Consider the following 71,453-nt stretch of genomic DNA (forward strand, 5'->3'; position numbering starts at 1 on the left):
CATTCTTATGATAGCCTTTCCACATGCCCTTTATTCAGCTTAAACCCTGTTGTATAAAGCAACTAGTGATAATTTTGATGCTTTAGCTTTGCAAATGATTAAAGATGGTTTTCTTCTTCATGAAATGGAGTTTTTAGGCCACTGTCTCATGGTAGTATGTGCAGCCATGTGCCACCAAAAACCTGCTGGCCTCAGGTTGTAAGTCCACTTGGGCGGGCATCAGGTTGTGAAATGGCGTGCTGCTCCAGGCTTTATGCAGGACTGCAGGAAAATGCATATAAGAAAAATGTCGTCTGATATGGCTACTTAAATCAGCTGTATGTTTTCAATATCCCAGACCATTTGTGTCCTCACTTCCAGTAGAGCTTTTCCTGTCTATATTCATTTTATTTCTTTGCAATATACTCTCAGAATTTCCCTCTTCCTACATTTTGTATGAGTGAAAGGTTGTTCTTATGTTTTTAATGCTCTTGTCTTCCTTTGCATTTTGCTCTGTGACTCTTCCCACCTGCTAAAGCTCATGAGGAAGGTATGTGCCATGACCTGCAAATTCTTCTGTTTCTGCCCAAAGTGGCAGTGCATGCAGGAATTCTGGAGGTGGTTGAAGAGGAGAGGATGCAAAACCATCCTCTGCACACTCACGGCTGCTTCGCTCTTGTAGGATAAGTGGTGTGATGAGTAATGTGTACTAACTGATGTTTTGAAAGCAAGGCCAAAGCACAGGCTGGGCATGGCTTATATATTTTCCAGTGCTCTGATTTCTCTAACCAGGCTATCAGTATGGATACCAGTTGGTTCGGGGATAGCGTTCCCAAAAGCATTCCCTCTGTGCCATGCACTGGGGCTGGAGGTGGGACAGCCATGCCCTGTGGCAATGCCACATCCCTCAGTCGCATGCAGCTCTTCCTCCTGTGCCCCCACCACTGCGCAGAGACAAGACTCGCTGTTGCAGCAATGTGCGCTGATGTGGAGAGACTTGCTCCTGAAGTCACGAGCAACAAGTGACACCGCATCATACCTAATTTTCTGTTGGGCTAAGAATTGGAACAAGTGGCATCATTTTGGTTGCAACATATTTGCAGAAAATGTCAATTCACAGAAATTATGTAGTTGCATGTTTTTTTCTGTAACTATTGGCGTTTTTCTGGGTTAATGTACATTATGCAAAAACGAGGGTAGCAGGGTCACCTTTTTGCTTGACTTTACAACATCAGTTAAAGTCCAGATCTGGTAAGACAGTCTGCGTGATTAGCAAAATAGTAGGTCATACTTATTAAGGCATTTGCATGCCAGCTCAAACCCATTTACCTTTCAGCTACCCTCCTTCCCCTCTCTCTGCATGTCCCGCTCGGCTTTCATCAGGCAATTTATCCTTCAGGTTGGAGAGCAGTAACGTTCTCATACTTACCTTCCTACATTGGTGTGTGATCCTACATACCAGTGGTGAAATTCTGGGCACTGAGGAAATCAATGCCAGCTCCTCTGAGCACATTGATTTCTGCAGAGGCTGGGATTTCTATGCACATGAATAAGTACAGGTTGTCTATACCCTTTTTGCACATTCAAACCTATGGGTAGTGGACGAGATTTAATACAAGTAAATATTTCTGTCAGCCAAAGGCTACCAATGGCATTTGATTTACAATACGCATTTGCATATTTTATCTCCCAACACTCCCTGTCCTTCCTCTCCATAATTATCTAATTTACATCCATATGTGCTCTCTGTATATTTTAATCTTATTAATAGTTTTTATCCCCTTAACCTCTCCACCCTGGCTAAAAAATATATACATATATATTTTAATCATCCTGTGTTTCTCGCTCTAATTCTCTTATCTTTCCTTGCATCTCCTTCCTTGCTACTTCCCTCTTAAAGAAGTCCATGAACCAGGTATGTGACTTCTGAATTCCTCTGCATCAATCTGAAGGGTTATTGTGTGCTGGAAATTCAACTGTGCTTGGCAATTTCACAATCAGGTCATGCTATGAAATGGGACAAGATTAAAACTTTTCAAACAAACAAAGAAAAAAAGGAGGAAATTCTTGTTTGGCAGCCATTGATTTTTTATTATTATTATTTAGTTGAAACAAAAGATTTTGTTCCAACATTTTTTGTTTCATCTTTCCTCTGTGGAAAATTTCCAGATTTCCAAATGAAAATTCTATTTTAGATGCTTCTGAAGCATTGTCTTTATGGATAATATGAGGTACATACAGTGTAATGCAAGAACAAATCTGGGACAAGACATTGTCACGAGGCAAAAAATGAAAACTTTTTCTTCTAGAGTTGTTAATATCTATGCAACCTTTTATGGTTGTGAAACTGTTTCATTTTTTTAACAAAAAACTCCACAATGAGTTTTGAAATTAGTTTTGAAATATTGAAATTGAATTTCTGATGGAAAATTATACCAGTAACTCTAATATTATACTCAGGAATTCAAAGATGGTGGAAGAAAACAGATAAAAATGAAACATTAATGATAAACTGTAACTAGCAGCTTCCTTACACCTTCTACTGGTAATAATTTCCTCTGCCTTCTGATACATAGTAATAAGGATAAGAGCTAACTGTTGCATGAAAAATGTGATAACATTTTTGTAAACAAATATCTTAATGTATAAGTTGTAATAATAGCCACTGACTGGACCTGGAGCCATCCTTAAACTGTGTACGGGAATGTTGTAATGTTTACTATCTGGAAAAGCAGAAACTGAAATTGCATAATCCCCTAAACTGTCTGTGACAATTATTCTGTGCTGTTTGGAGTAGCTTTATTGAAGCAGCCACATCTCAGCCGCTGCCCATCCCAGCTATTTCACTCTGCTGTCCACAGAGGGAGACCAGCCTCTTAGTTTAGATGAGATCACTGCTTGTGCCAGGGCTGAAGTGAGTGAGGTGAAAGCTCTCTGATTGATTTTTGGATGACTTAACACTTCAACATTTGTCTGTGTGCTGCTTCTCATTTCCTTCCTGTTCTCGCTGCTCCCCATTTCACATCCTTCTCTTTTTAATCACATTCATTCTTGTCTGTTATCTGCTCTGAAGGTTTTTCTAACCTTGGTTCGCACAAGTTAAAGGTCATTGCTACCATCCTAGCTGCTTTGCCTGCCCCTGTACCTCTTTTCCTTCATGTTTATTGAACTGCTACCCGCTACTTGAGTGTTTGTCTCAAGGTTTGACATACACATGAGCTTGAAATTTGTGCAAAACAGGTATTAATGTAATCTGCTTAACAATAAAGCCATACTCCCTGCCTCCCCATGCTTGCTTTCCCCTCTGTAATCATAACAAAAAGGGAAGTTTATAAAGAAGATGTAAATATAACAAACTTAAAAGAAAACTTTTAAGTAAAATATTTACTTTCTTAGCTTTTCATATCAGTGTATTATTATTTAGTGTCGCTGTTATTAATGCTGTCTTTGTCTAACACATGTTTAAGTCACAGCTTTGGCCTGCAAAAGTTCAGAGTTGTTGCTGTTGTGTGATTCTTGCTCTAATTCCTTTATCTTTCTTTGCTGGCACTTTGTCCCTAACCAAGTGCATGTGTATGACATCTAAATTCCTATGTATTAATCTGAAGCATCCCTATACATAGGAATTTGATGATGTTGAAGAAAATCAGAGTCATGAAGAATCAATCCATTCTTAGGATTCCCTAAAACTTATTTTCCTTATAGAAAAGTATAATTATTGCTTGTGACTGAAGAACCACCTTCTAAGGAGCTTAGAAGAAGCATTTTAGTGCCCCTGAAAACTTGTAGGGCTGTGATTACACCGCAGCCAGGGCAGAGAGTGGGTACCTGAGCCTGAGCTGAGAAACACAAGCTGCTGCTGCCCACAGGTATTGCCTGCAGCAGGATCCTGGCACACAGGCTCGAGGGGTTTCTCCTTTGCAGCCGATACTAGGCTTGTGTAGACCTGAATATTTCCAGTTCTGCAGAGCCAAGCCTCACATTTGACAGTGGAGGTTCTTAGGTGGTGGAGCTTGAAATGCAAACATGGAGATACATCGGAACAGTACTTCCCTGCAGTAACACCTGTATCCCCATGCCTCCTCTGACAGCTAAAAGGCCACATGGATAACTGAAACATAGGTTACACTGCACATTTGTAAAACTCTCTTCTTGGGTATGTTTTCTTTCAAATATAAGGATAACCAGTGTTGCTACAGGCACCCCCTGTTTATGCAGTTGCATGACTTACAGCATTTCAATTCATCACCATTCAAATTCCTTTTATCTTTCATCTCTATGGCATCCCTTACCCGTCTACTTCACACCTCACTCTCCTTTTCCACTCTTATTAACACCCTGTCCCTATAACCCACTCTGCAAATGATACTCCTTCAACCCAGTCTTACCAAGGTTTGAGGTGATCCCGTCCTGAATAACTTATTTCTAATTCTTTTATCTTCCTTTCCTATGTTTTTCCCCTGACACTTCCTACTAAATGAAGCCCCCCCTCCAGGTATGTGCTTTAACTTCTAAACTTCCTGGCGTCCGTCTGCTGGGACAGTGTGTGTGGAAAGCGAATACAAGGTGACAGGAGATAACAACCTATAATATCAGTTAAAAATAGCTCGTAACTTGCATGTCTTTTGGATTGTTGGTTTTGTAGCTTAATATTGTTTTTTCTCAGTAACATGAAATCAGCCTTAAGGAGGAAGAAACTTACCTGTTGCATGAAAATTTCACTAAAAACTAGGGGAACACATATACTATCATGAAAGAATAGCTTAGCAAAAAGTGTCCTTGTGGAATGGGTTAAATTCTGCACTGTGATATAAGTATGAATGTTTCTTCCTATAGCGGAAGCTTCATTTCAAACCTTGGGGCAGAATTTGGCCCGTTTACTGTACACAGGGAATATAAATACTGTGAGATTTTGCATTATTGTTATGTCTGCTTTGCAAAATATTCAGTGGTGCGTGTACGGCTGAAAAGCAAAATCTGCCTTACAAACCCGCTTTGCTGATCGATTCTTGCTTTGCTGAAAGAGCAGAAGAATGAAATGTGGACCTGCACAGACTTTTAATGAACTTTTCTTCCTACAAAGTAATGCGTTTGTAATTCTACATTGCAAATGGATGTGAAGAACAGCAGTAGATTTATACAGACATTCACGTTGTCATCAAGGAAGAAAATGGCCTGAGACATAGAACTAGAAAAGAGAAACGAGCTTCTTTGGAAGTTAGCTGAATGCTGATGATGAGTTACAGCAGATATTTCAGTAGGTTTCCAAACCACACTGTGTTTATTTAAAAAAACTGAAATACTGCTGTAGAAAAGGATGGATTTAATAGTGCTTTGAGAGTGCTGACTATGTTCATGTGCATATTTCAAATGAAGGTAAACCTTGGTACACTATGTTGTCAGGTTGTGCTTCATGTCATATAATGCTCATAAGTTTTTGGGTTTTTTCTGAAGCACTGCAGTATTATCATAAATATGCCTGTTTCACCTGAATTCCTTCCCTGTCTTGTGACTTCTGTTTATATGCTATTTCATATGTAATTAATCTATTTTATCTCAGGTTTACTTCTTAACTTGTTCACCTCTTCCCTTTTCCACTCTGCCCCTCCTCCCCTTTGGCTCAAAAGCTCTTTTGATGTGTGAAATAACAAGTTTCTCGTTCTCATTCTCTTATTTTTCATCGCATCTTGTTGCATGACACTTCACACCTGAAGTTCATGAGCCAGGTATGTGACATGACTTCTGATTTACTCCACCAAGTTGCAACATGAGAGTATGCGTGTGTGTGAGGGAGAGAACAGGAGTCCTGAGTTGGTAGAAGAGAACAAAACAAGAGAAACAAATATTAACCACAATGATCACTTGCAGCCCTTTTCTCCTTTAATCTCCACGCTTACTACTACTTTAACCTTACAACATCTTTAACTCCTGACAGCCTCTCCAGATACCTTTTCTCCTTGCCTTAATTCACTAATTCCTTTATTTCCCCCCACCTTCATGCATTCCCTGGTCTCTTCTCAGGCTTCCAAGAACTTTAAATATCTTTTTTTTTCTTTCTATTTCCCGTCTTTCCACCACTGCTCGCTCCATGCCACCAGCAGAGGAAGCCCATGAAGAAGGTATGTGATGCACCTGCAGACTCTCACTCTTTTTCTCTTTCAGTGCTGGGGAAAAAATGTTAAAAACACTGACCTTGTTCAATAGCCAAGAGAGCACGGAAGGGATATGGTCGCTCTGGATGGCTTTGGATGAACATGGAGAAAAGGGATGTATGTTTGTCAAATCAAATGTCTAAAAAGGTGGTTTTTCTTCTTGTTTGATCTCCAGAGACTCCAAGGTTCCCAGCATAGCAGGGAGGGAGTGGGGAGAGTTGCTCTTAGGAGAACAGCGCTGGTTGTGGATTGACACAACTTCTTCTCTTTTGCTTTTATCTTTCAACCTACAGCTGAAGAAGGCGGTGAATACTATGACGGTAGCTTGATGTTGTCTTAGGACAACAAAGTCCTCTTTCTGACATCTCACTCTTTTTATTTTCTTTATTTGTTTTTGTTCTTTACTCGATTTTAAACTCAGGAACTGGGCCAAAACCTCTCTGCTGCAAAGAATCGCTCACTGTGCATATCCAATCACCCTTGGGGGTCACTATCATATTGAGAAGCCTGTACATCCTAATCAGGACCGTAGATAGTGAAAACCAAGCTCTAGAAGCTTCCTCTGGACTTGTCTTTTAGCTAGAACTTGTTGTGTCACACTCTCATCAGCAAACCTTCTCTATCCCCAAAAAGTCAGGAAAGTATCTCTTAAGCATTGGCATGCTTGAAAATGGAGCTGAGCCCTGCATAGATATGAGTTTCTCACTCAACCTTAGAAGGTCATGGTCTCCAGGCTTGAATCTACAGATATTTAAACTTCTGCTCCTGTCATGCGCTTAAAATTGTGCTAAACATCAAGCATGTGAATAAATTTACTCAGACTGGTGAGGCAGGCCATGGGCTTAAGATAGTGTGTCCGTAATACTTGGTTGAGTGGGGGGCGGAAGCACATGGGTGGGGACAAGACTCATGTGAAAACGCCAGATCCAAATGCATGCAGGATGAGTTCTGGGCAAGATAACTTAGGCCCCCAGGGCCAAATTCAGAACCAGTTTAAATGTATAGAAAGACTCTCACAGACTTTTACAGGCCTTTGAAGCAGCCCAGTTGTGTTCTGGCTGCCTCAACCCCTAGAGCACCCGGCCAGCTGTTTCAAAAGACAAAGCCCACTGCCACTTGAAACCACCCTGCATTTTCTGTGTTTCCTTGTTTTGTTTGGTTTTGACATTTTTTTTCTTGTTTGTTTGTTTTAATCTTCTTGCTCACTTTTCAGGCTTTTTTCTTATTTAGGAAAATACCCTGAGGACCTTTCTGAACCCCTTTCTCTTCCTCTTTTTGTCTCTCCTTTTATTCTTAATAGTATATTGATTTTTTTTTTCAAGGACACACTGTGAGTTAGAAATGTTGCTTCTGAGAGGTGGGATGAAGGGAGGGTGTTTAGGGATCTCTCCAGGAAGTAAAGGCACTTCAGATGGATTCACAAAAAAGGGGAGCACTCTTAATATCTCACAGATCAGGCAGGAGAAAGCAAGGTTGTATTTATAGTGGTGTGTACTCTCCCTGTGTTAACCGTTTTGGAAACCAGAAACTCAGAGACTGTATCTCTAATCACCAAGGCAGTGAACTTGGATTTCCAGTGGCTCTTGCCTTCTTTTGGCAGGGTTGTATGTGGGGATTTTGTCACAGCTCCATGGTTCATGGAAAGAGTGACCAGAATGTCAGTCAAAATCCACCACAGGAACAGGAATTTGCTATGACAATTCTTGCTTGTCAACAAATTTTGGCCCAGTTCCTTGACTTGGTGTCTTGAAAGAAGGGGCATATCAAAATAAATCACATCCCTGGGCTGCTTTTGGTGCATACAGTATGAACCATGCTGGGTCATGCACTGCAAAGGACAGATTTATTACTGTTCATCTTTTAATAAAAGCTCCTATTTATTTGTTATCTCCTTTCTGGTTTTCTGGAGGTACCTATATATATTCTAACTGAAACTTCTTATTTCAAGAACTAACCTTAATTTTTCTTCTGTTTTTACAATTGTTTGTTGGTTTAATTAAGTTTAAAGTGCTGATTTGGTGGCAGCTGAAACCAAATTGACACAATCATTGACAGACAGTTGTCAATCCTGGTGACCAAGGTCAACAAACAAAACCAGTCATTTCCTGTCTATTTTTTTTTCCTCTCTCCAAAATATTACTAACTGGCAGCTTTAAGCTAAACAGGAATGTTTCCGAAAATCATGTAGGTATGTCACGAGGGAAGGGAACACTGTATGAATAACATCCCTGATAGACTGGTTAATTGTGATTATTTTTCCTCTCTCCAGATAAAAAAAAGCAATTTAACTAATGTGTTAAGAAGCTCACTGGCTATTTGACAAGAAAAACAATTAAAAAAATAACTGCCAAAATATAGAAGTACACTGTTTGCTAATGGTATTTTTCTTCAGGAGCTATTTGTGTCTTCCTTTATACAAGTGCTCTAAAACACTTTTCTATTTACGTGTTGTTTATTTTATTAGCATTGCTCTAGCATCCGTAGGCCACAATTGAGATATGTTTTGGTAGGTAGTGTTCTTGCAGTAAATGAGAGAAATGTACCCCCAAAATTTCATTACTGAAGTTGGTATGGGAAGGTGTGAGAGAAAGGAAAGGTAGGTTTCTGATCTCTTTTATGTATCTCCCGTGCCTTTTATCTCAATAACCCATTTCCAGCCACTTTCTCTGTTTTTTATTATCCAACATCGTTGCAACTGATGTCTCCACTAAATATTTTCCAGTATCAGTTTTTGCTATTCTTTTTCCTCTTATAATGTTTCACTTTATTTTATCCTAGTCTGTTCAATTTGTTATTCCCAATTTCCTTCATCAGTCCCAAAACACCCAGATGCAAATACACATTTGAAAAAATATTACATGATATGATTATGATATGATATAGTATAATATGATATTATATGATCTAATATATAATAGCTTTCTCTATCATGATACAGACACCAGGGTTTGTGTACCCATTCCTGAGGGAGGCTGTTTCTACTTTTACTTCACAAAGCTGTTTTTTTTTTACCAGATTCAATAGACTGTGAGCTTTTTACCTCAGTTCCTCCCACTGAACCAGTACAGGGAGAGTCTTGTACTGCAGAATCCAGCAGCATCCTTGAAAGTTCAAACGTAGCGTGTGGTTATGAAAGTCAACCTGGGCCCCTGTGAGACTGGGCCAGAATAAACACATAGGTTTAATTTACTTCTATTTGTGAGAATAACAGTGTTGAACTTACTGGCATTACACTGGAGTTAATAACTAAAATTTAAAAAGCAGAGCAAGGAGGGGAATTGATCACAAGCACAAATGTTAAGCAAGTGACTCATAAGATTGCACATTTCTGAGAGCATGGAAAGGTCAGTTGTTGCAAGGGAGCACTTCTGACTGCTGGGGGCCCAAGTTGACAGACTCTGTGATGGTTCAGCCTGCCCATCATGGCACCACACCTCTCCTGGAGATGCAAAGATCATTCCCGTTAATGCCCATGGGAATTCTGCATGTACCTCAGCAAGAGAGGATGCTCGCTAAGAGAGGATGGCCTTTCCAAGCTGGGTTTGAGGAGCACCACACAGTGCAGAAGAATAAGCTGCTTCCTCATGGCACCAGGGTATCTCAGGGACATGTGCCCTAAGCTGTCTTGGAAGTCAATGAACCTAGAGAATAATGGGTGTCATGAAGCTTTTTTCCTCCTGAACTCCATGTGAGGCATTTGAGCAGAAATGGTGAAGCCTAGTTATCATTGACATAACTTAGGATTCAGTTTCACTTTAGCAAAAGAAACGTTGATTAAAAAAGGCAATGTTTTCTTTTACCCTCAAGCCCAGCTGTCCTCCTTAGAGCTTTGGTCAGGATGGTCTGAGAAAAATAATTTAGCATTTATATGAAACCATTGCCTTCCAGATGCTACGTTTGAGACTTTTATACAGTCTCTTGATTCCTTTCTGCCAAATTCTGTTTCAAGGGTAAAAACAGTTTCACTCCTATCAAAATGGGTGTGTGAGTATTTCTTTTGGAAGTGCTTGAGATTTAACCAGTTTCTCTGGGATGTTTCCCCTAAGATTAAGTTTCCCTTCCCTCCTTTTACTTTAGCAGCTGGCATGATCTCTGTTATTCTAACTCTTCTCCCTCTTTTTCCTTTCCTGTTTTGCTCCATGTTTCCAAATACAGAGGAGAAGCCCAGAATAAAGTAAGTATGAGGGGCAGGGAGTTTCAAAACCCTGGGATCATTTTTCTCAGAAGCCCTTAGATTGCCTATTAGGCAAACGGCCACCAGAAGCCTTTATCCAACCCTCTCTCTTCAACCTTCCCTTCCCACTCCACTAGCTGCCCGGAATGGAGAGTGCAGCTCTGCACCGACAGCCATGTGGGCCAATGTCTTTCCGTGTGGCAGGGAATGACCACAGGCTTTGGGAATGAAAAGGGTTTTTAGGGGCAGCTCCCTGCCCTGCATGACCTTCCATGAGGGACAACAGTCCTTAGTGCTATTCTGGAGTAGTTTTCCATTGATTTGGTCTTTCACTCCTCTGTATCATCAATATTTCTCCTTGTCAGCATCATTCCAGAGGGCAGCTCGGGTCAGGATGTGCTACCTAAAAAGCTGCCTGCTCTTTAAGATTTTTTTTGTTTATTTGTTTGTTTGTTTTTTATTTTCTGCAGACTAACTGCTCCTAAAATACCGGAGGGTGAGAAAGTAGATTTTGATGTAAGTATTCCCGAGATTGGCATATTTTGTCTGTCCTACCTGAGCCATACACATGTGCGCAAAGCCACATAACTCCTCCTTTGTCGGACAGTGCTGAGGATAAAGTCAAGGACAAAAATATGGATGATTTGTCACCTCTTTTCGGTGAAAGGGTATGCTCTGCTCCCTGAAACTCTCTGAATACATTTGTTGCTGATGTGACTAAACTAAATTGTTAATTCATGGGGGTTTTTTTGTGGGTTTTTTTTTGGTTTTTTTTTTTTTTTTTTGGTTGGTTGGGTGGGTTTTTTTGGTCCTTGAATCTTTGAAGCCAATATATGAAGAAAGGAGAAAGTAAGTGGTTTAGGAGCTCTCAGATCCCCATTGTTTGAAAGTTACAGGTTGAAATAAAGCTGTTGCTGAGAAATACCACCTAAAATGACAACAGAATTTTAATAATAAAAAGAGATCCAAATACCTTCCTAGAAAGTTGATTGAAAAATTAAGAAACTCTGGAGCTGTAAATCTCCACAGAAACATCTTCTTTGTCCAAAAATGCAGGAGCATTTCCTAGGTAAGGTTCACATTCCAAAGTGAAGAGGAAGCAACAAAGCATATGCAAAGAGGAGGCAGCTTAGCAAAGCCATGGATAAAATATGGTGTAGGAGAATGGGAGGTGTGGATTCTCTTCCTTTCTGGGGTCCTGACTGTCACCTGGATGAGTCTGTTGCTGACCTGCATCAACAGCCATTTAAGCTAAACCCATAGATTTCCCTGGATATCTGCAGACAGTTTCTGCTTTTGTTTCTCTGTGTAGGCAGGGTGCTGGGAATGTTCAGGGCATGTTCCCAGAGCAATATGGGGTTGCTTAATGCATTTTCCTGCTCTCCTAGGACATCCAAAAGAAAAGGCAGAACAAAGATCTGATTGAACTGCAGGCCTTGATTGACAGCCACTTTGAAGCCAGGAGAAAGGAAGAGGAAGAGCTGGTTGCTCTCAAGGAGAGAATTGTGAGTTGTTGTATTGCCATTTCCCTGTATTAGATTGAGAGATCCTCTGTAGATGAGAAGTTGAATCCATTAGTCCACTGTCAGAGCTTGGCAGAAAGCTGTACTGCCATGTACAGAAGCGACTGCTTGGGTCACCACCAAATGGCTTCTTACCACACCTGTCCCCTCTTTGATTCTCTTGTTTTACATCTGGGAATTGCACCTTAAACCCTTCTGCATGTTCTGGCAAGGGAGTAGGTGGCTCACTCTCCAGGAACCAAACCTCTTGGTGGTGGGGCATGATATTAGAGGTAGGTAAAGCCACAATAATGACTCAATGCCTCTACCACTGCTTCTTCTTGCAGGAGAAGCGCAGAGCTGAAAGAGCAGAGCAACAGAGAATCCGGGCTGAGAAGGAGAAGGAGCGTCAAGCAAGGCTTGCGGTAAGTGTCCTTGCATCTCTGTCGTTGTGTCAACATCATATTGGAGGCGATCTCTAGAGACAGAAAAAAACTACAGGTTCTGCCTCTCTCAGTCTGGAGAAGAAATGCCCATCCTCTTAAAGCAAGGACAGGAGCCAGACTCTTCTCGTTGGCAAACAATGATAGGACAAGGGGTAATGGGATCAAGCTGGAACACAAGAGGTTCCACTTAAATTTGAGAAAAAACTTCTTCTCAGTAAGGGTGACAGACACTGGAACAGGCTGCCCAGGGGGGTTGTGGAGTCTCCTTCTCTGGAGACATTCAAGACCCACCTGGACATGTTCCTGTGCGACCTCACCTAGGCGTTCCTGCTCCAGCAGGAGGATTGGACTAGATGATCTTTTGAGGTCCCTTCCAATCCCAAACATACTGTGATACTGTGATACTGTGAAACAGGAGTTGCCAATTCTCATCAACACGCTTACCTGATCACATTCCCTGCAATGACAGTGGCTGCTGGGGAAGCTGTGAGTCTCTCCTGGAGTAATTCGCTTCTGTGTGTAACACTTTACAGGAGGAAAAGGCACGGAGAGAGGAAGAAGATGCCAAGAGAAAAGCTGAGGATGATCTCAAGAAGAAGAAGGCTTTGTCCTCCATGGGTGCCACATACAGCAGCTATCTGGCTAAGGTAAAAAGCATGAATCAGTGGAAGAAATATGGAAGCATTAAACCATGGGGTTAACTGGGAACGGTCTTTATTACAAAACAGCTTGCCTTTCCTTCTTCTGGATCCCTAGCAGCTTGTCTTGTATACTCTGTCACTGAAATAATTTCATCAGTCAATTGTTGTTCTGAAAATAGGCTGATCAGAAGAGAGGGAAGAAGCAAACAGCTAGAGAGACAAAGAAGAAGGTCTTGGCAGAGAGACGCAAGCCCTTGAACATCGACCACCTTAATGAAGACAAGCTGAGGTAACATGCTTACCCTAACTTACTGAATGTAATCCACTGAAATTTGGTCTGACTGTCCTGGAGTAGAGGCAAATGAGGTAGAGGAGGGGACCATCCTTGAAATTCATCACGAGACAATGTTAAGTTGTGTCTTTCCTTGTTCTGGAGAATGGAGGGGAAAACGGGACATGGGGAATTGTTGAAATGGTTTGGTAGCCATCTAGCCATGCTCCTGGCATAGCTCCGTTAGCCTCTCCTGCTAATTAGGATTAGTAGTTTACAGGACTAGGTACAAGCTTTAAACCTAGCTCTGAGATGAGTTGAACAAACCTACAGATTGGTGTCTGTAGCATTCTCAGGGATGAGCTGAGCTGCTACGGTATGAGTATGGGCCTCCACAGAAGCTGGAGGCTTGGAAGCCAAGTGCTCTGGTGCAGAGCAGTCAACAGATGATAGTCTGGATTCTACATGTTGGAGTTTACACATAATCAAAAGATGAAGTGGGCTCACAGCCCTGAAACAGATGAGATTGTGCAATGGCAGGTGCTCTTCTGCTCATCTAGGTGGCCTTCAGAGTCCTCCTTCCTTCTCATCTGATTTCCCTGGACTCTCTTCTTTCAGTAAGAGTGAGCAGGAGAAGTAAATCTGTAGAGAATATGTTAGTGTGTGATACATACAAGAGTGCAAGGTTCTTGGGTGAGAAGGTAAGAACAATGTGACCTTGAAAATTTTGAGTAGCTTTCAGAGGATTGAAAGGGTTTGCAGGAAGATGTGTGAACCGCATTAAATAAAACGTAAAAAGCCTCATTACTAGTGATGTGAAAATGGTAGAAAATATATGAAGTGATGTGTTCCTCTCATCTTCCTTTCCCCATAAATACATAGGGACAAGGCTAAGGAACTGTGGGACTGGTTATACCAGCTGGAGAATGAGAAGTATGACTTTACAGAGCAGATTAAGAGGAAAAAATACGAGGTGAGTTGAGAAGCCATTTTGCTAATGGGACTGGGTCCAAGATGTAAAAATCTTTGTAACTCCCTTGGCAAAAGCCATGTGGTGACATCATTTGGGTCTCCAATGCCCTTATGCAATATTTAAACAGCAAGACACCTGGAACTGCATTCCCCTAACATACATACTTGGTCTGGATCTCACATTTTAGGCTGAAATAGACCATTCTCGAGGTTTTCAGTGCCCCATGGAAAGGCAATCCCAACAGAAAATGAACTCTCCACCCTCTGCCCAAACATAGCTTGTTCATTCTTGTTTATCTATAGGTAGTTGTGGCCTGAAAAATCAGTAACTCTCAATTCACTGATCTCCATTCCGAAGTAATATTTTCAAATCCATCTTTGATTTCACACTTGAACTTTGTAAGTTTTATTCATAACCCAGACAGATTCCCTGTGGACTGAGCTCTCTGGAATCACTGCAAACTGTCTCCAGACAGCAACACCTGACTGAAGTGTCATATGGTAACAGAAAGTGGATGCGTTTCCATTACAGTCACAGGACAGGGCTGCACTCACCTATGTCAGGTCTCAGTGGCTGAGAAATCCTACTGTATCTCTCACCACCTCACTCTCCTTTTAATTTCCAATCACACAGACACATACTGACAGGGAATGAGCAACACCAATGTAACTATCTCAATCTCTCTTAGATTTTAACAATGCGTTGCAGGCTGCAGGAGCTTTCCAAGTTGTAAGTACAATGAACTTGCCTGTGTAACAGCAGCAGCAAAAGCTACCAAATGCATGAGCCTGCCGCATGGTCAGGTGCCAGACAGAAACTGGCACTTGGCTCCAAGTGCAGAGAGAAAAGAGAAAACTGGATCTTGTGTCTCTCCCTTCCCTTCCTTTTTCTCTCCCTTTCCATTATTTGAAAAGAGATAAAGCAGTAATGCAGGAAAACAGTCAGGATCCAACAGGGATGTGGCTAAAGAACAGGGCATGCAACCCACTCAGACCGTCACTAAAATAATTCCCTATCCAAACCTCTGGTATTACATGTGTGGTGAGTCGCCCTGATGCACCTGGGATACATGCAGAAGCTTAGGGATGCATGTGTAATAGCTTGGATTTCATTCAAGAAAGGAAAGGTTCTCTACCTTGTGGCTACATGCTTATCCAGATCCAAAATATTGGATATGGCTAGCTTAAAGATAACAGGTCAGCTGGGTGTGGAACAACAGGAATTAAAGCAGTGCTAGCAGAGATGTACGTGCTATGGTAATTAAACCTTTGCATAAATAGAGGGGTGGCTGCTGATGAAAAGCAAGGAAAGTCCAAGGAATTAGTAAAATAGAAGGAAAATGCACACTTGAGATTGTAGAAGAAAAGTGGAAGAAAAAGGAAAAAAGTGAGGAGAAAGGTAAGTGAAAACACAGAAGGGAATGAAGGAGACTCAAGCAAGGATGCAAGGGAGAGACAAAGGAAGGAACTGGGACACACAGGAGTGGAGCTATTTAGCTCTAGTATCTGTTGCTCTTCGGTGCTTCATAGGAGAGTGAGTGCTATAGTCACTATCACAAGGTTATCAGTCAAGGTAAGTCTTAAGTCTTTGGGTCAAACTGAAGACAGCTGGTTCTCCTCCATACGTGGGAAAAATACTCGGTTGCAAAAAATAATTTAAACCACTGCTGCAGATATTAAAACTTCCATGAGTAAGTACAAAAGCAGCCAATCTGCTGATCTTTCCTTCCTTGTGTTGTCCTGTTCCTGCTAATGTTTCAGTCTCTTATTTTGTTTCTGTTTGCCATGGAAAAACACGAGCCAGGAAATACTGGTTGTTGGGCCAATCTGAATGTATGATTTTTTTTTTCTTGTTTCACACACGGTGAATGTCAAGTGCCACTTTATATACTCAAATGTTGGGTCAGCAGTTCTTGGACCTGCAGAGCCAGTAGAGAACTCTGAATTACACCAAAAGCAGAAACAAGTGCATTTTTCCACCCAGAAAAACTAGGTAGAACTTTGACTCAGTTGCAAATGAGAAGGTGAAGGGATAAAAGAGCGTTCTCTATTACACCCTAGTTCCTGTGGGCTTTTCCAGTACCTGAGCTGGAGGAGCCCAAGGATTTCTGTACTGAGTCTGGGGCTACGGGCCAGGACTGAGGTGCTAAGTCAGGCCATGAGGTGCGCATCCTGTGTAAGGTAGGTGTTTGCTTTCCCATGCATCAGGTTGAAATATGCAGTTTACCTGTGGCTAAACAAAGAGATGCTCTGTCTTGTAGGACAGACTCTCTAGTGGCTTGCAGTTGTCAACAGAGCTTGGGAAGGTGTTCAGAGCCCCAACTCCAACCTTTTCCTCTGTGGCTGCTCAAGCTCTCCTCGAATATTTTCTTCAGCCCCTTTGAAAGTTGTGGCTGGGAAGGTGGTGACTGCTGCAAGCTCCTCACCTCCTGCTCTCCCAACCAACAAAGGTACTCCAGCAGAATGTGTGATCCATCTTCCATTCTTGAGGTCCCCATCCAAACCCCACCAAAGCTCTTTGAGTTTATACATGTCTGAATGTGAAGAGTGGAGGAAGAGTGAGAAGGTGAGATTGACACGTACAGGTGGATGGGGCCATGCAAGAACTTTCCAGCTGGCCATGGTGATGTTCATTCCAGTTCACTTGTCTGCGGTTTGACATGTGAGTTCACAGGATTAATTCATATACATAGGAACTCTTCTAGTAAGGATTATAAACATATAGCTTTTCTTTCCCTTGACATATGAAGTTGGCTTGGATTGATTTCCAGGGAACATTTCTCTCCTTCAAGCAAGGGTGAGCTTTTATTTCAAAGGAAGTATTAATTCCTACCGTAAGCACCTGCTTCCAGCACTTCGTCAGGTAAAACTCCCCTCTCTGTGAGGGAACAAGGTTTCTTTATCTCTAAAAACCCTGGTCATGTACGTTGTTTGCAGATTGTCACCCTCAGGAACCGGATTGATCAGGCTCAGAAGCAGTAAGTACCTATATCCCCTTCCTAGCTCCTGGCTTGGAGATATCTCCTCAGTGTTCAAAGTAGTTGCTTCAGCCTCAGCACCGACATTTTCTTGTTGCAATGAAATGAGGCTAGAGATGGAAGAGCAACTCCCATACTGCCTCACATTGAGAAAATGAAGGGGAAACTGAAGTGAATGTAACAGCTAACAAGACCAAATCTTGTTTCTTCACACCATGTCTGCAAAATCTCCGTCTGTCTATTGCTGGGGTTTTCAAACACCTGACTAAGGTGCTTTGAATACTTGAGAGAGCAGAACCATTGTTTACAAAGGGTAAACAAGTGGTTGCTAAGATTGTAAGGAATGGTGTGTAACAAGACTAACATCGTGGGATTACTGCTGTGAGCTCTTTTCACTCATTGTCTCTCTCCTACTTTCCTTCACCATAAGACTTCTATTTCATTAGATTTTTTTGTGTCTTATGTCTTTAACTATTCTAGGTGTTTACAATGAACTTACCAGAGACCAGGGCTAGACAAAGCCTGAGGGCTAAGGCATGTAGAAAACTAACAGACACAGAGAAGGAACTTCAGAGAAGCAAGAGCAAAGAGCTCTGCAGTGGTGGGATTTGATCTTCACTGTGCTTCTGTATCTCCTTAGCAAAGTCATTCCAGGAATGAAGTGGTGGTCTTTGGTGACATCTTTGGATGACAGGAGTGACCAGACACTGCCTTCCCACTTCCTCAAGCCACGCTGCCTTATCAAATGAATTTAACACTGAGGGCTCAGTTGTCTTGTAGATGCCAAACATAAGGCTTGACCTTCCCATGGTATTTTCTGTACAGAGCTGTAGGCTGATAAACCTCAGCAGAATGTGCAGCTGCAGAAGGATGCCATGGTTTATCTGGGTGTTGCTGCTATTCTGAGGGGCACTGCCACGCCACCCACAACAGGTAGTACCGTTACTGCATGCTTGTTCCCACAAAGGACATGATACTCTCTCAGGACATCATTTTGAAAGGTTTCACTGAGAAGCCCACAGCTCATGAGATTTCTGTGTACTTAAATTTCTATCCAGCCTAGACTGTATCATTCCAAAGCAATGTCTGCTAATGTGTTATACAAGGATCAAGTGATCCTTTTGCTTCAGACTTTATTAAGTCTCCTTAAGCACACTCTAAAGGTTAGGCATAACATCAAACATCACAGGCGCTTGTGGAGATTAAAGGGCTCTGCCTTCATTTGAGGAGCTATGCAGGTCCTGTGCTGGATTTTGAATCTGTGGAAAGGCTGGGAAAAGGAACACCAAGGTGAATTTAAGATAAGCAGAAAATGCTCTGCCCTCTGTCATGTAAAAGCTCAATTTTTTTAGTAGACCAAGTCTAACTTGGTCAGAAGGTAAAGTATCCACTATGTGTATGTCTGTGTCACTGTGCTATATCCTTCTGTAAATGGCTAGTACACTTGAATCAGTCCATGGGGCAACATCACAAAAATCTTCCCAGATGTTTTGTTCACATGTTTTTCTGCTCCTTGGAGGAACCAATGGTTCTGAAGAAGGCCTCTCTGTTGATAACAAGGCCTCACCACCTTGTGCTTGGCCTCCAAACCCATTCTCTGCCATGTCAGAGAGCTGCCCCCAGTTTGCATGTGCTTTGGTTCAAGAAACAGCCTTATCATTGTGTCTGTGAGATTGAAAGGTTTGTTAGTGTCCTGAGCCCCAAAGGCCGAGGTGCTGCCTATGGGACCCAGTGCAGAATCTAACCCAACTAACTTCATGCCTGGCCCTCTCGGACTCCAGGCATGCTTGCTTCTCAGACAGAAAGTAAGTGGCTTGCATGTAGGATTGCCCTTCTGTATGCAATAAGACACTGTTTGGAGAGAGTTTGCCTCAGTTACTTTGCATGGGGAGCATAGCTGAACTGCTCCCACACACACCATGAGCAGGACAGGAATACTGATTTGAGGGGAGGCCTAAAAAGTTGTTTGGACCATTTTGGAAGATCTTGCTCATGTGACGTAAGGAAGAAGCCACTCTGCCTCTGCTAGAGCAAAGCCATTCTTAGTTGCATTTAAATTATTACTCAGCTTTTGGCCTCCACTATTAGATGATGAGAGCATCTGGGCAATTTGACCAGAGCTCCCCTATGAGGAAATTTTCTCCAGAAATATCTCTGAATACTAAAATCCAGACCATAGCAGAATTTAATTCAGGAAGCATCAAGTCTGTGGCTGGATAGGCCTATCATTTAGTCTTGAGACCACCTGGACTTCTGTCCTAATAATGCAGGAATCTGGAAGGGTTTGCCTCTTTCAGGCAAGCAGATCCTGGCCTTTCACTAGGAGCCTAAGGAGGAATCTCTTTGCACAATATCAGCAATATTTTTATCAGGATGTGCACAGAGCATAGAGGCAGGTGTGCCCAACATGTGAGAAGTGAAAGCGACTCAATCCTAATCTGAGAGTCAGCAATGCACGGTGGTCACAGAGCCCCACCACTTCCATCATGTTTACATGCTTTTCTTTCCTTTTGCATTGTAGCAGCAAGAAGGCAGGAGCCAAGGGCAAGGTTGGCGGGCGCTGGAAGTAAAGAACCAGTCAGGATGGCCCTTGATGGCATGCCAAATCACTGCTGGCCTCCTCTTTCTTCCTTTACCAATCACTTGTGTTCCCACGCCTCAACGATAACAAAAATCGCAACATCAGCCTGGGTTGGCTATAGCTGCTGCTTTTCTTCTTTTTCTTCCTGGAGGAGTCTGGCTGCTTCCTCAGTCAAAAGGAAGCAGATTCCCTGTAAAACTGAGATGACTCCTTGCTGGCATCTTCAATTCCTGCTGAGCATGTCCTTTATCCTCCTGTTACCAGCCCTATGCTGTCCTGTAGATTGCTGTGTACAAATCTCTGGATTTTGTAAATAAAGCGCAACCAGTACCTACTCCAATGACAACTCTCTGAAATGGTGTTTCATACTTTGTTTAATCACATCCCATTTTGCAAGGATTTGGGAATTGTCAAAATCCTTATTTAATATCATTTGGTCCAGCTCTACAATTGGCAGTGAGGCACAGTATCATCAACAAAGAACCTGGATCACAGGCCCATTTTACAGCCAGCATACAGGCAGATAAGAAAAGCCAACTTTATTCTGGAGTAGCTCATAATCTGGATGCCAAATGTAGTTATCATTGACTTAAAAATTTGAGTGCTGAAGGGAATCAAAGAATTAGGAATAAAGGAACAAATCCATAGAAGTACACATCACAGTACAATACAGAGACTGATTCATTCAAATATTACATTAAAATGTTTATTGAAGCAGTTAACCTATATGTCACATTAAAACCAGATACCAAACTGTGAATTACTTGGTTAATGCAGTGTAGATGTCAAAACACAAATGGCTGTTACTAAATTTGGGATGTGAGCTATTCTATAGGGCCTGTTGTCTTTGTCAGCCCTTGAAATGCCCTGTTGGAGGGAAGCCCACCAGGGATGGTGATTCTCCCTGTGTTTCCATATTTCTGGCTGTTTCTGGTGCCTACGTTCACACTCTGGCTCTCAGCACATGCTGCGGCATCATAGATTCATAGGAGTGGTTTAGGCAGGAGGGGACCTTCAAAGATCATCTAGTCTAACGCCTCTGTCCGCAGGCGGGGACATAGTTCACTAGATCAGGTTGCTGGAAGCCACATCCAACCAGATCTTGAACACTTCCAGTGTGACGGGGCACTCATAGCTCCTCTGGGCAACCTAATCCAGTGTCCCACCACCCTCATCATAAAAAGTTTCTTCCTTATGGCCAATCTAAACCTACCCTAATTCAGTTTAAAGCTGTTGCCACTTGTCCTGTCATGACAGGCCTTGGTAAAAAATCTCTGTATAAGTTCCCTTCATATAATGAATGGCTGCAGTAAAGTCTCCCCAGAGCCTTCTCTTCTCTAGGCTGGACAACCCCAACCCTGTCACCTGTCCTCACTGGCCAGGTGTCCCAGCCCTCCCACCATTTTCGTGTCTCCCACCATTTCCACCATTAATCTGGACCCTCTCCAGCAGGCCCATGTCTGCCTTGTGCCGGGGACCCCCGAGCTGGGGTCTCACCAGAGCAGAGGGTGGGAATCACCACCCTCCTGTCACCATGAGGAAAAGACCAAGTGAAATGCAGCCAGGGCTGCAAATTCCCACCGAGGCATCATTTTGCAGTTGCCTCCACCCTCGTCCCTTGGCCTTGCACCTCCTCTGGTAAACTCTCCCCTGCCCCAAGGCTGTGTCCCCCCTCCTGGAGTGGGCCCAGTGGGCGGCGGAGCCCCCGGGCGGGCTGCGGTTGTGGGGACAGCCAGGGTGGGGGTTGGGTCAGGCGCCCCCCGGCGGTCCCGCAGAGCTCCTCCGCGCCAGCAGGGGGCGCGAGCCGCCGCCCCTCCGGCAGCCGCTCTGGCGCGGCGCCGTGCCGCTTCCGGGCCGGGCCGGGGCCATGGCGACGCGCGCCAGGAAAGCCGTGTGAGCGGGCCGGGCGGGTTCGGGCCGGGGTGGCGGGCGGGCGGGCGGTCAGTCAGTCAGTCAGTCAGTCTGTCTGTCATTCGGCGTCGTCTTCCCCGCAGGTACCCGCTGTTCCAGCTGGGCGGCCCGCAGCTGCGGATCTTCCGGCCCAACTTCTTCATGCTGGCGGTGCGGCCGGGCGTGCCGCAGCCCGAGGACACCGTCCAGTTCCGCGTCTCCATGGAGTGAGTGCGGGGGCGGCGGACGGGGCACGGCAATGCACGGCACGGCACGGCACGGCACTGTACAGCCCTGGCAGCCGCAGCCGCAGCCGTGGCGGGTCCAGGTCTGCCGCACGAATGGCTCAGCGCTGCCCGGGGGTGGAGGAGCGACCGCCGATTCTGAAGCACCCCCCTCTGTCCCTTGCCCCCTCCCCAGTGCCACACGTCCCGGCACAGTGCTTCTTGTCACCTCCTTCTGGGCCACAGCCTGTCCGGTTAGCTCAGGGATAGGAGACCAAGTGCCACATAGCGCCCTTTGGGCTGGGGGAAGAGCCTTCTAGCATCAGGGAGACCTCTTTAGAGGGCTGAGAGGGCAGTAATTTTAGTACGAGCTTTGCTTGGCTTTCCTTCCTCTTAGTGAGGTTCAGCCTTCCCAAGGACAGGCTTAGTGAGGAGGAAGTGCTTATGAAAATGATCCCGAGAAAATTAGGTATGTCTAGGTATTTGTCAGGATTCTTTCATCCTGACCGATCCAGTTGCACACTCTGAAGCCGACAAGGCTGTGGCAGGTCCTGAAAAGATTAGTAAATGCCTTTGAGAAGATTAGAAAGGATTCTCGGCTCGGACAGTGAGAAAGCCCACCCACTCTCACTGAATAGAGAAAATATCTGAGGTTTTTACTGTTTAGGCTACAGAGAATAAAATACTTGTCATTGTTACAGTTTATGGGTAATGAATTGCTGTAGCAGTCTATGATCTTTGTTGAGTTTATACTTTTGTGCGGTAAAGCTGCCTTGGTTGAAAGGAGAAGACATTAATTCCAGAGTATCAACCAGTCTGTAAATACTCTGGCTCTGTTTTATTTTAGTTAAATATTTATACTTTTCCTTATTTCTTTCTCCAAAATGTTTTTACATTGCCTAGAATGACAAAAGTGGATATCAAGAATTACCTTGAAAAAATATACAATGTGCCGGTAGCTACTGTGAGGACCAGAATACAGTATGGTAAGTGCAGTTTGAGTAATCCAAAAGCATGAATACAGCATCCCTGTGCAGTCAGAATAGACTTTTCATACCCAAATGTCCATTAGATTTCAACAAACTTTGGTTCCAGGTGCTTAGCTGGTGACCTCTATCAACTGAGTTGATTGTCCTTCAAATCAATATGCAGCACTTCATATTTTAATACTTTGATTAGATTATGACATAAGTTTAGTCTTAAAGATGTAATTTAAAACCACTTATCTTGGTAGTTGTCTAGCTTGTGCTACATGCTTTTGTAGTTGGTACCATTTCTCCTTGAAGACCAGTAGGTTTCTCACTTAAGAAGGAATTACTTCATGTGTTTTAATAAAATTAATCTCAGTTTCAGCCACAGCCTTTTTTTCAAAAAATGTGTAAGTTGAGATTAGCTGGCATGCATACAGAGGAGGTGCTGTGGTCTAACAACACGCAAAGTTTGTAGAGTAAAGAAAAATATTCTATTAGACCAGTAGATAATGTCAGAAAAACATCTCTACAAACTTTCAGTTTTTCATCAGCTGTCGTTACCATATTTCTGCTGTGGACTTGGATGCTTCCACTCATGGTGTTTCTCCCCTATGCCACCACTACAAAAAAAAAAGCCAAAACAAAAAAAACCACCACCAACAACAAAGTGACACCAAAACCAACCAAAAAAACAGCATAAAACCAACCTGAGAGAAAAACAGTGTTCCTGGGTTAAGTTATGCTCAACTCTAACTTGAAGCAGAGGGACCCGTCTCTCACTGAAACAGGCTATATTTATGTAGTGTCACCTTTACATATGAATACTTCCTTACCCAGAGCTTCTCTGACTGCACTTGCAGTGCAAAGTTAGGAATATACTTTTCATGTTATTTACCTTTTTGATCACTAGCCCATGCATTGATCAAACAGAGAGTGACTTGTTGGTTAGGGCATCTTTGGCTGCATTTTTTATTTTTCATGTAGTGACTCTAGCAAAGGAATTGATTGAGGTGTTTATAATGGTAAGAGTAGGGAAAATTTTTAAAAATTAATAGGAAAATAGATCTGTAATAATGAAAAATGAAGAATGAAAGAAAAACCTTTAAAATAAGTTTGTAAAACTCAGAAAATAGAAAAGAAGAAAAGAAAACAAAGATTATCTGTAATATGCTAATGTGAAAAATAAAATTCATTAAAGTCTTAAATACCAAACACATGTAGTTCCAAACAGTACTGAAAAGTGTTCATGTTTGTCCTTGCAACCATTTTGTCCCCCACTGCTATTGGATCTAATGGTAGAATGTATATATTCAGAGATAAAAGGGGAAAGAGGGTTAGAATGTCTAATAATTGAGAGCTTTAATGTCTGCATAACGCAGAAAATGAATTAGACTTCCCACTCAAGTGTGACCAGCATACTTGCAGCAGGTTGGGGTGTTCTGATTTTTTTGGATGTGGAGTGTAATTTTCTTGTGTATAAACAGTAGATCCAGCTCATTAGCTGGGTAGTAAAAATTGACAAGTTTGAAGCTGTTTAGTGGTCACTTCCTCTTTGCCTTCCTGAAGCTGTTGCTGTTGGGAGGATGGTTTATCACTCTTGGCCCCCTACTCAGGAGACTTTTCTCCTTGCTTCTTTGCAAACTTTGTGTGTGACGTGAAGGCACAGTGGCTATCAGCAGTCTGAGTCTGGTCATGTCTCCATTCCCTACTTGTGAATGAGGAGAGTAGTGTCTACCAATTCCAGTACGTTTTAGTAATTGTGATGCTGTGTTGGTACTGAAGAAAGAGTATTCCTCTTACCAATAAATCTGAACTAGTGAAGTGTCCCCCCCCACCTCTTCAACTTCGTTTTACTTTGGGGAATTTGGAAGTCCTGTGAAGTAAAAGGTGGGGCTCTCTTCATTTCTGCAGGGGCAAACAACAAGAGGAATCACAAAAATCAGAGAGTGAAGAAGCCAGATTACAAGGTCGCATATGTACAGCTGGTGAGTTAACATGGATGCTTGTGGGGAAAAAAGAGGGGACTCTTAACCAGCCAAGCTGGAAGTAATGTTAAGTGAATTCTCTGGCTGGCTGAGGGTTTCTACCATTTCTTTAATAATGACATTTTCTTTAGTACATTCCAGAATATATAAAGAGATTTAAATGACTTAGTCTAAAAATCAGATTCAAACAAATGGTTAGTTTTCAAGTCCAGTATTTGTTTGAGGTCTGTATGTAAGTTATGGTCTGATGTCATATGATGCTGCTTTGCCAGTGAGTTTCATGCTGACCCTGTACTCCCTGTGCTGGAAGGTTCATGACTTGTGTGGTTGATTGCTTAAATGTCCAGTAAGTGAAAGAATATATTGTAAGGGTAGGGAACTTCTTATTAAAGCTTTTTGGATTTCAGAGAAGACTAAGGCATATTCCTTGGAGAGCTTTTAGTCATGTCTAACAAGCGTGCTTTGTGGCTAAACCGGGTTCTGAAACGTGTGTTGGTTGCCCAGTGGAAAAGGAGCTTCATGTTCTTAGAAGTGTCTTTCATCACAGGAGCGTATTATAGTTCAGGCTTCTATTGGGCTTACCTGTCTCTATGTGAAAAAGAAATGTGACCACTGACAGAAAACCCCTTCACATACCAAAACTACATTTAAGGAATGTTATTTATGGTTGTAAAACCATAAGCTCAAAATTGCTGTTGGTAACACAACCTCAGTGTTACTCCATCCTGGGACAAGGATTCAGTGTGGGAGGAACACTGTGTGATCTCAAAGACTGCATAAGACTTCATATGAAATTGGATTCAAGCTAAAGAGGCACAGACAATGGAAAATCTGTTTTTATTTGGTTGGTTGGTTTTTAATTTTTCAAAGTTTAAATGTGCTTAGAACTTTTTTTCTAAGCCCCTTCTGGAAGGAGAGTATTAAAAGTGTGTTTTTCTAGACAGCCCTTACCTTGAAAGAACAGTATGAAGTACAATGTTTATAGAAAGTAACAGAGTTGTATTTAGATTAGAACTAACCTTGATTTACTATGCTGAAATTAAAGGCAACCTCACCCATGTGAGGATTTTGCCTTATGATGGCTAAAAAACACATTCCTTTTTCAAGTAACAAGCTGCTTTGGTGGGCAAATTCTCCCTTCTGGATTGTCTTTGCTAGGTTTTTGTCTGTGAGAGATCAGGTACAAATGATTTGTTAAGAACACAGCTGAGGAATTTAATGCCAGGAGTGATGTTGTCATTTTACAAGTTGCTTTCTCTGAGTGTTGTTCCTTAGTAGGTAATTGCAAGAACTTTCCATTGTTACTGCCTCTAGTGACTTTTTTGCTTTTAGAGACTCATTTCCCAAGATTGAAGCAGGCATGGATCTTTAGCAAACTGCACTTAGTTATCAAATTTTGTTTCACTGTGTTTAAAGCAGTCTTGTTTCTTTTGTCTGCTGAGCTGAGAAGGAGGTAGTTTGCAACCTGTAGATACTTGGGGAAGGAGTGGGAAGCAGAGTCTTCCTGTTGGGTGGAACAAGCCACTCACTTAAGGCAGTGCCTTTGTACATTTATTTCGCATCAAACCCCTAAGCCTAAAATTGTTGCCATTACCTTAAGGGCAGCTCCGTGGTGGAGAGGAGAATTACCCAGACTAAGTTGGTACTGGAGACAACTGGACAGCAGTAACTCTGGTCACTCCTCCAGCCTCTCATTTTGTCTGCTGGGCAGATGAGCCTACACAGAACCCTATGGTACTGTGGCTGAGGACTACTCTTGGTACATGAGATAGCACGTGTCCCTTGCTGCGTTGCCCTAAACTATAGTATCATTGTAAGTTTTTAAGGAATGACATGTTTTCTTTCTGACCCATGACAGGGTCAGGGGACTACCTTTTGATGCTATACCTCATCCCAAGTGGGAGAGTCCTGACCATTTACTAAACTCTTGTCAGCAAAGCTTGATCTGTGCATTTTCCCCTCACCTTGTTCCTAGTCTTCTTGCTCTCTTTTTTCTGTTATTGTTGGCGTCTATTAGTTACTTTAACATTTAGGTTTGTCTGTCCTTTTTTTTTTTTTCCCTTTTTCATTTTATCCTTTGCTTTTCACCACTAGTTCTGGTGTCTCAGACAATGAGCTCCCAGTTCTATGTTCACACCAGCTTTAAACAGTGAATGAGGCCAGAAACACAGTGTCATTTCTGAAACTGAAGGGTTTGGCTTCATTCTCATTCATGGTGTAATTTAGGCGGTAACAGTCCCCATGCAGTCCGTTGTTAATATCTGCCTAATTTAGGGAAGTCTTTGGTAACCACTGTAAAATCCTTATTTTCATGAGAATTAGTTTGCATCTGCCGCGAGTCAGAATAGCTGGGCTTTCCCATCATTTTTACCAGCTGTGTTTTCTCTCATTAATCCAGTTTCAAGTTAAAACTGCTTATGACTGGAAAAATAAGGATGTATTTTTGGAAGGTCTTGGGTTGATCTTTCTAGTCGCCACTAGGTGGAAGTATTGATCTTTGCAGCATGACTTCATAGCAGCTGTGGTGTGGTTTACCTGAATGAAATGGAGTATATTCTCATGACCAGTTATGCTTTCCTGCTTCATAAAACATCACCTTATGGGTCCCAGCACAACGTATATATCCACTAACTTACTGCAAGTGTCTCAAAGGTGGAAGGTGTATGAAGTCATAGTCAACATACCCTTAGGTGTCAGATTAGTGCCCCAGCTGTTCCACATGTAAGAATTGTTGTCCTTTCTTTTCCAAATACTATTTCTTGGATATTCGGAGCTGTTTACTTTGTTCTCGGGCTGTAACTGGACAAATACATGATCTGTCCAAGCATAATATTTTCACACTAAAAAAATACCTCAAATCATAGAAGGCTGTGGATCAACAATATCATACCATTTCAGAGCCTGCCTGCCTTTTTTCCCCTTTTGGAATGTGGTGAGAAAGGTTTGAGTTAGAGACTTATGGTCCTTGGTATCAAATACTACTTTTTTACAGTGTTTTTTTTAGTTAAAAACAAAGCTATATATCTTTGCAGAGTAGATAAACGAATGTAGTAGGGCAACCTTTCTTCTTACTCCAATACAGTTACAATTATTCTAACGTTATTTAAAAAAATCCAGTGGGAAACTTTACAGTTGCATCAACATAAGGGAAATTAAAAAAACCAACAACATCCCCTCCTCCTCCTTCAGTGTTCTCACTGGTTTAGCTCAACAGGTGTTAGCACCCGTGGGAGCACAACTGTAGACAAGCCTCTGGAATCCAGACCTATTTTTAATAAAACCTGTTTTGAGAAATCTAGTGGAGATGGCTGTAAGAAGGAGTCTGACCTTGTCAACATTAGGACTAACACCTATTTAGCTGCATGAATGATGGCACCGGTGGGAATATTTTTGCAAATGCTTTCTTCTCAAACCCCGTTTAGAGTGACTGGTACATTCGTAGTAATTAACCCGTTTGCACGTCAGATGTGACAGCAGTTTTCTTTTGATATGTGTTGAATTCAGAGGAAACCTGGATACTCTGTATACCGTGTCATTCCTGTATGGATTTTTGAAGTTGTTTTCCATGCTGTTTTTCCATATGTTTTAACATCAGATGTTACCACTGCAATAGTAGGAGAATTGTTCAAATGCACTGGATTATTAAACTTAGCTGCATTTGCTGCTACTGCTGGACTGAATCCCGTGCTGTTGGGAGTCCAACATTTTTTTTAGTTAACGATACTATAAACATCATTTTTCTCCTAATTCTGAAGGACAGTAGTAAGTGCTTCAATTATCTAAATAATCAGAAGATCTCACAGTTGTTTACACAATCAGTGTTTGCTGCGTCATTCCTACATAATGATATCTGTGCTGACCTTCCATTCCTAAACTTTTCAAGGGACTCAAAGGTCAGGGAAGTATAAGTAAGTTTGTGCCGGATAATCCTTCCAGCAATTTTCTGACATGAGGCTCAGCAGTGGAAAGGCTAACACTTGACTTCATAGGCCTAATTGTGGTCACTTAACCTCTCATTAAAATGAATGGAGGCAATTTGTACCACTGGATGTGATAACTCCTTCTACAGACTCGGAGAACAAAGTGTGTTTTCAGCCTTTGTAATGAAAAAGGCTTGAAATCTAAGGGGAAAATACATATTTGATGCTTGGGTCACTTTTTATCCTGAAAGACATAAGCATTTAAAAAGTGAATCCTCATAAGACCTTTTATATAAATCAGTTTTACATTTGGGTAATGCCGAAGCAAGGATTAGAGTTGTGCAGGTGTGGAAGTTTAATGGCTCCCATTTCTGTAATCAAAACACTGGACCACACGACTCACTTGTATTTAATCTTAGAATCTGTAGGAAAAAGGGAGGTCTGTGGGAAGACCCTAAACTGAGAATAGCAATGCATAAAATAATCACATTGCCTTTTTTTTTTTTGATGTTTTAATACTGCCTCTTTGGCTTGCCTTTTTTTTTTTTCCTTTTTCCTTCTTCACTTTTAACATTATAAGGGCTCATTTAGATGTAAAAGCATGTGGTGGTAGATCCTATCCTGACAAACTCCAGACTATCAGTGTTATCACCTCACATTGGTGAAAAAGTTCTTTTGATGGCAGTGTAGGATAGAGTTCCAAGACAGACTAAATTATCCGAGCAAAATGATTTTTTTACCAGGGTCAGTCTTTTTTACAGGATTTTCTTTTAGCACAGCTACGTCAGGTGAGAAGGTGTTCTTATTTTATCTTTCTTTCTCTGTGCTTCCAACTAAGGTAATTATGCTGGCAGAAGTTCTAAAGGAGGGCCAAGCCTTAGCCTTTTTAGAGCCCACTTCAACTTATGTGAATTTCAGTAATTCAATAATTAAAAGAATGACCTTGGTTAAGTGGATTGCAAAAGGTTAAACAGTGAACAAATGCAAGGTTTAGGAATAAGCCAAAATTTTGCTTTCTGGTTGAATATGCCAGTATTTTGTGTTCTAGCAGTTTGCAAAACAGATAAAACCCTGTTCAACTTGGTGGAAATATAGGTGTTTGCTTTATTTCAATTAGGGTTTAATTCTGAGGATGCATTTGTCGTATGGTTTTCAAATGGTGCTGTATAGAAGGGAAAATTTTGACCAAGGAAAGGTTTAAGAAAAAGCAGCACTATGTCAAGGATTGACAATCTCTCTGTTCCTTTGGTAGACACTTTTTTGAAAGTGTGGCATATGAGCGTGAACCTCAGTAGTCTCTGGCATCATGTGGAAGATGCACTGAATGTAAATATGCCTGGACAGGCTCACAGTCCTTTATGTAAGTTGATGCCTTTTGGTATTTTTGAAATTTTGAAATACCCAAGATACAGGCTTCTTTTGAAAACTAGCTACTGAGCATGCACAACAGCTATTTTTCATACAGCTTTCATCACTTCAGAATCTTACAGTGCGGTATTACTGCATAGTATTGTTGCTTAAGATTTATCAACCTTCAGTTCTCAGGGTGTAGTGTCTTGGCTGTTTCGAATCGTGTCTGGCTGCCAGCCAAAATCAGAATTTCTTCAGAAAACAAGAGCTGGAAAGAGCCAACTTGTCTGTGCTGATTTTGATTTATTAAAAGACTCAAGATACAAATTGACAATTTCAGCTCAATATTTGGCTTTCACCAGCCTTGAAAAGGGAACTGTGAGCACTTTGATAAACAGCTGAAAGATTTGTCTGGTTTGGCTACAGCCTCTGTGTGTATATATTTTTTTTTTCTTCTTTTTAAAATAATAACTGCTTTGCAATGCTTAGTGAATTACCATGGATGTTGTTAGTATGCTTTAGGGACAGCTTTCCTTCATTCTCCAATAAGGGAAGTGCATTGGTGCTGGAAGCATACCAGAATGGAAGTGCTGCGTAACAAGAGCAGTCCCTTACTACACTGTTACCAATATAAATAGTTCTCAAATTTTCAGTGTAGGTGGTATGCCTACCATGTTAGCCTGAATTGTTTTCTGACTAGTTTAACTAAAATGGCTTCCTCTCCAGGGCAGACGAGTCTTTAGAATCAGCCCCATCTGTTCTATAGATACCACAAGGCTGAATGACTTGCCCACAATGCAGTTAAAACACAATAATTTTTTGTACTATAAACCAATTTTTTTCTTTTCCAAGTGCTTCAGTGTGCTAAAGTCTTGGGCAGCGCTTGGCCTCAAGGGTACTTACTGCTGAGCCTACTACAGGAAGAGTTTCAGTAGCCTACAGCTTTGGGATTGCCTAATGACACTGCTAACTCCAGTTTCTGTGCCTTGAAATGGCGCTATGCTTTAATTGTGATAGGACAGCTATAATAAGCATACCTGTTGGTCATTTAAAAGTACAAAAGAATTGAAATCCCAGAGTGTACACTGTGGAATGGAAAACCTTGATTTGTTCCAGTTGATCTTATCCAGGCTAAAAATGAGGAAAGAGCAATATACACAGCGGCTCCCTTGTTGTTTTTGTAGTATGGTCAGGCTCTTAGGAAACCCCCAAGAAGTATGCACTACAAAAACAACCAGAGCATTGCTGGGTATGAGTTGATATTTCCTAGATTCTAGTCTGGATAAGCTCAACTGGGATAAGTCATGTTTTTTTCCACAGTGTATGCTTGAGATTTAAACTCTTTCACACCTGTAAATCACCAGGTTGAGTGTATATGACTGGATGAAACATAGCACACATTGAGCTGGGTCAGGGGTATGGTGACTTTTTATTTCAAGATTCAATTATGTCACATTTCTGATCCCAAAATGTAGTATAGGTAGCTGCGTTGTGGAAGGCTCCTTTCTTGTCCTTTGTAGAAGGACATTGTTTTAATCTGAAACAATTAAATACTTTTGTTGAGATTTCTCTATGTGGTATTCTGCCAAAGAAGTTAATGTATGGTAAGGTTTGTAAGTATTTTGGAGAGTAATTTTAGGGTTATGAACTATCAGTTATGAGTTTTATTATGCAGAATGAAAGGGCTGACGTTGAGTTTAATGAAGTTGTGCTTAGTGCAAACACCACTAAAAAGTAAGTAGATAATGTTAATGGGATAGAACATTTCCACAGAATAATGGTTTCCTGCTGTTAGATAAAAACCAGAGACCAAGCAAATGTTTATTTTCCAAGTGGGAGACATAGATCTGATGATGATGTTTCACTAAAATGACTTGTCTGTTAGGCAGAATGACTGATGCAGATGTAATCACTTTAATCTCATCAGTGATGTATTAGGCAGATTGTTCCCACTGTAATTGTTTTACACTACAGTCTTTATCCCTGTAGATAAGAGACCTCTGATATCTGTTATTGTGTATTCCCACGTTACACACCACAGTAACAGCTACTAGGACTATTCTCTCTTATCCTTAGCTGAGATCTAAACAACTATAACAGCTACTCATATCCTGAGCGCTAACATAAGAAAAGCTTGTCCCACCGTGTATTTCCCCAATGGTGTTACTTTAACAAAATCACTTATTTTTCTCATTGTGCTTTTACTTTATGACTCATACACCATCTCTGAGCTGGTTCAGAGTCTTTGCAGAGGTGTCCATCTCCTGACCATTCATCTGTGAAAAAAAGATGGCAGTGTCTTAATTAGCACACAAAGGAGCAGAGACTGGAAATTAGGGTTGCTTTGGGGGGCTGGAATATATGTGTACATTGGGGAGAGGGGTGGAAAGAGATCTTGGGAGGTAAGAGGTACCATTATGCACTAGCTGAAACTTCAGGGTGGTCTTTCACTGTAAGTATATGCATCATAGCTACTGCAGAAAGGCTGGAATGTCTCTCTGACCATTTGTTTTCTCTTTAGGGCCAAGGACAAACCTTTCAGTTTCCCAACCTATTTCCAGAGAAAGAACAAGACACAGAAACTCAGGCTTTTGATGACTTCAAGGATAAATATATGGAGAGAGAGAAGCAGAGGCAGAAGGGTGACCTCAGACGAGGTGGAGTCCCTGATTGGTTTGGACTTTGATGCAACAAGCCAGCTGCCTTTCTTTACACTCAGAGGGATTTTGATCAGCAGAACTTGCGCTCTTCACTTCTTGTAATGACCGAATGTTTATTCTTGAGCAGCCCTTGCTAGTGTGGTTTTTTTCCTGGCTGTTTGTGCACAACTACAACAAAATGGCCCTAAAGAAATAAAAAGGTAAAATAAATCTGACTGGTCTTTCCTGTGAACTTGGGACTGTTTCTAAAATGTGGACTTGCTTGTTGTTGTTCCTGACTATGAGAGTGTCTTTGTGCCTGCCTTTGTCCTGTTTCTACAGGTTGAGTAGGCATTTCATTTCCCAGGATAAGTGTAGTTTGCATTGAACAGAATGTGTAAGAGTCAAGATGGCTCAGTCAGAGGCAGACATGAAGATGTAGATAACTAGACTATTGGTGCAGGACACAGGGTTCTGTTATTGTCAGTTATGGTGTCCTGCTATCCTGTGCCTTGCCTTCCTTGCAAAGTGCCCCAGCCTTTCCTGGAGATGTGCATGTGATCTAATTGTGCTCCTTTGTTAACGGCTGTGTGACATTTTTGGAGACAGAGTTTATTGGATAGGCTTGTGACTGGACACATGTGCATTTGACCCCCAGAAGCAAAAAGGAATGGACAGAGGTGGTGCACGGTCTCTGCCTGCTGTTGTGCAGTGCAGGTAGTTGCTGTCTGTGGCCAGCTTGCCCTAGGAATGTTTACTGGCACGGCTATGCTAGTGTTCCTGTCCGCAGCTACCTTGCAGTGCTGGCAAGAGTCCTGTGTGGACACAGTTGTATTGGCATAGAAATGCTTCTGCCAGTGTAGGCTGTTTTGTGCTCAGGACTAATAAAAAGGCTCTTTTTACTTTTTCTGGTGCAAGTTTCTCTGCTTCCAAGTTGCTGATGCCAGGGCAGTGGCAGAACTTTTCAAGGCCTTGAGGGCTGCCACGTTCAGGTTTTTCATTTCTTGGCTCTGCAGCTCTTTCTCCTTGCACTGATGAGGATATTTCCTCTTTGCTTTTATCAAGTAATGTGCTCTGCTAATGCGTCAGAAACAGCAGGGGAAAAGGAGGACTAGGAAGGACTTCACCACAGATGCAGGCTGTTGGCTACACCACCAGCACACACAGAGTTAAACGTATGGCTAATGTTACCCCAGCTTTTGAATTCTGCCACTTGGAGCAATTGGCAGGGCAGTGAATGAGCCCATATCTTGCATGCTTCTGCATGGGTGCTCTCCTTTATTGTTCTCTATCTGAACTTCTTGTTTGGACAGCTAGCAAGATGTTTACAAGGAAACAGCTGTTCCCCAGAGAGGCAATCCTAGTAGGATTTTACACACCCCCTTCTGTTCATTAGTCGCCTCTTTCCCCCTGCTACTTCCCTTCTGCATGACAGTTCTTCTTCTGTGGTTTCTTGCTTACAGCCCCAGTGACTTTCCCATCCCACTCTGTCCGTTTTCCAAGGGGGATTGTGCATGATGATCTAAGTTAGCTGGTGCTTAAACAGCGAGATGTTCTCAAAGAGGAGGGAGATAAGGGAGAATTCGTTACTTCTTTCTTGCCAGCAGAGTTACACTAGTAGATGTGGAAAAATACTAACATCACTGAAAAAAATTCTGATGTTTGACATATCTGCATCTGCAAAGCCAATACTTCCAGAGTTTTGAAGTGGCATGTGAAACTCCAGGTGGAATCAGAAGCTGGCCTGCAGTTTTAAAGTAGGATGATTGAATTTGTCTAGATGCAAGGCTCTTGTCCTTGGCTCTACACAGCCTCCCCACTGCCCTCTCCTTTTTTAAATTTATATATATTTTTAAAGGGTTCTGTTTCTCAAACTCCCAGCTCCATGTGGAGCTGATCCATACTGGGGCTGGGGCTTTGTTCCTACTGTGTATTGTTAGGGCATTTGCTATTTGTTCTTCACTTTCCTTTGTGGTCACCTCCAATATAGGTAACTCCATCTTCTTCACCCTGGTGAAGATAAAATGAAAAGAATTCATCTAGTGCTGCCATATATCTTCCTAACTGGTTGGTCAGCCCTGAGAAAGCAAACAGCCAGGTATGTGATAGTTTTGCATAGATGAGGCCATATTCCATGTGTCAGGTGTAACAGCATCAGCCTCTCTACCTTCCCTGTTATGGTCCTCAGAAGAGGTTGGAGTCATTCTGTACTGGCATTGAGGACCCAAGCTGAGAGGAGTTAATTTGCAGTCCCAAATATGCTCTAAGATGACTATCAAAAGCCCCTGGGTACGTCTTCCATGCTTTGCTACTCCCTGATTTCTCAGGGTGCTAATTTCTAGCTCATGTTCAAGACAGGTTTCTGCCTGGAGTGTCACAAAAGGGAAGATGCAGAGGGACAAGTATACCTGTATCTATATGAAGTTGCAACCAAATTCTGGCAGATACTCAAGCTGCGTAAGAGAGTAATGTTACCAGCTACCTCTAAAATAGTTTTCCTGTGAAATTATGGTAAGATTAAAAAAAAGAAAATTCAAGACCCCTGACCCACTGTTGTTTTGCTGTAATGCTCCTGATTGCCATGGAAGTGGGATTAGGAAGATCTCAAGTCTTTCCCAGTCCCTTGTTGGCCAGTGTTTCTGTGGAAGTGCCAGTGCTTAATGTGATGGGATTTTTCACAAATCCCATCCCCCACACTGTACAGGTAGGCTAGAAGATAACAGCGATGATACTTGAATATGAAGGCAGAGATTGTATCATGTACCAGAGAGAAGTACATCAAATGAGTGGTAAAACTAGGACAAGGGCTCAAAATGATGTAGTTTTGTTTGGTAAATTGTGCTCATTCCAGCACAACCTGATGTTAATTTTGGGTCATGCAAGGAATCAGGAGATCCTGTGAGGTCATACAGAGGTGTCGAGCTGTCCTTGGCTGTGTCAGCAGCCATACCTGTGGGCCAAGGATTTGTATATACATGTGAAGTTAACGTCTCCAAGGACCAAAGTAATGACTTGGTTGAAGATGTTGATGTTCACTGTGGTGCAGGAGAAGCCACGTCCCGCACTTGGCGTGCACAGCTCTGCAGCTGCTGGTTCTCTGACGTGCAAGGGAGACGTTGAATGCAGACGTTGAATGCCGTTTCTTTTCCCTCTGAACGTGTGCAACCCCCCCAAAGAGCGTGATGTGCTGGAAAGGTCAGTGGATGCGCAATTGACTACGTCGGTGACTCTGGTGGAGAAAGGCGTCCAGCTATGATGAGCATTGTCCCCACAGTACCAGTGCACTTCAGAGAGAACACAATTGCTTTTTTGTTTGCTTGTATTTATTATTTTTTTAAAACAAATCCGAATGAATTGCAGAGGCATTGAAATTACTCTGTAAGTGGCTCTCCTAATGTTACAGCATTGAAATGAGTTTTCTGTTGTAGGACATGCTTGGTTGGGTGCTAGGGACAGGTTCCCTGTTGGTTGAAGTGGATCACAAGAATGTGGAGGTGTCTGCAGGTGTGGAGGGGTTTTGATAGATAAAGATCTGTTGCTGAATTAGTCAGGCTCAAAGATATCTCAAGGCCGCTTCGAGAAGCTGAGGGCAGAATCTGCTGTGAGAAAGAGGGGCGTTCCACAATCACCGGGGTCCTGGAGTGGCGTGAATCATCGGACGTATCATCAGTGAGACTCCAGAGCACGGACAGCCCACAATACTCATTTAGTGAATCCATGCTTGGAGCGTGGACGCGTGATTAGAATATAGTTACGTATATAAGGAGACTTGTTTCTGTAATAAATGGCTTAGCGTGATTCACATTGAATCGACTTGTTTTGCTGAGTCCTTATCTCGCTCCTACATGCAGGTATCAAAATTACTGTGTCTTGTAACCACTTGCCATGTGGGCCTTGCTGTGTGACCTCAGAGGGCAGAAGTAAGTAAATACAACCTTGTGGTAGATTCCAAAAGGGGAATTTATCTAATCCATTTAGTGAATATTCCTTCTCTGTGCAAAGATAAGCCAAGTCACAGGGAGGATAGATGGCTTTTTTTCATGGCTGAATGTGCCTCAGAATAGGTAATCCAGAGTTTCTTATACCTGCTCCCAAACTGGGACCCCCAAATTATGCCTCTGGTGACAGAAGGAGGTATTCAACGATCTGATCCACTGTTCACCCACTGTGGTTAGCACTTCCGAATGAACAGTAGGAAAATTTTGCTTGCTCTATCCAAGGCCATGTTGCTGTGGAAAATGTCTTCATGGGTGGGAAATTCCCGCTCTGCCCACGTTATCCCAATTACATCAAAGTTGCATGTTTTTTCTTTTTGGAAAATTATTTTATGTATTTGAATTGTCAGGTTGTAAAACAGACTGATGCTTCTTCAGCTCTGGTATGTTTGTGGAGTGGCTTGCACAGAGCGGTAAGGGTTGGATAGAGGATGTCTGCTTAGTGTGTGAAACAGGGCAAGGTACACAAAGCAAGGACTATTTTTGCTAGGAGAACTGAAAGCGGTAGAACTGTTATCTCGACAATGCTGCTTTCTCCTGAAGTAGAGTTCAAGGACTGCTCAGAGTCCAATTTTAAACAGTTGTCTGAGAATGGTTTTCCAGGGTGGCTTATATACCAAGGCTCATAGGTACCATGTCTAAAAAGGAACATTGTGATAATCTCATTTGACCTCTCGAATAACACAGACCATAAAATTTCATGCTGTAGTTTCTGTGCATAGGCCAGAAGCTTGTGGTTGAATGTTACCTGGAATGGATTTCAAGGCTTGAACTTGACAAGTGTTGCAGGACGAAATAAATTTCCTTGAATAAGCTGGGCCTAAACAGCCTCCAAGTCAGCAACACCTTGTCATCTGTCCTGTGAATTGCTTAAAGTGGGGAAAACTGAGCATGGCTGTTTAGGAATCGTGTTTGTAGAAAGAGAAGTAATTTTTATAAATATTACTTTATTTAAATGCAAAAGGTTTTAGACTAGCTAAGAGGACATCCTGCCTGAGCTATTTCTTTTAGAGTGATTTGTGGCTGTTTAGACAGAGTTTAGATCTTTCTGTATAGTAAGCCTTATAAAAATGTGTGCTGCTTTTGTGGACACCCCTAGCTTGCAGAGTTCAGGAGATATTGCAGAGTCACCTATTCTGTGGCCTGAGAACACAGTAACGGCGGCCTGGTGCAAAACTACTTGCTTTTAATTACAAATGAGGACTCTTAACCTTTCCTGCCTTCAGCTGTTAGTAAATGCTGCAAATGAAAAGTGAATAAAATGTTGGAGAATTTGTGTAGTGCAGAATTAGGCACTGCGTTGTCTTCTGTGGTGACTGGGACTTCAGAGAGCATCTTGAGGCCACACATGGTGTTCTAGGTAGTTAGGTCTTGCTTGGGATCTGGCCCTTAATGCTATCTACATTTTGTTTTCCAAAGTTCTTGGTTTACGAGTCAGACCAATGTCAGTCATTCAAGGCTTGGAAACCTTCCTTTCCTAAAAAAAAAAAGGCTTTGGAAAGTCCCTCTGTTGAATCACTGTGGTTTAGAAGTATTTTGACTGTTGTCTGTCTGTATGTACCTGGAAAAGAAATATTTCTCAGGAGCAGAGCATAGTTTGGTGTAGCTGAGCAAGTGAATTGAGCTGAGCAGAAAAGGAATGGCTGTGAGGTGCAGAAGTGATATCCTGGTAAGTGGAGGGAGAGGCCAGGGAGTTGTTCTGGATTGTGTGGCACATTTCTCTGTGCCACACATTTCCCTGAGCCTGTGCTGAAAATAGAGCTGGTGAAGTCCTCTTAGGTCATATAGTCCCTTCTCCTCAAATGAAGAGAGCCTGCTGCAGATCAAGCTGTGCCAGTGCTTGCACACATGGCAAACCCAGTGTGTGGTGTATCACAACAGCTGTCAAAGACTGGTCGTCATACCCAGAGTCTCTAAACATCCTGTTTATCCTTGCAAGGAGGAACATTTGATTGAAAGATAAATACCAAAAAAAACCCAAAAAACAACCCAACCCCAAAACTGGTGCTAGGAACAACATTTGCCCTTGGGCTAACAAACCTGAAAACAAAAGAAAATAAACATAGGATGGAGGCAAACAGATTTCCACACAAGGCCAGATTCTAAAAGGGATTTAGGAGCTTAGCTTGTTTTGGCATGCTTGAAAGAGAAAAAGCCGTCTGGGTGCCAGGATTCTTAGGGCTCCCTATGTGCGTGCGTGTGTCGGGGAAGAGCATGGGGAAAGATGGGGTGTCCGTGGTGGTGTGAGGGAGGAATGGAGGATGCTGGAGCTGCCAGAAAGCTTTGTGCAGGGTCACCCTTGGGGCATAGCTTGCACATTTTTTATTTTTATTTTTTTTTTAATTAAACATGCTGAAAAAAAAAAATCCAAGTTGGCAGCGAGGGTTTTTTTTCTTCCCTCTGTGTTTGTTGTTCATTTGTCGCTGCACGGGAGGTCTGTTTACTTTGCTCAAGAGAATGAGGGACCCAAGAGACGCTGCTCTGCATGCAAAGCTTTTATGGAAGGGACTAGGGGAAGAGAAGGAGAGGAACTTCCAAGCCTTTTGAAACAGAGCTGAAAGAGTTCTGTTGGCTGTTTCTTTTGCTTCTTTGCCCGATGCATGTTGCGCCTGGTGTTGCTACTGCTTATGCAGACATAGCTGGGCTGTAGACTTAAAAGATGGGTCCTGCTGTTAGGAGGTGATCAGGGAAATCTCTACAGGGTGAGTATGAGGAGGCCTGAGAAGCCCTAAGGCTTGATGTTGTAGCTCTGAGTAGCTGTCTAACACCACAGTCCTCCCCACGCTGCTGTGGGATCTCTCCTGGTAGGCTGCTTTCAAACTGGAGGTGGTGCTGCTCTCTCCTACCACCCTGTTAACCCCTCTGAATGAACTGGCACTGAAATTAGGGGTGAATTCATCCATGCCATTGAAATACGCTCATGGATGAGCCAACTAAGCCCTTCATTCCAGGGATTTAGTATTTTAAAGATGACTTTTCCAGAGCTGTGTGGCAGCCTGCTGCTGCTGATCTTTGTTGCTTTAGATGACTCAGTCAACTTCTGAATGCTTCAGTTTCCCCAGCTGGGCTTAATAGTGATTGTGACCCAACTGGAGATCCCGCTGAAGGAGGGTTAGCAGAGATCTGCATTACTTCTGCTTTCTGGCATCTCATAGAATCATAGAATGTCCCGAGTTGGAAGGGACCCACAAGAATCATGGAGTCCCACTCCTGTCCCTGCATATGACAACCCCACAGTTCACACCATGTGTCTGAGGGTGTTGTCCAGTCTCTTCTTGAACACTGTCAGGCTTGGGACTGTGACACCTCCCTGGGGAGCCTGTTCCAGTGCTCCACCACCCTCTGGGTGAAGAACCTTTACCTAATGTCCAACCTAAACCTCCCCGGCACATCTTCCTACCATTCCCTCAGGTCCTGTCATTGGTCGCTAGAGAGAAGAGATTAACCCCTGCCCCTCCTCTTCCCCTTGTGAGGAAGCTGTAGGCTGAAATGAAATCTCTTAGTCTCCTCTAGGCTGAACAAACCAAGTGACTTCAGCTGCTTCTCATACAGCTTCCTCTCCACAACCTTCACCACCTTTGTAGCCCTTCTCAGTGGATGGGGCAGCCTTGTCCAGCCAGATCTTCCTAATGTCTTATGATGCTGAAGCAACTAGAAAAGGACAGTGGGGAGAAAACTAAGGATGCTCTGTAATGGGGCTGAATGTCTTTAGATTAGCAGGTGGGCATATCCTGGGGGATACTTCTTTCATGTACTTTCTTCTACATTCTGGGCAGTGAAGCATGTGGCACGTAGAGGGCATCTTACTGCAGTGAGGGAGGTCAAGAGATGGCTAATGGGTAAATCAGCTAGAGATGTGTGATGTTCTTGGGGTTTTCTTACCCTTTTTGACTTGTGAGATAGAGCAGGAACTGATGGGTCTGCCTATAGCCTCAGTCTTGTGTTTGAAGCAGCTATTTTCTAACCCAAGTCAGTTCTTCTGTGCTGCCCTAATGCACCACAGAACAGAGAAATTTCAGTTGGCAGAGGGAGTTCACTCCTTTTATCTCCATATTTCCTGTTTTAACCAACAGGGAGGCTGCTCAGCAGTCCTGGGATGTCTTTCTGTATTAAGCATCCCTTAAAAACCGGGACACGCCATGTAGTTTTGGCCACTTTGTGTCCAAGAGGAGGGGGAGTTCTGGAGCCGGCTGTGATTGTAGTTAAGGGAAAAAAAAAAAAAAAAAGAAAAACAACCAACAACCAAAACCAAACACAAAACCAAACCAACCAAAAAAACCCCTTGTGACAAGAAATTGAAATGCCTGTAAATATTAGTTCTAGAAAAGGGAGGAGTGAGATGCAACATGATTAGAGGTGGCCTGTCCAGAAACACCCCTTTTCATGATATGTGTGAGTGGAGACTAGCAGTGAAACAAAAAAGAGGGCAAGATAGTAACTGACACAGAAATATTTTCACTCGACACTGGGTTACATTAGTGTTGTGCAATTCTTTGCCACAAAATATCAGGGCCAAGAACTTTGCTGGATGCAGACATACTCTGGCTGTTTCTGTAGATAACCAAGATATCAAAGAATTAATGGTAATAATGAAAGAACAAGAGTTTTGGGAAGTCGTCAGTGCCACATGCGTCAAGGCACCAGCTGACTCGAGCAGATGGAGGCGTGGATAGGAAGAGACTTATTTGCTTGGGATGTGAAATAGCCTGTGAGCTGTCTCTTGCAGGGTTTCTTCTTCTGACCTCTGGATCAGCCTCTGTGGTGTTGCAGAATCCCAGCCGAGATGAAGCTTGGCAGAGATGGCAGGTTGGGCAGCTGTTTCAGCTACACTACATCTAGATGTGTCTTAGACCCTGTGGGAAGGCAGAGCACCTTCCACATTCTTCAGCTGTCAATTGTGAATGTCTTGATTTTCCTCCCAAAAGAAAGGTCATTTCTGTGGCCTGGGAATCAGGAGAGTGACCTTAACTTCAAAACCGTATTCAGCTGAGCTTGGATCATTTCATTAACCTCTGTCTCTGCCTTCATTTTGTGTCATAGAAATTATCTAGGGGTGATCACTCTCCTCTGCCCCCATTTGTCTTTCTGGCCAACATCGAGGAGTCCTTAGTGAAAAGTGCCTCCTCCATTCCCTCTATGGTTGAGTATGACACACTACACAAAATACCAATATACTAAGGTTGAAGGCTGTTTTCATAATTTGCTGTTTTTTAATCACTCTTTTAACTATCTGGAAAAAGTAGTATGGGAGTTTTGAACAACTTAGCTGCAGAACCATGCCATTCAGTAACAACTCCTCAGTTAAAAAGCTGTTTATTGTATTTTCTTTTCACTGCTTTTAATAGCTATGAACAACCTCTGTGTGGAGCTTGTCTTGAAACTTGTGGCCAGTTGGGTGAGGGGCATTCGTATCAATTTCAAGCCTGTGGAGAGGAGAGCATAACAGGTCCTACTTCCTGCCTGCCAAGGAATGCTGGAAACAGAGGTCATTATTGCACAAGTAATTAAAGGTTCATCAGCCCTACCTCTCTGATTGCTTAAGGCCATTGTAGTAAGGGACAAATACTCCTGCTTGCCCACTGTTACTTGTTTTCTGCTTGCTCTGTTTTTCTTGGCTTGAAGAGGAATTATGAACACTCTTGAGTAGAATCTGGGAGTGCTGCGGTCTAATGCATTTGGCTGTGGCCCTGGGTGTGTTGTAGAACACTAGTACTGAGAAGTGGAGTGTTTTCAGGGCCTCGTTTCTTCCTGCTTCTCCCTCAAATCAAGACACCAGAGAGATGGTTCTCAAAAAGCAGGTCCAAGTTGCCCAGGCCCTTGCACAGAGTGGGTGAAGAAGCCGGGCTCTTGGGGATGTCTGTAGAGCTGTGCCTCTGAATAACTGAAGTGCCTTCTGCCCTCACATTAGCAAATACAGGGATTTTACTACAGCTGAGCTGGACTCCAAAAATGTGAGATTGGCTTATAATGGGAGAGTTTCTTATGGATTTTCTTAAAGTGATTCTTTTATCTTCCTGTGGTTTGAACTCTGAAGTTCAGATTTTTCTATGTTCTCTCCATTATAGTATGCAAGAAATTACTTTCTTTGTCTTTTAAATAGACACTGAGACTCACATATGGGCAGCAGCCTCTTAAAAAAAAAAAAAAGAAAAAGTACCAAATATTGTGAGTCTTTGACAGAATCACAAGAGCAGGACAGACTGAGCCATCCACCCTTTAACCATCTGTCCCTTGAGATCTGGAGAGTCTTTTATTTCTGGGGAGCACAGCCCACAGACATGGGAAGTCATGTTTCTGTCCTCCATTTTTTCCTTCTGTGGATGAATGATGATCATCACCACCACCAAAGAAGTGAGCTCACATTTCCCTGACTCTCCTTGTGCTTTGAGAGCAGCAGAGGAAACAGCTGAGAAGGAAGAGAGAGCTGGCTTTCAGCCCCGTTGGTCCAGTGACACTGTGGATGAGCCTGGCAGTTTGGCTGGTACAGGGTGGGCATCTCCCTCCCTCCTGGGACTGTATAAGGGGACTGAGCTTGGGCTGTGCTTGCTGCTTGCACCCCAAGAGCCTCCTTGTTACTGAAGATGTTTTGCCCTGGAGAGCCTGGCTGCAGGGTCTTGGCTGTAGCTCATGAACAGCTTGAAGGGCACATGTTGGGTAGGCAGATGGAGTGGGTGATGGAGATGATCTGCTGAAGAAGGGAAAGTGTGGAGTGAGAAGGGGAACGATAAAAGGGCAGCCCCGTGGGCGACCCCGTGGGAGTGGAGGAGGGCAATAACTCATCTCAAAAGGAGTGAGGGGCTAGCAGTGAAATTGCCTGGAATAAGCAGCTGAGGCAGAAAAGGGCTGGTGGAATGATTAAGTCTGGCAGACCTGAGGTTATTCTCTGCATGTGTCTGCGGGGGAGTCAAATAACTTCTTGGTCAGTCTGCAGAGGCTATCTAATCAATGGCCCCCGTGCTGGTGCAGCCCAGGATGCTCCAAGGTAACACTAACCCTGCCGCAGGGCGGAGAGCCGTCTCCGGAGGTCCCAGGGCATCTTGACACGTGAACACAGCCCCCAGCGCGGCAGCCTTACAACAGACACTGCGTAATGGCCTGTTTTGAATTTGTATTTCATTTTCCTCCCATATGGGATCAGTTTTTCCCTTTTCTTTATTTTTTTTAATAGTGTTTTTCCTAGTCATAATAATCAGCATTTCCCTGCCTTCCCTCCCTTCATTTTTCACAGCTGGCTTTGATTGGTTTCAATCCTGCAGATGCTCCTTCGGACTGAGAAGAAGGGGCAAAGGTTCCCTTCCTTTTCAGTGCGAGGCAGACAGCCTTGCCAGAGAGGTGGGGGAGGCCAGCATGCTCCCGGACTAGCCTAGTTTTTGCTGTGGCCCCAGCTGGCCTCTTGTGCATCTGGTGAGGTTTGCCAAATTGCGAGATAATTTCTCTGCTGAAGGCCTGGAGAAGATCACAAGCTGTTGATGGTGTCCATGCCCTTTCTCTTGCGTCGTTCAAAAACAACCATTCTTGCGAGTAAGAGGGGCAAGATCCCCAAACGCCTTGTGCTCACAGGCTGTGGGTACAAAGGGCCAGAATACATCTGTGGTCTGCAAAGAACGTGCCGAGACTGACTCAGATTTCTGTGTCTGTGTGCCATCAGGCTTACGGCAACTGCAGCCCCACGTGTCGGATTGTGCAAGGTATGTGGTCCTCTGCACAGGGCATGACCAACCTGTGCAGCCCTGTGCAGCGCACCACCAAAAGGAACTGGCAAATGCAAGTATGAAGAGCACCGAGTACCTGAACTGGCATAGGAAAAAATAGTTATCGGATGGACAGGCAGACTTTCCTGATTTTTAGGGCATGAGTCAAACGGAAATCTCATGGCAGAAAGAAGAAACTTCCCTCAGAAGCATCCTAATCCACAATTGCCCGATGAGGGGTTTCTAGCAACTTCCTTCGAAGCAGCTTGTGCTGGTCACTGTCAGAGTCGGATGGTTGAGTCGACAGTCGCTCCGCTGATGTGTTATGGCTATTCCTGCATTCCAGGCACCATCCAAGAGAATGAGACATAGCATTGCACAAGACCAAAAGAAAGTAAATGTTTACAGGCACAACGCACATTTCAGCTTGTTACATGTTCCTGAGCAGTGAAAGAAATGAAACAATAATTAAAACAGGTCCCAAGTCTCAGTGGTTATCTTGGCTTGCAGCACAGTCCTCTTGGAGCAGTGCCTCTGCCTCTCTCTGATTCCAGCCTGAGCAGTACCGCTGTGCCGTTGCATCCAGGTCAAGGTCCTTCCAGTTACTCCAAGTACGTCGTCTTTCTGAGAACTGCAGAAGCCTTTTGATGAGGTGGCTTTATGGCTTGCAATGGATTTGGGTGCTCGATGTTTTCCCCGTGCACAGCAGCAGTCACGCAGGGATCTCTCCCAAGCTGACTAGGAGATGTTTGCCATGGGTATCCAAAGTGTTAGTGTGGGTGAAATTATAGATGGGTTTATTCTCATGGGAGGAAAGTGGAGAAAGTAGAAGACATGAAGAGAAGTAGATATTTAAATTGTTTCTTCCCTGAATTATCCCTTTGTAAGGGTCTAGCTTGTCTCTGTGTCCATTCAGGGAAGCAATTAGGGTGCAACGAAGCAGATGCAGTGAAGGGCTGTGTTGGCACACCTGACAGCTGTGCCTGGAAGCAAGCATCAGCAGCCTACGTCTGCTCCTCTGCTCTGAGCAGAAGGTTGGTCACAACACAGCATGAAGCCTGGGATGTCTCGCTGTGGTGAGCCAGGTGGGTGGAGTAGAGAAGAGGGCTTCTGCTCTGGCTGCTCTGCCCCCTTTTTTTCCAAGGATAAAAGTGGAGAGCAGTGATGGAGGCAGTTTTTTTGCATGAAAGCATGAAGCAATTGAGGCTTTCTCCTTAGGACAAGGAAATCAGGAGGGAGCAGAGAGGTGACTGAAACACCCTCTCCCCAGAGATGCTCTGAGGGTGATGGTACCTCCTCCCAAGCTGTAAAGCTTTGGTAGCATTCACTTGGCCTTCACACCAGGAGAATGTATGTCACCCTGAAGGTTAGTCCTTGGCAAGGAGAAAGGCCTTTGTAGTAATGACCAGCCCAGTATGCAGATGACACAGGAAGACCAACCTCCACACGTGTTATCCTGGTCTCAGGCGTAAACTTAGTATCCATTTGTGAGCAATAGCCCTAGCTGCTGACTTGCATCACTTCTCTTGGTTGTCTCAGCTGAGTAGTGAGCTGGCCATTTTCCTTGAAACAATTACCTGAGATGTCTACTGAAGGTATAAATGTCTAGACTTCCTGTAAGGAACAGTGTGAAACCCAAAAAGCATACAGTAACTTGTGCAATGGGCTGTGAGAGCACACCTACAGCATTGCCTAGTGCCCATTCGTCAGGCAGGACAAACGTCCACAGCCTTTGCTGAGTCTGAAAATAGCTTGGATTTGTTCTTTAGTTTGTAATATAAAGGGTACTTTTAAAAGGTGGCAGCTACATGGCCTCTTGTCCTATGTGACAGAATTATTTAAAGATATTGTTCTTACGGAGAAATGCTGACTTTTCTAGAAGGCAAATTGCAACCTGTTTCTATGCAATCTTCTGTTACAGCTTTTCTCTGGCCTGGGGAAAGCCCGGTTTGACTCCAGACTTCTGAAAGCAAATGGTAGCGTTTGAATGGCCAGTGTCCTTGTCAGTCACTAACTTATGAAAAATTATTTTTATTTAAGGATTTGATATTTGTGTTCCTTCTGCTCAGAAACAACTTATCGCCAGCCCTTCAAAGTTTTCCTGTAGTTAAATCTCCTAAATAACTTGGATAGCAGCTATTGTTGAGGAAAATACAGACAACCTGAGCACCATTATAAGCACTTATTGTTGTAGAGTGTCTAGGGAGTCTAGCCTGGGAGTGAAAATCCCAAACCTAGTCCTGTCACTGATGGTGGGAGGTTGTTTTGTCTTCTCTTTTCCATTGAAGTTTCTGTGGATATAGTACAGAGCAAAACAGATGGGCGTGATGACATTTCTCTAACTGAGAACTATCAAAAATCTTCCTGTAAAGATTATCCGCTTTGGTCTTATTGGGGTAGTAAAGGCTTGTGTTTGTAAAGTGGAAGAGCCAACTTTTCAGAAGTCTGTTTTTTTTAAAGAATGCTTGACACAAAAGCCATAATTCTGGGGTTTTGGTTCCCTGGTTAAGTCCTTATGCTTTCAAATACTTGGAGCTAATTTTCATTGACAATAGGAACATTCCTTGAAAAATGCTGATGTAATGAAGTACGTGCTACTTGAGATTAAGAGATTTATTCAGTGACTTCTTTTTGAAACTTTTGTGAAGTGTCTTAATATTTTTATGTTTCTCCAACTGCCAACAAAGTCACATTGCACCACACAGTTTGCAACATTAGTCAGATTTTGACACTGGCTCACGCAAGAGGCAGTTTTCACAGTCAGGAATTGTAAAATGTTAAAGAAATTGCCATTATTTGAAAACTAGGCACAGTTCAGTGAAGCAGATGGACTTGCTAACAGTGACTTAGGAGGTCTGTAGCACAGCTGTGTTGACACGGATTATAGACAATCAAAATTGTATATAAAGTGCATGCCATAGTTTTAGTTTTAATCATATTGCTAACATTTAATGAAGTATGTAACCTTATATGGTGTATGTATTTTTGTACTGTAGCTACAAGTTATGCTAAGGCCTTCACTAAAACAACCTTCCAAGAAATCTCTATTGCTCTTTGTAATGCAGGCACACAGACTGAGAGTGCCAATAAGCCTTTGATTGAATCTTGATTCATATAAATACGTTAAGCCCGTAGGTGCCATTCCAGCCTAGGGAGCTTCTTACAACTTTTAACCATGTCCACATCAGAGTTAGAGCCCCTTTGCTTCAGATAATTTCCAAAGTCCAACTGGAGAATGTTTGGACTTACTCATGAAGGATCTGGGATAGAGACATTTCCTGAAGCCCCTGGCTGGCTTGTTTGCAACACCATCCCAATAAAAAATAAGCTCTCAGACACAAACTTAGGAAAGGAAAGAAGAAAACAGAATTCTGATATGTTTCACAACCACACTCTCTAACCCCAGGAGAAAGGTTGTGTAAGAAATGCTGTGATGTTTCTTACATGTCTATCTTCAAGGTTTTCAATTAGTTCTTTTACTAGTCAGGTCTCTTGGGTTAGGTGAAAAAGTTGCCTAATTGTTTCAGTGCATTGCTTTAACTAATTGGTTCCTCTACCAAGCAAGCAGAGAGGAGATGCAGGAGCACAATTTGTAACCAAGTGGAAAACGGGATATGTGGTAGGGGAGGAAGGCATGATGAAGCATGGTATGTTGCAGTGGGATCTGAATGGGTGAGGCAGATCAAAGCAAAGAGTTCTCCTGGCTCTGGTGCATGATACCATCTAGTACCTTACTACATGTTTTGGTGGCAAAATTTGAAGATTTTCATTTGCCGAGAAAATGTGCTGAACATGCATAACTTCTTCCGTGTGTGGAATGGGACAAGGCAGCTCCAGCATGGGGACTAGTTTCTTTCAAAGCCAATTTTTGTGGGAATAACTCTCCTGATCTATATTGCTGCCAGCACCTGCTAGGAATTCTGCCACTGAGCAAATGGTAACTGCAAAGGCACGTGATGAGAAAGGAGGGATGACTAAAGGAAAATATCCAGTGGCTTTTGTCCTTCCTGCTGCGGTAACATGCTGCAGTGTTTTCTCCTTCTAGATGGCTTCTTCAAAGTAAAGATAGTGAATATAATTCTGCAGGTTGGACCTATATGCAAAACAAATTACTTGTATCCCCTCCCACACCTTTCTGTCTAGACTCTATATGTTACAGATAACTGTGGGCTATTACTACAACTGCTACCAGGAGTCTGCCCTCACCATGATGGGAAGGATTTCAGTCTGTCATGCCCTAGTTTAACCTGTGGACAATTTTACCTCTCAGTGTAGTGTATCATGAGGCATTAATAGCAAAGAACTTATTTTCAACCCACTCAAGCTGGCCCTTTCCCCTATAGTCCATGTCTTTCTTTGGTGGGCATCATCAGAGCTTTTCATCTTCTTTCACCTGTCGGCTGCTGCATCTGAATGCCACCATGGTTCTTGGTACCTTCTAGGCTTTGATATCTTTGCACAGCAACAACAGAGAGCAGGGGCTGATATCCTGGTCTGTGTTTCAGGCTGGTAGGCATTTGGCTTCTGTTGCAGCTCAGCTTTTGGTGGACCTCTTGTCTTCCTTGTCAAAACTCTACACACCCGGGCACTTTCCAAAGCCACGTGCTCTTCTGCAGATGTCTGATCATTCCCACCTCCTGACTGCTCCAGGTGTTGTTTCAGTGGTTGCTGGCTTAGGTGTTCCCTGTGCCTTTCTGCCTCTGTGCCTTGCTCTGTGCCATATTCCGGATTTTCTGTCGTGTCAGCAGTATTTGAGCATTGTCCATCTGCCACAAAGTTTGTGCTGGGCTGGCTGACTCCTAACTGTTTTACCAGGTTGCTTTTCTCTGACTGCTCTAGGTGCCAGTCATAGTCTAGACCCTTCTCAGAGCCTTAAGCCCCACTATTGCAAGCTGGGTGGTTTAAAGCCTTGACTTCCTCTTAATTTGCACGAACTGGCATATACTCAGCAAAGCCTTGTCTAAACCTCTGTTTTTCCAGAAGGCTTTCTTTTTTCTTTTTCTTTTTCCTCCAGTCTTCCTTTCTGTTTATCTTAGTTTTGTTTCAGCCCTCCTATTGCATGTTGTTTGGTGTCGCTTCGAGCACAGGAGCCTGGGAGAGCCTACTTCACTGCTTGACTTCTCAAGAACTCTAGAATAGGCCTGTGCAACACGAACCTTTCTATTTTTAATGGGGCCTGTCCAAGGTATGGTTTCCTATCGTCATCTGGCCTAACTGGGTCACTGTTACACCTACTGGTATAACAGTACTGCAAACACTTTTAAGACTGATGCCATTACTGCGTGTTGACATTTCTCTGGCTGTCCAAATATTTCCTCTAACTTGTATTTTCTGTAACATCATTTTTCTCCTGTTTTCTATGGCTTACTGTACGTTTCTCTGCTTTATTTTTTTTCCTATTCTTCAGCTATTCTTGCAACACATGCAAAAAAAGTGCAGAACTGTCAAATATTGTAGGACTCACTGTGACTACATTTTGCTGAAAACATGACAGATCTCTTCACTTGCCTTTGCAAAATAAAACTATTTAATCAAAGAAGAAATCTTATTTAAAAAAAAAGTAATCCTGTCAGCCTTTAAATTATGCAGTGCCTTGATTTGTGGTTCCTATAAAATTGCGTGTCTTCAGCCAAAGTTGAGATGAATTATTGCCTTAAGTGGCAGAAGAAATGAAAAATGGTGGAACCTTGTCTTCCTCTAATGCACGTGTGCTGGGGGTCCCCAGTGATGTCATACCTGTGGCTGTGTCCCTGTGGTCCCAGCTTTTTTTTTTTGTAAGCAGAAATACTATTTCCTAATCTCAGTAAAACAATCCAGACAGTGTATTGTGGTATAATTACTGTATCTTTTCCTTGGCTGCAGTTGCTGGAGTTCTGGCTCTACGCACTGGAAGACCACCTCGATTGTTTTACACTCGCTGGCTTACACTCTGCCAGTTAAACTGCTGCATTATCACAGGGAGCCGGCTTGTCATGATTTCTGTGGAGGATGATGCATACATATTTGCACACTGATGCTAATGCAAGTGTGTTTTGCTTTGGAGAGAAAAAAAAGGCACATATACCAACAACCTTAGAGTATAGCGCAGGTGATGCTGCTGCAGCTGGTAAGGTATCTGGTCATACCTGGTCTCACAGCCTAGCAGACTTTGCTCAACATGCCGCAGCTCCCTCTGAAGACTTAGTACATGGCATGGTGTAGGCCAGGTAACAGTGCTTTTGAAGCCTTTCTGTGCAGTAGCATTGCAGGGATCCCTAAAGGATAGTGATCTCCTGATTAGGTAAATTAGGATGGTAACACACAAATTAGCGGTGTTGATCAGCTGCATTGTCCTACATGTGATCTGTTCTTTGCCTTTTCTGCCCCATTCAGTGTAACTTGGAGAATTTGATCTGATCTCCTCTGTGGCTTATAAAATCATAATAAGAGCTTTAGTGACGCCTCTCTAATTAAATGTGAATTGAATTTTGCCCTTCAAGCATGACTTAAACATTTATTACTTGTGAAAAATTATACCATACCCTCCCCAAGTTACACCAAGGATTCTTTGATTACCAAATGATATTTATGTGTGAGATTTTTTTGTTGTTGCTTATGCAAGTAGGAATTAAAAAGGGATCTGCTACACAATCCATGCATGCAGGGTCAAATCTTAAAAATAGTTTTCTTCAAATCACTCAGAAAATGCATCTCTAAACCTCCTCTCAGTGTGGTATCTGTCCACGTCCCAGATTTAATTTAAAGCTTATTGACCATAATGGGAAGACTCCCAGTTACTTCACTAACTTTTGGTTAGGAATTCTTTTGCACTGTCCTTCTAGCATTCGTCTTTCCTTTGCTGAAAGTAATAATAAAAATATTGATGTGGAAAGAACATTTTTCTTCAGTTCAGATTTAAATTGCTGTGTGAGCAGTTATACTCATCAGAAGTATGCAATGGGAGACTGAAGAACTACACTGTTTGATTCAGAGACGGATGGTGATGGGGCTGGCATTGAGCACAAGTTCCAAAAAGGGCAATTCCTATTATATATTAGGGGGAAAAAAATCACTTTGAGGATCGTGGAACATGACAATAGGGATACACAGTTGTTGTGGGATTGATATCCTTGGAGATGTTCAGAACTTGAATGGATAAGGTCCAGAGCAACCTGCTCTGAGTTGACTCTGCTTCAAGCAGGAGGTAGGACTAGATCATTTCTTGAGGTCCTTTGCAACTTGAAATAATCTGTGATACTAAGGTGTACCAATTTTTGAGGAGTAGGGGAAGAGTGTGATGAGACTGAAGAAAGTAGTTAATTGCAAAGGTTCAGAGGTAGCTGACAAGCATGATTAATCGGATTGAATTGCTTAAGTGCTGGAAGAATGTGAGGAACCAGATTAGCAGTTTTTGACCCATGTTTGAAAAACTTATGTGGGTGAAAGTTTGGTAAGAGAAGTAAAGGTGTTGTCTGTGGGTTTCCATTTACTTTTCAGGTGTATCCTACTGGAAGAACCTTTTGCAGTCAAAAAGGGCTGAAAGATACAATAGGACTCTTCAGACTGGGACATGATGAGTATGATGGCCTGAAAAAGTGATGTAGGAGTGGCTGTTCTTAGACAAAAAAGAAAGAAGGTCCTTTTTTCTTTTCCCATGAACATCTCTTTCCCTGGTGAGTCTCTCGTCTGCAGTTTGACTATGTGAACAGGGTGTGTGGGGGTTAAAGAGTAGAAGGTGTGATCTTGGATGGAAAAATAAAACCAATGAAAACTGCTCGGGGCTGTTTATCTTATAGGTGAGGCTCTTCCATGTTCCTTATTATTTGTCTTATTGTGAGACTCATTCATGTTTCTATTCAGGTTTCAGCTTATCAGTGGGGAAGCGTAAATGGAACTTCCCTGGCAGGGTCAAGTGGAGCTGGATGCAGAAGAGAACCATGTTATTAAAATATACATTAATTGTGCACGGCTGAGAAAATTCAGGGTTAATCTACAAACCTTAAGGATTAATTTCTTCCCATTATTTCTGTTATTTCACTTTATTCTCTTTGTGTGCCTTTTTTTTTTTTGGCATTTGGTTTCTCCTTTAAAAAACAAAAATACTTGTAAATTTTTCTAGTGATCTTGAAGATTTTTTTTTTAAAGGAATAGTCTGCAGAATAATCTCCTCTCTTAGGCAAACAAATGTCATTTTCAGAATAAAACATGCATACACAAGAAAATTCCATTGAAGGGGGGAAAAGCCTACTCGGCTTGGGCCTCTCTTGGCATTATCTGATATACAGTATTATGTTATCCTTAGATGGTCTGTTATTGTCTTCTTCCTCCTGAGCAACGTGCCAGCAACCATATGTGCGCAAGCGGCTTAAACTGTATATTGAGCTCTCTGCTGGCAGACTGACAGTGTGGTCAAGTGCACAGCTGGGCGCAGTACCTGGCTCTGTGGCTGACCAGCTGTGTAACCTCAGGCAAATGTCTCTCTTGCCTTTCCTGTCCTCTGGCTGTTTAGACTGTGACCCCACTGAGTGGCTCTACCCTGTGTGATGCAGTGCCCTGTGGAGATGCCCAAGGTAGCTCCAGCACTTGGAGAGGTGTAGTCATGTCAATGTGATACTGCAGCTAAGCCAAGCAGCTTGGGAGTTGGCCGGGCTTGGCAGTAGGCCACGCTGATGTGGCTCTCTTTCTCTTCAGAATAACCTAGAATCTCTCTATACGGGCCTTTGTCATGCTGGCTGGCTGTCCCAGCTTGTTTGGAGGTGGCTCAGGGAATCTTTGTGAGGACCTACATCTGGAATATTGTGTCCAGTTCTGGGCCCCTCAGTTCAAGAAGGACAGGGAACTGCTGGAGAGGGTCCAGCGTAGGGCAACAAAGATGATTAAGGGAGTGGAGCACCTCCCTTATGAGGAAAGGCTGAGGGAGCTGGGTCTCTTTAGTTTGGAGAAGAGGAGACTGAGGGGTGACCTTATTAATGTTTATAAATATATAAAGGGTGAGTGCCACGAGGATGGAGCCAGGCTCTTCTCGGTGACAAACAATGATAGGACAAGGGGTAATGGGATCAAGCTGGAACACAAGAGGTTCCACTTAAATTTGAGAAAAAACTTCTTCTCAGTAAGGGTGACAGACACTGGAACAGGCTGCCCAGGGAGGTTGTGGAGTCTCCTTCTCTGGAGACATTCAAAACCCGCCTGGACATGTTCCTGTGCGACCTCACCCAGGCGTTCCTGCTCCAGCAGGGGGATTGGACTAGATGATCTTTTGAGGTCCCTTCCAATCCCAAACATACTGTGATACTGTGATACTGTAACCTGGTGCTCCTGTGAGCTGTGCATGTGCATTCCTGTTGGCCAGGAGGTGGTAGGTGGTCTCCTGGGCTGTCTGTTTCTTGGCTCAGTCTTCCAGACATATGTATGTGCTAGATTTGATGCACGTGGGCTCATCTTTGCCACATCTGCATAGCAAAGAGCAACATCAGAAGGGACTGTCAATTTCCTTTGCCCTCATGATAACCATAAATTGTACCTGAACTTTCTCTGTGTACCTACCTTGAAAGCTTTGGGCAAATCTAGGGCAGCTACTTGCATAGGATACGGGCAACTACAGAAGAACATTGGCCTGTATTTATGGTTAGTGAAGATTGTCACCAAAGTTGGTGGCACAATACCAATTGGTCCTAGCCAGACATTTGATAAAATGCATGTGTTAAATTGTGATTGGAAGAAGCATAGTTACTGTCACATGAAAATCTCCTAAAAATGAATTTGCCTCTATTTCTATGATATCCATGCAAGCTGATTAATACACAAGCAGCAGTATTTAGTGTTTTGTGTTGAGCCTGCATCTTTATCCCTCAGAAGCTATTTTTTTCACTGATACCAAATAGTGGTGGTGGGACTTTGCAAACGCTCAGCCTGCATATAAAACGCTCGACTGCGTACTGATCTCTTTTAAGTAGATCCTTGGCTGTGCAGTGTACAGCAGAGCTCCCTCACCTTCAGCTAGCCAAGGATTTGCATGGAGTTACAGTTAAGAGTGTGTTTTAATCTTCATAGACTCCCATAGACTGACAGCAAGATACAGACAAGCTTCTCATGCTGGTGAGGTCTCTCCTTGATGGCTGCAGCTCTGAACCTCCAAAGGCCTCATTGGTCTTTCCCAGCCACTTCTGTTAGTTTCCTTTTCCAGAGAAGGCACAGGCCCAGTAAGATCTCTGCTAATTAGACAGCAATTAAAATGTACTGGATTTTGTGATAGTAAATTAACTGGAAAGACAGTTTGGAATTTTTAACAAATGGCATGTACTGGATTGCTTTTATCAGCCTGGCTTGAATGCAATGTTTTCCAGAAAACAAATGAAATCATCCAGTGCCACTGCTGCATGGTCTTCTTGGTTCAGAAGTAATCACTGGCCCCTGCTTTCACGGAAATGTCTGAGAGTTTGTGCAAAAAAGTTATACCACTTTATTTGGGCTGCTGCTTTTAATCAATATAACTTCTTGTCATTATAAGGTAACACCAGGTTCTCACTGAAAGTATGGATGTGGTCAGTCCATGCTCAGGATGCCATATTTATACTAGAAACACATCTAGATCAGGGTATTTAAATATTTATATTTATATTTAACATATATTTAAATTGATGGCTAGGCCAGAATATGTGTGACTGGGTTTCAGCCTGCCTGGAAAAACAACAGACATAACAAAGTACTCTATGACATTTTGAAGGGTTTTGACCCATTCAGTTTTGTACCTATGTTGTACTTCCATTGTGACAGGGCTCTAGTGTGGTTGGCTTTGCTTTAGAGCAAGGAGATGGTTGGTTAAAAGTTTGTCTGCAATGTGTGTGCTGGAGCTGTGAGGTTTAGCATTCTCTACGGCTGCCAGAGGGAACTGAGAGCAGAGTTGCCCAGTTCAGTGAGGACAGAGACCGTCTGGTCAGGGGAGGTGACCGTTCTTGGTATGCTGGGAATGCGAGGGAAGAGCCCTCTGTGGCACAACTCCATCTGCTTTTACTTATTTCTCCCTTTCATATTCCACAGGGTTTTGGTGCTGTCTGTTGTTGTCTGGACCTTCCTCTAGGCTTTGTAAGCACCGGAGACACCCCTCCCTCTGTGTTTGGAGACACTTCTCTCCCTCCAGCTGGGAGCATGGCATGCTCCATCCACTGTGACTGGGAATGGGAACCCACAGCTCCGCCGGGAACCAGCACTTCATCCTTTCCCCAGGAGGGCAGCTACATTGCCTCTTCTTTTTGGTGCATGTGGGGAGGGGAGATCACTTCCAAACCCACAGACCAATGCAGCTTGGTCTTACTGTGCCTTCTGCATGATTCCAGTGCAGCATAATGCTCTTCCACTTGTATTTCAGGGTTTTCCCCCTACTCCAAAATCTGATGAGGCACTTGGGGAAGACGTGTATTCCTCATGTTTCATTATCACTGCTTTGGGGTCCTGTTCAGGTCCCACTGAAACCAGTGGAGTGCTTTCCATCAGTGGAAGCCTTTTCCATTGACAGCAATAGGAGTTGAGTCAGGCGTTCAAGTAGCAGTGCCAGAGAGCCAGTCAAGGGAGAGCTGGTGGGTGCTTCTGAAAAATAAAATTGTCTGCATGCTGTGGTGAAGCGAGGAGAGACCAATGAGGGAGTGGAAACATTTTTGTAATGAATACTAAAGGTCTTCCCCAGACACTAGCTCCCTCATCTGGGATGATGAGACCATCTAGGAATGAGGAAGTTCTCACAGATCGCCAGAAGCAGAGCTGAAATGTGAAGAACAGCCTGTTTCCAATCAAGGTCTCACACGCACTCTGGACTGGCTACTCTTGCAGGATGCAGAGATTGCCTTCCATTGTGATGTCTTTTGAGTGGGCTGCCAAAGGCAAAGGGTATTGGTAGGTCCTGCTCTTTGCAAGCAGTGGCCAAAAGTTCTCACTTCTCTGTGATCCCCACTGGACCAGCCTCAATAACATGGCCTGCTTTCCTAATGAGTATATTGATTACCCACTGCTTGTTTCTGTGGTGGAGGTTGTCCAGTGCCTGGGCTAAGAAAGGCAGGTGAGATGTTCAGGAGTCTAAAGAGTCATGTCCTGTCTCCTGATGAGTTTCTCTTTCATGATGGACAACCCCAGTTTTTTACAAGCTTTACTTGCTGGTGAGGTTTTCTTAAACCTTCCAGTCTGTTGCTTTTCTCCAGACTGTTTCCAATCAGTGCACATCTTTTCTGAAGTTCGCTGTCCCAAGACTAGATGGGATGCTCTGGCCAAGGCCTTGTCATGCTGACCAGAGCAGAAGAGTTAGTCCACATGATTTACAGGCTGGACTCATATTTTTGCAGATCAAGATATTTGTCCTTTGCTTGTAGCCATGAGATGCAGCTGACTCAAGTTTAGCTTGCAGTCCACCTCAACTCCCTCCATAATTTCCTGAGGAACTGTGGAGAGTTATTCCCCATCCTTATCTCTACTGAACAGAATCATTTTTTTTTTTTCAGACATTTTCCCCACTTTGCCAAGATCAGAATTCAAACCTGTCTTCAAGCAGTCCTTCCCAGCTACATAGCAGCTGCAGATTTTACAAGCATTTGGTCTGTCTCATGGCCCAGGTTGTTAGAGAAAACTCTGAAGAAAGCTGGACTCACAACACAGTACAACTCCACTGGGTTAATCCCTCTGTTTTAACAGTGACCCATTGATAGTTAGCATCCAAGTGTCATATTTCCAGTCCGTTTTGCATCTGCTGTGTGAAAGTTTATTTGAGACCATTTATTTGATGTCTTATGCGGATGTTATGCATCTGAAGCTTTACAAGTCAAGGCATGGAACGTCAATGGCCTCTCTGCTATCCATGCAGCCTCTCACAGAGTGAAATTAGCTTGGTTTGATGCAATTTGTTTCTGATTAAATCCATATTAGCCTAAGACTGCATTGTTATCTTCTGTGCTTACAAATGGTTTGTGGTATTTATTCATTATTTATTTATGGTTTGGACTTTTTTCTGGGAATCATAGCTAACCTGACTTTTCCTCCTTCTGCAGTCCACAAGCTTTAGGGCATGAAGTTTACTTTGTTCTCTCTGTAGTGCACCTTGGCCACGCTTGAAAAGAGACACATAGGTAGTTGCTAATTATTTCAGCCAGTTCTCTAAATCCAGTGAGCTGAAGTTTATCAGATCTTGCTCCTTCCCCAATTTAGATTGAGGTACTAGCCCTCTGCCATTTGTTTTAGCTGTGCTTCATGTATCTGTTTAGTGGTAATTGCTGCTAGAAGTCCACGCATGTTTCAGTGTCTCACAGATGCAGCATAGGGAGAAAGTTGCATGAAAAGTAGTGTAGAGATGGTGCAGTGCAGCTCCTTGTCACAGCGTGGAAGTCAGGCAACAACAACAGCCTCAAAAACCTCTCTTGGAGCAAAATGTATGTAAACAGTGAGTAGCAGCCTCTTCTTCCAGACTGGAACATGTTAAGTAAACAGGTGAAGCTCAGGCTGAAGGGAGAACCTGTAGCAGCCATTTAGCTGAAGGCACTTACACATGGTAATGACCCAGGAGGCTGTCAAGGGCTCTTGCGCCAGTCCAGAGAGGGGAGTTGAAGCCTCAGAGTCCAGACTGGGGGATGGGCAGTGGTGACCTCAGTGTCTCTTGAAGTAAAGCAGTTCTGGCTTTTCTGAAACCTTCTCCAAGGGAAAGATTGTCCCTACTTTTGGTCTGCCTTGGCACTTTTCTGATTGCTGCAGTGATCAGAGGTCTCACCTAGCCTGGAAGTCTTGATGGGAGCCCTTGGTCAGAAGGGGTTGTTAACCAGTGGGGCAGCTAAGAGCGCCTCCTTTGCCTTGCCTTGCTGTCTGAACTGGCCTGCAGTTCCCCATCTGCTTTGTTAGCCAGGTCATGGTAGCTGGAGTCAGATCTTTTATTCAACAGGGGATATTTGCAGGGCCAAGAACTGAATCTAGAAGAGATGAAGAGTCATCCACAGAGCTCTAGCTCAAAAGGTTGTCTGGGAGTTTGTACCACACCAACTTTTCTAGGAGCTGGAATAATATATACCCTGGCAGGCTGTAAATCAAAGTCCTGCATGAAGAGAATCTTACTGTGCATTGTCTATTTCTTTTTGGAGACGCAAAGACTTGTAGCCTCCTTCTTGCCTTCTTTCACTTTCTTACTCTTCGTGCTGTTGGTGGTTCCTGGCTCTGCTCTTTCCTTCCACTGTTGTGTCCCAAGACCATCACTACCTGTGCTGTGGCCAAGCAGAGAACAGCTCCAGCGGTAAAGTGTAGAGTGGCCTTTCTGGCTGAGGTCTCACAAGCCCTTCTTACGAGTTTGAGACCCATCCCCAGTCTTAATTCTAGTTGTTGGCTTGGCTCCAAAGCCCGTGGGGAGGGGCCAGAAACGTAGTTGTGGCAAAGCTCTGAGCCAGATAAGCAAAATAAAGAGGAAAAAAAATAAATAGAAAACAACACAGTCCACTGATTAATTTTGCTCTGGGAATCCCTATAGTCTTAGGTTTCTAGACCTGGCCTTGTTTCCACTTTATCCTCCCTCTCTGAAGAGCCTTTTTGTCCTTAATTGCAACTATAAATAAATAATCGTAGCCAAAAGTAGTATTTTTCCAAGTCTACAACTGTAGTGTCCAAACCCTTCGATTTCCAGGAATTTGCTTCATCTTACCCAGAACTTGGGACAAAGATGTGAAAACTGCATTCAGCCTTTATAGTGCTAGCTCCAGGATAGAAAAGTTTTCCTCCAGGTATTTCTGTCCTAGATCCAGACCTGACCTATGAAACAGGATAAAGACTATTGTGTTAGCACCCGCCTGTGTACCTGGACCAGCTGCTCCCAAACCTCTCCCAGGCAGCCCTGTGGCTGTGTTCAGGTCTCTCTGGACCTCTTCTCTGTCGGCATAGCCTCAGGAAGCAAACAGACATAGACCACGGGGGACAGACCGTAGCAAATCAACTGAACTGAGGAAGGACCCTGCCCTTATGTTACCTACATGTAAGCACATCAGTTTCTGCTAAATTTAGTTTCCCACCTGCTGTTAATTAAGCTGATAATGGGGGGAGCAGTGAGAGAGAGAAAGGGTGCAGTCACAATCCAGATGCAAAAATCTCCAAGTGGCCTTGAGCATGTTCTGGGTAGCACATACTGGTCTACACTGCTCTTGTTATCTGCACTGGCTCAGGTGAATCAAAATTTGTAAGTGAGCTCTTTACTTGGCAGTGCAGGGTGCTCTGGGCTGTTGCAGAAGTCAGCCAACCTCAACAAGCTTGTCCCAGAGGGGAAAAACTGTCTTCCCTTGGGACTAAGCGACAAAAGGGTTTTATTGGAGCTCATAGCACAGTCTTCGGTGCATGGAAGTCAGTTAGGAGATCTGAGACCTGCCCTTGCAATGCTGCTAAAGCTCTCCGCTTAGGTTAGCCCTCCCCAGCCCAGAGGAGAGTGGCAGGCATGTACTGTGCTGAGAGCCAGAGAGGGGACTGAAGCCCCTCTGTTTATGGTAGGTGAGTGTTGAGATATCTCCAGGGCATGGAATAATCTGGACTGATACTGGTCAGAAATTTATAAAGTGCTTTATTTTCTGCTGGTGAAATACTTTGACTTCATTGATATATGATGTTTGGCTGCCTGTGCGAATAAGTAAAGGGAGAAGCAAACTGAGAGTGAAAACTGCCTTGTAAGGATAGTATATTAGTCTTTGTTTCGGCCTAATACCCTCATTGTCACAGGAACATGTGTGATGGTGGTAGTCATCCTTGTGGATTGTCTTCTTGTTCTTCAAAGATCATTAAACACAATTACAGGAAAAGAGATCTTTGTTTCTGAATAACACTCAGCTTTTATATAAGTGTTCCACATTTTCTTCAAAATACTTCACCAATTGTAGCTCATTTTAACTGTTTGGTTGGCATTAATATAAGCCAGCCCTTCTCTGCCTACTGATTCCCATTTGTTTTCATGGGAATCAAATGTCTGGATCCTTAAGTCACCTTTAAATATGCCAGCCTCAGATTGCATTTGCTTCATATGGCTTTCTCGCTGCTTAGTGTCTCAGGGTGAAAAACCTCCCATTTTGGATAGAGATGGTAAATTCCTAGGGGCCTCTGTGAGGGCTGAATTTCACATGTCTGAATGGAGAGAGGCTCTGTATTAATGAAACCCATCTTTACTCAGCTCTGCTGGTCTCTTTGTTGATTGTGGACAAATAATTGGTCCTCCATGGACCTCAGCTGGCCTGTCTGTGAAGGGGAGTGGGACTGCCTTCCTCTGCCAGGGGGTTTCAGAGCCAAAGGGGAGATGTGTTTTAGGAAGGACTGTGCTTGGTGTCAAAAAATAGGGAAGAAAATAGGGAGTTTCAGAGCCAGTGGCAGAGGGAGGCATGGTTTGAGCAGGGACTGGATGTGCAGAGTCAGCAGCAGCTGAGGTCTAACTCTGATCTGGCCCTGCAGCTTATGTTGCCTGTGTTCATTTGTAAAGTACCTCTCTGGTCAACAGGATTTTAGTGACCGTAGCATTGCCCAACAAAAGCCTCTCTTTAGAGATGTGGGCTTTCTAAGCTAGTAGAAGCTATGAAAAAAAATAATAATGAAAAAATACTAAAAACCTTCTAAGGCAAAGAGAGACAGGGCAGAACCAGTTGGAAAGTGGAAAATATTTCCCATGATGAATTATGAATGAAAGGAAACGTGTTCCTGTGCTTTGAAATTTCTGTGGCATTTTTTTTCCCCATCAGAAATGCTAAAACCTTAAAGAAATTAAGTCAAAAAGAAATAAATAAGATCTTAAGCGGCTCCTCCTGCCAGGAAATGAGCTCCTCCATCTCTCTTTTCTATGAAAATGTGTATTTAGAAAATAAACGGGGTTTCTGTTTGAAAATAAAACCAACTATCAAATATAAAAGGTTGACCAGCTCTAGGAAAGTGTGGTCTTGCACTTAAGGCACTGATTTTGGACCGAGAGACCTGGGTTTAATTTCCACTTCTGCTACAAACTTTTCCTGCGTGACCTTGGGCTAATCCTTTAATCTCGCTTTGCCTCTGTTCCTCATCTCTCAGATGAGGCTATGACTTCCCTACCTCACAGGGGTGTTATGAGAGTAAACACACCCTCCGTGCCCTGTGCCTCACCTTCCAGCCCGCTCCTCTCCTGGGACAGGGGAAAGGGGGGGGTATGATCTGCGCTTTGGGAGCCACTGAGTTTACTCCCTCCATGGCCATCAAATGGACTAGTGAAGACAAGGCTGCATAAGATCCCCAAGTGGGTCCTAAGTGTCCTTGGGGAGTGAGGAGCAAGGCAAGAGAGACACTAAGCACGTATGGGCCGTGTGAAGGAGAGATTTGTTGTCTTTCTGTCTTTTTTTTTTTTTTTTCCCTATCATTTCCCAGTGCTTGTTTCTGCCCCTCAACCCAGCACTCATGAAGTGTCTATAGCACTCTAACAGCACAAGAACTGGCCCTGTCTAGGGCTGGCTGCTTCCTGAATTAGTCTCCATTTGCAGCAATTACCTTCTTTCCTTTCTAGCCAAACGCTTCTCTGAGCCTGAGGCCCAGCTAATTTTTTTTTGTCAGCTCTGGTTGCGCTGGGCGGCCCTCCCTTCCATACGGGAAATATAGAGATGCCATTCAGGCACCTCTAATCCCACTTTCACTGCTGCACTCGTTAAAACATTCCTTTATTTGGTTTAATTTTATTCTCTCCTCCCCACCACCTTTTCTAAACAACCACTTGTATTATGCTTTTAATTGCCTTTAGATTTCCCTTGTGTAACTTCTCCGGTGTCCGCATAGCCGTAGGCAGAGTGTGCAGCGCTGGGAGCCTTGCACATGGTCTGTGGGCTCGCTATTGACTCAGTGGTGTGCTGCGAATGAGTCAAAGATCCGTGGGGATCACTGGGGGTGGATGAAAGGGTGGGGGGATCGAAAGCAGGAGTGGAGGGGGACGAGAAGGAAAAGCCGGCAAGACAAACACGCTCTGCTCTCCCTGCCTGTCAGCAGAGCATCTTCTCTCAGCTCAAGGAGGAAAACAACTTGAGCCGGGGACTGGAAGCCGGGCTGCCCTGCCAGGGCTGGGGGGCAGTGCTGTCTGCATCATGGCTCTGTGAGCATGAGCTGTAATATGGCATTATACAGGCATGACTTCATCTGTTTCCATAAGATTGCTTTCTCCCTCTCCCTTTCTTTGGCTGGTAATTGAGAAACGCATGAGCTCACCTCCTAGGAGCGGGAAATGAGAACCGCAAGAGGAAACGAGCTGGAAAGTATACATGGAGCAGGAAAAAAAAGTACATTAGGTGGGCGGGAAGTCAGAGATTGTATGGAGAAGAAAAGGGATTCCTCTTGCATGGGGTATCGCCATACCAGGTTCACAGCACCTTCCTCTGCATTGCAGGCTAGGGCAGGGATGGGGCAACCCAGCTGACACCTGTGTGACCGCACTTCAGCCTTTGAGGCATCCCCTTGGGCACAAAGGGCCCGGAGCCTTTTGAAAAGATGGTGTAACACATAACATGATGGTGGTATCTCATCTGCAATTTCTTGGTGAAAACACCACCCAGCTCTTCTCATGGGTGCAGCTTATGGGACCTGCTGGTGAGGAGGGCTGTAGCGCCGGTGTAAATGAGAGCAGGAGGCAAGCCCACTTAGGTGGTGAGGGCTTTCAGGGCTTGGGGGAGAAGGGGGAGGCAGGAGTGATGTTTTAGGTGGAGTTAATCCCAAGTGATGTCTCTCCTGGGCTGACAGATCTCGTGGTGAGGGCTGCAGGTTGCTGGTGATGGGAGAGCTGCTCAGTCAGGCCATGCTCTCTGCCCCAGGGACCTTACTCATAGGCAGGTAAGGAGCATCTGTTGCCAGCCCCTCATCTCTTTGTTTCTTGTCTCCGTTTTTGCCTAGAGCAGCCCTTAGGATGGGGAGAAATAAAATGCCTCTGGAGGCAGGCTATTCTCACTTTGGCTTCTACCTGGTTTCTTGGCTTTTGAAATGGAAATGTGTGACAGAGGAGGTGGTTTAATGTGATCAGATTTGTGAGAAAAGTCTTGTTTCTGCAATACCTTTCTCCTCTGCTACTCACTTTTCTCTTTCACCATGTGTCCTTTGCTTGTTTTTACTCCTTGCTTTAAGGATGTCTCACATCTTTACCTGCTGCTGCTTTTGAGGTGCAGTCTGGGAAGAGACCACCTACCTCCTCAGATAGGGTTAGGCTTTGAACTTGAAGGCCATTTTCTTTAGCTGATAGGCACTGATATAATGTCACCTATCTGAGAAAGGGCTGCCCCAATTTATTAGTTGTCACCCAAACACTTACTGCAACTAAGACACAACAGAAGAAAAGAAGAGATGTAAAATGAATGATGCTAATTATCTCTGGAAAGCTCGGCTGTTGGGAGTCCTACACACAGCCAAGTGCAGCCGAGGAGTGGATAAAGCTAATGAACCAACTACAGGATCTATGGAGAGTTTGCAGCACGTCCTGTTGACACAGAGGTTTGCTGCAATTCACCAAAGGTGGTCTGAGGGGCTTGGAGCTTTGCAAATTAGCTCTCTGTTCTTGATCTATGTTACCTTGATTTAAAAGTCTAAATGAAGACAGGTCAGTATTTAGGACCAGCTGCCCTTGGCATATGTATCCATCTCTTTTGACCCGTTCCATTGCTGTGTGGTAATTCAGGATTTTTTTTTTTTTTTTTTTTAACTATTTTAAAGGACCTTCTAGCTGAAGGGAAGCCTGTGCAATGTGTTAGGGCTTAGAAGGTCTGTGCTGGAACAAGTGGGTGCCCCATATACGTTATATGCTATTTATGTTTCCACTGGATATTTTTCCCCTTCTCTTCACCTTTTTTTTTTTTTTTTTCACAGTTTTTCCTAAGTGAAACAGTAATGCAGTAATGTTCAAACCCACAATGTTTGAATGGCCTCTAAATTAGGCAAAACAAGCTTGCCCAGCCCTAGTTGAACAGACAGGACTCATTTTCTAATTCATACACACTGTTCATTTTGCCCTAATAAATACATTTCTGTCCTAGACTAGGAGCACTGGGGGACCTCGGAAAGTTTGACGTAGCAGAAGAGGGGCAGGTGACCAGGGGAGAAGAGGAGAAACAGAATCAGTATCCAAAATGCATCTGGATGCCTAATAGGAAAAGCCATAAATCCCAAACAGGTGTTGCATTTGAAAAAGCCCATGTTGGAGATTCAGTGAAAACCAAGTTCCTTGGATGACACTCTTGTTTTTCAAGGGCTTGTCTTTTATTGGAGAAACTCAGAAGGTACTGAAACTACAGCTAATGAGCAGCAGAGTGGTCTGCTGGGATTTCTGAGAAATCATTGAAGATGTGCTGGGTTTTGACCCAATTTTAGGTCTCAGAGCACAGGTCTAGTTTGCATGGACCTGGTTGCTTTTATTCTAAATAATATCGAAAATCCAGAAAACTTGTTCCCTGCAGTGCACATCATTGTTTCTGTAAGAAATGAATGGGTTTTGTTAAGTGGAGTTTCTTAGGACCCTGAAAAGGATGGAGGTATATGGACTGCTGTTACTTACTTTTCCTCTTAAATATGGGTACAGTTGTGATAAGACTTGTAGCTGTGTCTTGCAGCCATGGCTGGTCTTAGAAGAGGCTCACATTCTTGACAAAGCTTGGCATCCCTGTGTGTGTACCTGAACTGACCTATGGGTGCCACTAGAGCTTTTTTAAATTTTCATTCTGCTTCATGCAGGTTGTTTGGAGTTTGGGAAGGTCTGTGGCCCAGACCTTGCAGTCCTCTTTCCCATTGTTAACTTGGGAACTGGCCATGAAAAAGACAATTTATTCTGGCAGTGGGAGATCCCTTCTGACAGACATGTATCCCGGAGAGAGAGCTTACTACACATCTGACGTGTTATAGAAGTGCTGTGGGTTCACATACCTGACTGCATAGCATGTTCAATCCTGTTACAGAGCCACAGAGGGGCTGTGGTGCACACCAGTTTTCTGCCATAGGGAGAAATTAGATGGTTTGCCTTACCCAAAGGATTCAGCCCCGATCTCAAGTCAAGTGTCTTTTAGTGCTTTGATGCTTTAATTCTAGATATCCAGTCCTGTGAGAAGGAAACTAAAGGACTCTGTTTCCCTTGACTTGGAAAGTTAACACCAGTCAGTTATTGCTGTGTAGTTTTTTATCCAGTGATGGCTTATTTGTGGGACTCTTGCTGGAGACCATAGGTTGTCATGTCCTCAATGCCAGTCAGGAAAAGCACTTTTACCCTGGAGCCATTTTCTCTGGTGGCCTCCCAAGGAAGCAAACACAGCTTTAGAGCAGGGTACAGGTCTGTGGTGTAGTCACCACTTGGTGTTACCAGGTCTAGGCTGATGATGAACCTGTTTGCCTCTGTCTGGGCTCATATTGAACACCCAACCTTTTCTGTGAAGCACACCAAATGATAGCATGGCCTAAAATAAATATTTATTTCTGCCTTCTGTGCCTGTTCACCCTGCCTTTCTACCTTCAGGCTGTATAGTATGAATCACAACCTGTTTGCCTGGCATTTAAAGTCTTTGCTTTTCTAACCAATGTCTTAATACCTTTGCTTTTGCCCGGCTTTCCTCTTCTTCCCAGCCCAGCACGTCTCCTTTTTTTTTTTACTTTCAGTCAGGCCCTTTGCCTGGAAAAAGCAAGCTGTGCCTTCGCCCTAACACACCTGCCCTCATCTGCGTTGGCCACTCTGGTATTTTAATTTCTTTTTCATTGGCCCATCACACGTGTTGATCGGCTTTGCAGCTGAGGTCAAGGAATTTCCATTTCGTACATGGAGAGAGGGTTTCCCCTTCACAGCCTCTGCCTCAACCAGGCACTGGTTCATGTAGAAATAGCTTGGCCACTCTTGGAAATAGGTCTGTGTGAAATAATATTGTCTTTTTGAGGTCAGGAAAAAAAAAAAGTCCTTTTATACAGTCATGCATACACTCTTAAAAAGAATTCCACAAAGCTTGGTCTGTTCCTCTCTCTCACACTCTCCTCTCACCCTACCTTTTTCCTAAAACACTGGAGAATTCAGCCTTGGAGTCTGACGGCACCGAGCATACAGCATGTACTGTGCTTTCTGAAATGCTGGCTACACATAAAAGCCCTGCTTAACACTGGACTCTGTTGCTTTATTATGTTGTGCACACAGTAGGTTGGTGGTGGGGTTCTCCACTGGCAAACCTGTGGTGGGGAAGAAGGGCAGGTGGGATGAGGAGCAGGAGGTGTGGAGAAGATTGGCTTGGGCAAGGGGCGTTATGTGCTGTGGATCACTGTGCTGGGGCTCCTGCCTTCCCCGCTGGGAGTGGGCCGCTTGGTGCTGAAGGTCGTGCAAGTTGCTGTGGGGTTGTTTGGGGGTTTTGCATTGTTGTTGGTTTTTACAGGTCCCACTGTCCTGGTACCATAAGGCAAGTTCTTACCCATCTGCTGTTTCCAAGGGAAAGATGGACAAGAGCTACACCTCTGGGAGTGGATGGTCTTATTCAAGGACCAGGACTGCTGCTTGATTTGCATGTGCTTGTAAATCCACTGCCATACATCTGTGTCATGGCTTGCCTGCTGGCACATTTCCAGTTCAGGCTCATAGTGGTGTGCCGGGGTGAGCATCCACACCACCAGCCATGCACAGTGGAGCAAAAAAGCCCATTGCCAGCTCTGCAAAGTGGAGGAAAGCCCTGCAATGAACATCCTATGGGAGTGTTGATGAACAGAGGAACAGACGGCCTTGTGCTCCTTAATACATGTGGGCAGGGTGATTGGGGCTAAGTGCTGTGCGGTGTCATGCTTTAATGCTTTCCATGTGTTCACAGTATTGCCTTGACCACTCTTGTTATTGTAGCTGGGGAGGACTTGGGTGAAATCCCTGAACACAAAGAAGAAATTGCTCTATTTCAGTGGCCATAAGGGTGTTTCTACTGCCCTTGCCTGTACACTTGTCCTTGAAAAGGGGGTCAGAGCCAAGTGCAGCTCAGGCTGACCCTTACAGCAAACACAGAGCCCATTCTCTGAAGAGGTTTGTTGGCTGTTGTAGGTAAGTGCTAGGATTGCACACACTGATGTGCACGCTTTGCCCTAGCAGAGGTATCTGATGAGTTGCAGGCACCTGCTGCTGCGCTGTGCTATCATGAGTTGCTGTGTGGTGAAGGGAAACCCTGCTCTGTACCCATCAGATATACTCAAAGACCATGAGGCTGTTGGATGATGGAGCTGGAGGCTCTGTGGCTCACCTAGAAAAAATGTTTTTTCCACGCACTGCTCAGAATGTGTACTGATGCTGCTCCCTAGCCCTTCATGCTGGTCAAGAGCTGAAGCTGGCCTATGTCAGCCTAAATAAAACCATACGCTGAAAATATGCAATGCCACCTGAAATTTCTCTATCTGCAGGGTGTTTGGATGTTACCTGTTAATCCTGGAGGTTTGAACGGTGAACCGGGATGCAAAAGGGATGCGGTGCTGGGGGTGGACCAGGGTGCTGGTGTTTGGAGCATGGCGTGGCAGTGTTGAATGGGGCAGCTCTGTTGTGGCTTGGCTGGTCTGTCTGCAGCCCAGCCAGCTGTGGTTGTAAACATTCACCTGTGGCCAGCATTTACTGTCTCCTCTTTTATCCAGAGAACTGGGATACATGCTCTAACACAGCCTACTAGCATCTTAATTTCCCCTCTTTCATGTAGAGAGTGAAGGAAGAAACCCCACAAAACACCTCCCTTACCTTTTTTCCAGATTGCTAAGAGTTTTTTATCTCCTATTTTCCTCTTTGAGATACCTTTTTCTCCTTCAACCTCTCCCTGCAGTCCTGCCAGGATGAGATTCCTCCCTGGCCTTCTTCATTGTCTTTGGTTACCTTATGTCTCCTCCTAAACCCAGGAGTTCAGTGCCTGCCCAGGCACATATGTGTCGTATACATTCATTCATTCTCATGTGATGGCAACGTGGTGAGAGGTGGCAAATCCCTCCCTGTATACCAGTTTAACTCTTAGCCTGGCACCTTGGAAGTTTCACATGTTAACCTGGCAATCTGCAAAATGCTGGTGAGCTTTCTTTTCCCTCTTTTAATATTTTTGGAGTGCTTTAGGTGGCCGCTATTCCTTCAGCATAAGAAAGGGCGAAAGGGAAAACTTTCATTGTCCCATTCTTCATTTTATACACTTCTAGCACAAGCTATTTTGAACCATTTGGACCTTAATCTTTCCTCCTGATGACCTTGGAAACCTTTCTGTGCCTTTGACGATTTTTGGCAGCCTTCTCTGGCCTCTGTTCCTGCTATTCCTGCTCTGAAACAGGGTGAGCAGACTTCAGCTCACTGCTCAAAGTGTGAATGTGTCATTGATTTATGTGGTGGCATTTGTAACATTTTTGGTATTGTTCTTTATCCTATTCAACCTAGCATTTTTTGGTTTCCTTTTTTTTTTTTTTTTTTGATGGCCTCTGCATGGAGCAGATGTTTTCATTGAGCTGTCCACAGTGACGCCTAGATCTTTTTCCTGAGTGGTTACAGTTAATTGAAAACCCATCAGTGTATTACCTCAGCAATCCCTTGATGTCACTGGTTAGAAGATCCCAGCTGGCTGCTGCTCTTAATTCTATTGCCTGTCTGTTTCCTATTATTTTTTATTATGCTTACATTTACTCGCATGCTGCGCCAGTTTTTAAAGTGAGGTGGGCACAGTGATTTACAAGCGGCTAGCGCAGGCTCTCAAATTCTTCTGTTCACGTATATAAAAGTAATGTTTTTGCTTAGATATTTTCACAGAATATAAATGCCTTTGCCATAGCAGATACTACTGAGTAATGCAGGTACAAGAAAACAAACAAATGTGGCATATATTTGCACATGCGCATCTTTGAAAGCTCACCTCACTCACTGCAGAGAAATGTGGATCCCTGCATGAAAGAGCAGCTTGTGTAGCTTGCCCTTCTGGATCGTGCCAACAAGCAACCCGTGCTGGGCAGCCCTGAATGTTTGGCGCTATGCTCTTTCGTGTAAAATTGTGTGGCTTCAGTGAACTAACAGGGAAGGGTAGGAATCCTGAATGCACGGCAGGTTGAAAACCGTCAGCACAGGCTTAGGCAACATAACGGTGTCTTTTGAGATCTCCATGTATGTGTGGTTTCATTGTTTATCTGTTACATGGTTTTGAAGACCTTTAAAATATTACATGATACTTTCCGATGTGTGAAAATAACCTAAATAATGCACGGAGTCCTATGGTGCTAAAAGCAGCACACTGAGGGGGGTGCTGTGGCCTGCCTTGGTCCCTGGTGAAGTCACGTAGCCCAAAATAGGGCAAGCAGGGACATTGCACTGGGGTTGCATTAGCAAGCTCCATCCTTCATCCTGGAAGCCAGTGGAAATTTCACTCTTGACTCCCAGAAGAGCAGTAGTAAACTGGTGTTAATGAGAGATACTGGGAGACTGGGGGAAGGAGCCAAATGCTGTAACTCTGCTTAATGACTGGAAACTTTGTGAAGTCCCCTCTTGCTTTGAACGGCTTTGCAAACAACCTTTGGCAACAGCCATTTTATCTCCTGTTTTGGAATCCATGTGCCTCAGCTACTCTGCCACTGAGGACAGAGTCGCAGGAAGATGGGATGGTTTAAACAGGAAAACAGAAAGACAGCTGCAGTATGTCCAATTTCCTACTGTGAGGAAGTTGAAACCAGCCTAATTTTGCTGAACTATGACTCAGTTTAGTCCAGAGATTCCAATACCATGCAGTAAATGTTATAAACTCCTTTGAGGGAGGGAAAAAACCCCTCTGATTCAAAGGCACAGAGAGGAAGTGCCCAGCAAGAGACAGAGATGAAATTGCTGGTAATGATGGATGAGGAAAGCCCAGTAGGGTACTGCTGAGCAGGACCTGAGAGCAAAGGAGAGGAATGGCCCTTGGTGACCAGGCTCCGCTGAAGTCTGTGATGTGGGTAAGAACAAAAGCCAGCCACACTCTGTTCCGTGTCACGGGGAGGGGATGATGACGTCCTGTTGCCTCGCTCTGCAGAGCTCATGCGTGGGTGATGGATGGTGTTCTCAAAGTCAATTCTTTGGTTCCTGAAAGCAAAACTCAACTGCTCCTTCCCTGTGAAGGACAGGCAGCTTGTCTGGCTGCATCACTGCAGCTTGTGTAAAAAATGATTGTGAACAGTGTTCTACACCCATTAACCTCGATGGAGAATTGCTCCCGTTAATCTTAAAGTAGAGCAAGAGCAACACATCTGATAGGCTAGTGTGTGGAAGAGATGAGCTGACTGGCTGCATATGCGTAATCCCAAAGAAATGCCGTATCAGAGCTATGTGTTGCAGCTGAAGTTTTGAATGTGATGGGGCTAAGCAGTCCAGGGACAGAAACACATGCAAAGGTTTTTGCAAGCATTTCGGTCCTTGGTATGCTCCAGCACAATGCTGGTGATCACAGCAAGTTTTGATGATTCATGATAGCAACCCAGAAGAGTGGGAAATGTTTTCCTGATGTGCTTAATGTTGGTAAACCTGACAAGCGGGTCTGTGGTGGATGCACTGAGGGTGTACAGAAGCCTGCTGCCTGAGCTAGGTCTTGGTTGCCAAAAAGCAGGAAATGGAAGCGAGGGAATACCTTCTGCTACAAAGAATATAGGATTACAAGGCAGGGGTAAAAACGGTCAAAGTATTCTGAAGCGTTGCTGATGTAGCAAGACTGTCACTGAAGTGCCACGTGTTACAGAAGTTGAAATACTCTGGTCTTCTGCAAATGAAGGAACAGGAGTGACTGTGCCTAGCACGTAAAAGGTGGAGGAAACCTGACTCTAGCACCAAACAAGTGAACCAGAGAACACAGGAATGGTCAGAAGAAATCCCCTTGCTCCTTTTTACAATCATAATTCCCTCTTTTTTACTGCTGAAGAAAAACTAGGCTGAGGCTGCAGTGGCCTGAGCCAGCCAGGCTGTCTGTCAACAGGGATAGGAAAGGAACATATAAGCAATAAGGGCAACTGTTTATGGGAAGATGAAAGGCAATGCAGAAACTTGGAGGCATTGCTGGCTTGCAACTGCACAGGAGAGAATAAATTAGCTTTCCTGCTGATAAAAGGCCTGTAGCAGATGAAGCAAACCTATGCAAGACATGGCAGATCAGCCCCGGCAATGATGAGGCTGAACT

General features: G+C 43.6%; 2 protein-coding genes across 2 annotated transcripts; both read left to right on the plus strand.

Moving 5' to 3' along the window:
- Nucleotides 1–455: 455 nt before the first annotated feature.
- On the plus strand, nt 456–19,685 carry TNNT3 (troponin T3, fast skeletal type; the record flags this gene model as incomplete). Its single annotated transcript, XM_080345118.1, is given in 14 exon segments — nt 456–491; nt 493–495; nt 499–529; nt 1,880–1,894; nt 6,078–6,098; nt 10,287–10,305; nt 10,776–10,821; nt 11,694–11,810; nt 12,155–12,232; nt 12,787–12,900; nt 13,074–13,183; nt 14,048–14,138; nt 17,075–17,115; nt 19,637–19,685. Coding segments are annotated over 14 exon segments (771 nt in total).
- A 1,864-nt stretch (nt 19,686–21,549) lies between these two features.
- On the plus strand, nt 21,550–32,900 carry MRPL23 (mitochondrial ribosomal protein L23). Its single transcript, XM_080345206.1, has 5 exons — nt 21,550–21,589; nt 21,691–21,813; nt 22,714–22,796; nt 24,693–24,766; nt 32,558–32,900. The coding sequence occupies exons 1-5, from the start codon at nt 21,564–21,566 to the stop codon at nt 32,720–32,722; spliced, it is 471 nt and encodes a 156-aa protein (XP_080201332.1). The 5' UTR covers nt 21,550–21,563; the 3' UTR covers nt 32,723–32,900.
- Nucleotides 32,901–71,453: the final 38,553 nt, after the last annotated feature.

The sequence above is a fragment of the Nesoenas mayeri genome (assembly GCF_963082525.1).
Source record: "Nesoenas mayeri genome assembly, chromosome: 5".
NCBI classification, from domain to species: domain Eukaryota; kingdom Metazoa; phylum Chordata; class Aves; order Columbiformes; family Columbidae; genus Nesoenas; species Nesoenas mayeri.

Bases quoted from the DNA above. Each gene is read 5' to 3' on its own strand.
- MRPL23 (XM_080345206.1), top strand. From the start codon at position 21,564: ATGGCGACGCGCGCCAGGAAAGCCGT. The intron at 21,814-22,713 runs GTGAGTGCGGGG...TACATTGCCTAG, and splicing joins CAGTTCCGCGTCTCCATGGA to AATGACAAAAGTGGATATCA. The intron at 22,797-24,692 runs GTAAGTGCAGTT...TCATTTCTGCAG, and splicing joins GAGGACCAGAATACAGTATG to GGGCAAACAACAAGAGGAAT.